Source organism: Poromitra crassiceps (genome assembly GCF_964638095.1).
Source record: "Poromitra crassiceps genome assembly, chromosome: 21".
In the NCBI taxonomy this organism is placed as follows: domain Eukaryota; kingdom Metazoa; phylum Chordata; class Actinopteri; order Beryciformes; family Melamphaidae; genus Poromitra; species Poromitra crassiceps.
Genome location: NC_139638.1, coordinates 15060827 through 15125807, shown reverse-complemented (window position 1 = coordinate 15125807; position 64981 = coordinate 15060827). Strand labels below are relative to the sequence as shown.

Below are 64981 nucleotides of genomic sequence, written 5' to 3'. Positions count from 1 at the left end.
TGCTCTGTCTGGACTAGGTGTAATATTTATGACCGGTCTTAGTGAGAAAAAGGCTTACGCCCTGTTGGTGCAACCGGCGTAGCTGTTAGGTCGTAAAGTTACAACCGACTTAGCTTAAGACCAGTCGTAAGACCAGTTGGTGCAACCGGCCCCAGGTGGTGACAAAGGGTAAATAACAGCCTTTTCATCTGTCAATAAAGACACTTTCACAATTATGCACAGTGATTTGATTTCAGCCTATATAATTTCTAAAAGTAGATATTAATGATCAAACATTTCCATTCATGTAGCCTACAGTATTTAGGTTTTTGTTTCAACTACAAACATAAACGTCAACTTGAAACTATGTTTCAACTACCACACACAGCCTATAATATTATAGCCTATGTTTATAAAAAAAAATAATAATAATAATAATAATAATAATAATAATAATAATAATAATAATAATAATAATAATAATAATAATAATAATAAAATCGATCTCTGGACATGAATCGATATCAAAGGATTCAAATCAAAATCGGATAATCAATTTTTTTAACCCAGCCCTACTTTTGACCCTTGACTTTCCTGTACCAATGGAACCAATACAACATCAAACACACTGTGGTATGTTAGTAAGCCTCAGTCACATCCACACAGAATCACTTTACAGTATGCGTTTGTGTAACTGTGCTTTTCTGCTCATTCAGATGGGCTTCTTCAAGAGGAAATCCATGGAGGACAGGAAGGAGGACATGATGGACTGAGAGGTCCAGACAGCACCAGCACCATGTAGCTCCGTGACCCACTGAGCAAAAGTCGGACAGACAGTGGAAACGCCATAAGACCCACAACCACCTCAGTGCTAAAGACTTGTGCAAACGCAACATGCATTGGCTGTTTTGTACGCAGCCCGGGGTCAAGAAGTATTTACAAATCATTCTCAACACTCGTCTTCGCCTGCTTTGAGGGACACATCGCTGGGCGTTACGCCGTTACGGGGAAGTCAGATCAGGAGAGTTGTCAAATACAGAAAGTGCCACAAAATAGACTTTCAGATACTTTCCTTTGATTGCGTGAACTTTCTGGCACTGGTAGTGGACTCAAACATCTGGTTTCCCAAGCAAAACAGATGCTACGAAATATTTGCAAATACTCTTTGACCCAGAACTCCTCTGGCACAAACATCACCAACATGAAGTCAGGCCAGATCCTTAGAGAAGAGGACGACAAGAGGAAGAACCAGTCACTCATCTGCCACCATTTTCCATGGCACACCCACAGGCTCGCTAACCTGAGCAGACATCTGCTGGCAGAGTAGCACATAGCCGTTGTCCAAACTCTCCTCCAACTTAAGAGGAAAAAAGTACTCAGGTTTTTCAGTATGAAGATCCAAAGTCACCTAGGCCACCTCACATACTTTCTATGTCATTACACAGCATGTGCTCACTCCCAACTCGTCTCACAGAACAAGCGCCTTTGGCGACCTCCGTAATTCTCTGCGGAGCCTCCGGCGTTTTATTGGCCGCGCAGGAGCACTCTGCGGGCCAGCACTCCACACCGCATTTTATGGAACGCAGAACTCCGCACCTGTGGGTTCAGGGAAAGCTCAAGAGCTCATCGTCCACACTGAGTTGGGAAGTACGGTAGCATCACCCAGGGGGCGCTGGGTAGGTGGTCTTTAGGTTTAGGCATTGGGTAGGTGGTCTTTAGGTTTAGGCATTGGGTAGGTGGTCTTTAGGTTTAGGCATTGGGTAGGTGGTCTTTAGGTTTAGGCATTCGAGGGGTCTTCCCCCACAGCTGCGGAGTGCTTTTTAACGGTCAGCCCATGCTGCGTTCCAAAAAACGCCGGAGGCTCCGCGGAGCGTTAAGGAGGCCGCCAAAGGCGCATGCCAAAGCGGGGCTCTGAGACGAGTTTGGAGTGAGAACAGCAATGTCCAAAGGTCTATCTACTTCTGACACATCCAGTGTGTGTGTGGGCTAGAACAGTCTGTCTGATCCTTTAGGATCCTGTCTTCAAGTTTATTGGCTTGATTGTTTTTTATGAAACACTGTACATTTTAGCATTTGACAGAATTTTGTTTTTGTTTGTCTTGTTTTTCCCTTCCTAACTGCAATATAACATGACACATTTTTACACCTTTTAATAATTCATAAAGTTGGCTTAAGACACTGATCTGTTCACAAGTTTCATTTTGCTCAACAACGGTGCAGCATGTATGCTTTTATTTGTGATACCTTTTTTTTATCCCAGTTCTAAATCAAAAACAGAAGAATATTGACCCTACTCTTTGATGTCAGATCACCATGGTTACTGCGGGATACAGATAGCCCACAGACTGCACCTTCAAAAGCCAAACCTTTGATTGTACTGTAAATGTAATGAAATGCTTCAAATGTAAAGCTTATAAGTGTACATAGTTGTGTTTGCTATCATTTGTATAATTTAAGACAAAACGTAAAGTTTCGCACGTTATCCACAAAGTTGTTTTTGTCATCAATGGAGAGAGAACATGATTTTGCTCAGGTGATACAAGTTTCATGGATGGCAACAAAATATTGACATTCAACGTGTAAGAAAATGATCAGGCCTATGTCAGTGTTTCCAAACTGATGCAAATATGTAAATATTGTTATATTTTGATGAAAATTGAAAATATGATTATTCTTTACTGAAGATTTACATGAATATGAGGGTTTGTATCCACTACTTTCAGATCTGCTTTTATTCCTTGAGGTTATGTAATTGTAAAATGATTTCATTTGAGTGAAAGCGATGTTCAAGCCTAACGTATGACTGAGAACAAAGAGACATTATTTGTGTTTTGAACCATCAAAAGCTTTAATTTAACGAGATGTGGTCAGTTGCCTACTGAGGGTGATTTGAAACTTTTTTTATTCGCAAAAAAGTGATCTCTTCTAGTATGTAAATGTAGCATCATTCACCAGCAGTTTTCTCCATTACACTCGACATGACATTCACTGGTAGATGGTTTGTAGTGCAGATGAGCTACAACATGTGCTTCTGATATGCAGAACCTCAACACAGATTCAAAATCACCCTATATGCGGTACACAGTACCTTATAATGCTGATCATTCAAAATGTTCCGCCTTGTTTTTGATTCTATATTTTCAACCCGTTCTCACTCCGAACTCGTCTCACAGAACCGCTTTGGCAAGCAAGAACACACCACAACGAGCTGGGAAGTACGGTAGTATCACCCAGGGGACGGTAGTACCACCCGGGGGGGGGGGGGGGGGGGGGGGGGGGTTAGGTTTAGGCATTGGGTGGGTGTGGTTCTAGACTTATGGGTTAGGGGTAGGGAGACCAGGGTCCCAGGACCCAGGGGTCTTCAAGCCCAAGCCAGTAACCCAAAACCAGGGTGGTACTACTGTCCCCTGGGCAGTACTACTGTATTCCCGAGGGCGTGCTTGACCTTGACCACAGCTGCAGAGTGCTTTTTAACGGTCGGCCCGTGCCGTGTGCCATAAAACGCTCCGGGCTCCGCAGAGCGTTAAGGAGGTCGCCCAAAGGCTGCTTGCCAAAGCGGAGCTCTGAGACGAGTTCTGAGTGAGTTCAGGCTGATATTTTGCACAGCTACACAGTATGTTAAGACCTGCGAGATTATATTGTATATTGGGGACACTATGTGTCTGTCTCTCTCTCGACTTACTTTCTGATCTACATACAGTAGAGATGGGGGGAGGCGCCAAGGCGGTAAGAAGATTATGTCACTTTTGAATATTTAAATCCATCCTTAAGACTCATCAGCTCTCACTCTCCACTGCTGAAATGAAGCACACGCAATTCAATGTATGTATAGAATGTATAACTGTTGTTTTAAAGGTGTACGGCTCCATCAGGCTTAGATGCACCAGGGGTGGAGTCACAAGTCTCTCTTTGTTCACTTGCATTGAAAGAGCTTTTGTTCACTTGCATTGAAAGAGCTTTTGTTCACTTGCATTGAAAGAGCTGCTCCGGCCTCATTTTCCTCACATCTCAACATTTCTCTTTTCTTCATTGTCTTCTGGAAAAGAGTCAAGAAGAGAAAGGGGCACAAAGTGAGAGTTGTGAGACTCAGCCCAATCCTCTCTACACTGAGAAAGGGGCACAAAGTGAGAGTTGTGAGACTCAGCCCACTCCTCTACACTGCTGTGAAGTCATTGTAATGCACTGGTTTGTCCTCCTCAGCACAGAAATGAACTGAATCTTCTGTAGAAAAAATAAATTCTTTTGATGAAGAAAGGCTGTGTGTTTTTGTTTAGACAGGATTCAACACATAGCTACAACACAAATGTGATCTGATTAGGTTCTTCTTTCACTTCTCGCAATTTAATGCAAGCAACTACAATCTTGTTAGCTCAACCTAGTTGTAACTCAAATGGGGGAAAAAATCCAACCACAGATTTATGTAGCTATACTACTTCATCAGCGAACTTCACAGCTTTAGCTAATCGCTCCCTGCTTACATGAGCTCCTGTTGCCAAATCTCGCGAGTGTGTTGCTGAGACAGAGACAGGTCTCGAACAAAGTACATTTTCTCCTTATCTGCTTGTATGAAAAATGCCATTTTTGTAGCAGAATGTTCAGAAGATTTGTGGCTTGTGGAAAATGGACCCAATATTTACTTTGATGATTATGTGGTGAAAGAATCAGTCATGATCTGAGATCATGTGCACTTGACCATGGACTTTTGTGATCCAGTGCCTCCTTACTGTTTTGCTTGCACCTGTGTTACTTCCTACATTTTAGACACAAAATGGGTGAATTTGTGGGAAGTGAAAGGTGAAAAGGCATGGTGCTACTACCATAGATATTATATTACTTAAAACCCCATCGTCTTTGGTGCTACCTCCTACTCTCCTACCCTCCTAAGGGGGCGTGGCAGTGGTGAAACCCACGTGATAAAAGGTGGGCGGAGATAAACGTTTGACTCCGCCCACGTTGAGCAGTGGAGCAGTGAGGGTAGGCTCTGAGTGAGGGTACTTGTGGTAAAAAAAAAAAAAAAAAATCATGGGCCGGTGATTTTCTATGGAGGAGCCCGCCCCCTAGTGGCCACCCTACGGTAAATGACACTCGGGGAGGGGAAGCAGAACAGCTAAACTGTAAGCTAGGGGCTCCATCTTGCTGGAAAAAGAGGAGAAGGAGCACACGCCTTTTTAGTTTTGTCCCTTAGAAAGCTGCACCTTTTCCCCGTGAAGCGTGCCGGGGAGCCCGAGGAGGGGGCTGTGTCAGTGTCTGTAGGATGTCCCGACATGAGGGTGAGTGTATAATACACAGCTCCACAGCGCCTTGGTAGCTACCTGGTTAGCTATAGCTCCTTAGCTAGCATGCTAAGTGGATGTTCAAGTCAGGGGCTTGTTGTGTTGTATATATTGCTTTTCACTTATCACAACCTGCCCTTCCCGGCTGTGGATAGCACTGGCATTCATGTATGTCGGCTCGCTCAATTTGAGTCAAGAACGCTTTAACGTTATAACTTCAGCCAGTCTCGCAATGATAAGGCAAGATACCGGAGCTTAGCCGTTAGCCATTGCTAACCACTTCGTTACCTTAACGTTACGTTAGCTTAAACTAGCGAGCCAAGCTAACGTGTGCTAACATCAGGTTAACGCTACTCCGTCCTGCAAGTGAACGCTACTTCTCCCGGCGCGCTCATTACATTTGCGTTACAAGTTGTGTGTTGTGGTGTGTTATGCACGTTATCTTTGGCAGACACGTTGGGTCGACATGTGTCCATGAGTGTTTGTGGTTGCAACAGCGCAACATTCCGTCTTGTTGGTGAATGCACTGTCATCAAGAAGACAGCAAGTCAGAGGCCTCAGTCGTTGACCGTGAATCAACCACTAGCTGGTGAGCTAGCTACTAGCTAGGGAGCTAGTGTTGACTTAAGTTATGATGACTTGCTAACCAGATGGGGCTCCGTTTGGGGATCCAGGTCTGGGAGTTTGGCCGTCTCTAGTTACTGGTAGCGAAAATAGGCCAATCAGTAGGTTGTTATCCTATTGAATCACCCCAAGAGTTGCTATGGTTTTAGTTTCTGCAAACATAGAGCAACATCTGCTTAGTTGGCTTCAGGAGAACCAAAGGGAGTACCTGATGTTATTCAGTCGGCTAGAACAGCAAGACTGTCACATTTGCCTGAGTTAATAAACTAAGTTCGTTATTAACATGTTGACACAGGCACATTATGTCCTTCCAGCTAGACTATGTTCTTAGTGTGTGTGGTGAATGAGAATTTGACTAATTTTGAGTTAGCTGATATAGGTGGTTTAAGATTGGTTGTTAGTAGTTAGGCTAGCAGGTGTATTAGATGAGTCTACTAAATAGTTTTAGCATAAGGTGTAGACAACACCTTATGCTAAAACTATTTATTGTACAAGCCAGGTTGGACCAGCCTTGACAGAGGAAATTCACCTTAGCACTTTGAGGTGTAAGTGGAAATCCGTTTGTGTCGGTGTCTCTGTTGATGTAGACCTAGTCTTGTCATTTCTCTCAAAAGGCCTAGTAGCTACCATTTTACAGACACATCTTGATAAGCAGGGGTCTCAGTCTTCTACAGGTCAGTTGTGTTGAGTGTGTGGCTCTGCATTACTTGTCAGCGTTATGGGCAGTGTCAAGCTGAGGTGATTACAACCCAGTGGTATGGAGGAGTAGCACAGGTTTTGCCAAATGTTCAGTGAAGGAAAAGCTATGAAACAAGTGAACTCCAGGGCTGTCTTGGAAGTTGGCACCTGCATGTTTGTTCGCTGATCAGTCTGTTGATTCATACTAGCTTCTAGTTGCAGCCGGCCGAGGAGCTCAGTGATGTGAGGATGGACTTCATCATTATTGATTCGAGATAGTTCTTTGGCTGGACAATAGCGTGTAGTTTGAGGTAGTTGTATGGTTTAAGATCTGATTTGACATCAGGGTTTTCATTTGTGCTCAGTCTTAGCACAGCAGAGAACATGTATTAAATAGGGATGGGCATTGTAAGGGATTTAAATACTCGAGTACTCTCCTTCTGTTATGAAAGAGTACTCGAGTAATCCCCCCCCCCCCCCCCCCCCCCCCCCCCCCCGGGGGAACGACACACACACATGAAAGATCCTAAGTTTGGCTATGTTAAGCAGTTACCATTAGCATTCGCCAAATGCCTGTGATGAGAGCAGGGGTGATCTGCTTTGTATGGGGCTGTTCACAGCAACTTCACACACATTACCAATTTTGCATGGAAAAAGCGCTGCCTGGTGCACTTTTTAGTTTTTACAGATTGACTGTGATAAGGTGATCCGGTGTTAGCCGTTAGCCTACCTCAGTAAAAGTAATTCCCAATACATGTTGGTAATCATTCCATACTGCTTCTTGATCACTGTTAAGTAAATCCACTTATTAAAAACTCTGGTGTTCTGCCAAAAAGTGATAACTGCAAACATGATAACTGCAAACAGTAATAATGTTCGCTAACGTTAACCGCAAAAACCACCAACAACATCCGAGTGATGGTCCCCGCCCGTGGTGAAACACGGAACGTTTGGCTATGGTAAACAAAGTTACTGTCAGGGGTCCGTTAGTCAAAGTGGTCCGTCCGAGTAAAAAACATCTAACGTTACCATCTTTGCTTGCACATCTATATATAAATTGGCCATGAACGGAAAACAACTGCAATCAAATCTTGTTTATTTTACATCTGCTGAATATAGATTGCGTTAATATACATGGACGTCTGTGTTGCTGGCGATTCGCCAGACGCTGTTAACGTTAGATCGGCCATTTTTATAGGGGAGGGGGTGGGGCGAGTACCCGGACAGCGGAAACGGTACTCGAGTACTCTCGTTACAAACGAGTACTCGAGTACCCGAGTACTCTCCCCCATCCCTAGTATTAAAGTGCTGAAAGAAGATTTTCCTGTTCGGAAATCAGTTTATAAAACTGTACCTGGAGTAGACATTTTTAAATTTGGCGTGGAAAGTAGATGAGAATCGGGAATTTGGCTCTACTGTATGTACAATTGGGACCATAGCTTTAGATTAGAAGCTTTATTTTATTTGGAATTGGTCTTGTGTACAGTACACCACTGATCTGTGCCATATTCATTCGTCTCATACCTGGCTCTCAGCCTCGTCTTTGCCATTGCCTTCTTGAAACCTTGCTAGTGACGTCGATTGGAATGCCAGAATCCTTAACTGCTGGCACTTGCTGGCGTTGGGCAATGGGTGCCACTGCTAAACACATGCTCATGCTAAGTGAGACGAGCCCAGAGGTTTGAGACTGCTCTCTCACAGTTCTTCTATCCTAACTTGATGTTGAAATGATGATCTGATGTCCTTGTCTCCTTGGCAGGTGTGAGCTGTGATGCATGTTTAAAAGGGAACTTTAGAGGCCGACGGTTCAAGTGTTTAATTTGCTACGACTACGACCTGTGTGCATCGTGCTACGAGAGTGGAGCCACGACAACGAGACACACCACAGAGCACCCCATGCAGTGTATATTAACCAGGGTAGACTATGGTAAGAACCCACAGAGCACCCCATGCAGTGTATATTAACCAGGGTAGACTATGGTAAGGACTTAACCAGACAGAAACCCACCAGGCTCACTGGTCACACGCAAATCCAACATACACACGCCCGTGTGATATGAAATATTTGTTTTATGACTTGGTTGTAGCCTACCTATAGTAATAAGCCTACCATGTGATTACAAATGATCTATTGTGACTCCAGTTTAGATTAATAATATCACTCATGAAACACAAGTCATTGTACTGAATCTACTATTTGATGTCAATCATCAGAATGTTGGTTGACAGATGCTCTGTTGCTGTCCTCTCCCAGACTTGTATTATGGAGGAGACACGTTCTCAGTAGAGCAGCCCCAGTCGTTCACCTGTCCTTACTGTGGCAAGATGGGTTACACAGAGACGTCCCTGCAGGAGCACGTCACCTCGGAGCACGCGGAGACGTCTACAGAGGTGGTGAGTATATAAGCCCCCGTTCACACTAGACTTCTACAGAGGTGGTGAGTATATAAGCCCCCGTTCACACTAGACTTCTACAGAGGTGGTGAGTATATAAGCCCCCGTTCACACTAGACGCCGAAGCAACACTCAACCTAAGCTGCACCTGCGCTGAACCCACAAGTTTCATTTAGGCGTCCTTGTTAACAGGTGAGGCCGTTCACACTAGGGATGTTCATCAATTATCGAAAATCGATAATTGATCGTTAAGGAATTGAATCGATCATGTGGAATTTGGATCGATTATTGTTATTATTATTATTATTTATTTATTTATTTATTTTTCTTTTGCGGACTAGGTTTGGGTGGAATTTGTTCCAGACAGAGTAAAAAAAAAAAAATATATATATATATACATATATATATATATTATTATTATAATTACGCTATCGATAATCGATAATTGATCGTTAATTTTCCCGATTTTCGATTATGGAAATTTTTCAAAATAAACATCCCTAGTTCACACCACCCACGCGCGTGCGCCACGCCGAAGCCACGCTCACGCCTCGCTCAAGCGATCGTTCAGGATTCACGCCTATTCCAAGCGTGACGCGTGCTGAAGCCGAGCATTGATCTGTCGAGCCAGGCATGAAGTCAATGGGAGTTGCGGGCGTGTTCAAGGCGCGCCGAGGAGGCGCTGAGAGGAAAAGAGAAGGCTTCTTGTGTGAACGGTTAGGCGTCAGTTCAGCTTGTGCTGCTTCAAGCTTCAGTTCTACTTACGTTTGACGTCCTGTGTGAACAGCGGCTAATACAGCAGCACGCATGCAGCCACATGAACTGTACAGCTTTGCTTACATATACACTAACACTTTCTATCAAGGTACTTATTAAGCACTGACTCACTGCTGATTAGCATGCATAGTACTAGCATATTAGCTGTTTATTATCCATTATAAAGCACTTATTAATGCCTTATTCTCCATGATCATATTCTACAACTAGTAGTTTTCACTCAATAACCTCCTAATTACTGCTTATTGATAGTAAGTAAGCAAGTTGTTGTGCATGAATTACCATCTTAGGGTGTATTCACACCCGTAGCTCGTTTGCTTTGTTCCAATTCAGGGTCTTAATTGATTCAATTGTTGCATTTGTGCCTTGGTTTGTTTGTGTTTACACGGCCACAAATCAAACGTAGTAATAGTATCGCTGGATTGGCCAGGAGACACTCCGCTAGGCTAATAGCCTCCCGGGATGGAATTTTTTTTGTCCAGAGATCTTATATGATAAGCGACTTTGAGTACTTAGAAAAGCGCTATATAAATTGAATGTATTATTATTATATGATTATAAGAAGGTGTGTATTTTGGGTAGGGCTACATTGTACGTCGGGTGAGCGAGGAGAGAGAGAGAGAGACAGAAAGAGAGAGAGAGAGAGAGAGAAAGAGCGAGGGAGAGGGATAAAGAGTTTTTATTTATTTATCTATCCAACACATCCAACATCTATCCCAGTCTGATTGTCGACAATCAGACTGATTGTCTGATTCAATCAGATCTGATTCAATCAGACAATCTCATCACAAAGAAGGCTCTGGCTCTGATGACCACGACTTGTTTTTATTGACTATATTGGAGACCAGAGGTAAGTTGGTCCAGTTCAAACTGCTGATGCAGTAATGCAAAAATTCCCCAAAGTGTCTCCATCCGGTTATCGTCACTCTCCGTGCAGTATACTGTGAGGTACAGTACAGTACACTGTGAGGTACAGTACACTGAAGTACAGTACACTGTGAGGTACAGTACACTGAAGTACAGTACACTGTGAGGTACAGTACACTGAAGTACAGTACACTGTGAGGTACAGTACAGTACACTGTGAGGTACAGTACAGTACACTGTGAGGTACAGTACACTGTGAGGTACAGTACAGTACACTGAGGTACAGTACACTGTGAGGTACAGTACAGTACACTGAGGTACAGTACACTGTGAGGTACAGCACAGTACACTGTGAGGTACTGGTACAGTACACTGAGGTACAGTACACTGTGAGGTACAGTACAGCACACTGTGAGGTACAGTACAGTACACTGTGAGGTACAGCCCTCCACTTACCGGTACAGCTCCATACCCCCGTTAAAGTCACCAAAAACATATTCCAACAGCGCCAAAAGCATGTTGTGACTCGTGTACTCACCACGCGATGAAATCCAAACTGTGGAGAACCGGTCATTTTCGAAGGTAAATAGATAGCCGGAATTACTTTACAATTTTTAAAATAAAAAAAATCAAGAAATTTCTCTGGCATTTTTGCGGTATCAAATGCGTACTGCACCGTGACACTACTGTGTCGTACTGAACCGTGAATCTTGTGAACCGTTACACCCCTTATGAATTAACATCAGACGTTACAGATTACAGAGAAATGTGACTTGGATTGAGTTGAGTGGAACTAGTTTGAAATGTGGGAACTGAATTAAAGACACATGAACGACCGAAACATGTTTGAAGCCTTGATGATGTTGGGATGAATGTGTGACTAACCAGCTTTATTTCAAACCGGCTCCCTGTGCTGTTGAAAAATAGGCCAGCCTTAAGACCTGTATGCTACTGCTAATGAGTTGGTGCTGACAGTCACACAATACAATGGTCTAGATTAGATCATGTTAAATGAAACAATTGAATAGCTTAAAGGAACACTGCCCATTTTCAACCAGCTTTGTATCATTAGAACATCAGTAGTATATCAGAAAACTGTAAACTGTTTTGAAGTCTGTCATTTAATTTGACAGTTATTGAGTGTGAAAGTGTGGACCAGTGACATCACTGGTCCACACTAACTCAAATGAATAACTCATTAACTCAAATCAACTCTCAATAACTGTCAAACTAGATGAATGACTTCAAAACCGTCATATAGTTTGACAGTTATTGAGAGTTGATTTGAGTTAATGAGTTATTAATTTGAGTTAGTGTGGACCAGTGATGTCACCGGTCCACACTTTAACACTCAATAACTGTCAAATCAAATGACAGACTTCAAAACAGTTTACAGTTTTCTGATATACTACTGATGTTCTAATGATACAAAGCTGGTTGAAAATGGGCGGAGTGTTCCTTTAACACCTTAAGTGCCATAGCCGAAATAATTCGTCTTACATAATCCAACGCTTAAGTGCCAGAGCCGAGTTTACTCGTCTTACATAAACATTTTTTTTTTTTGACGGTGGGACATCAATCAACAACTTTTACATCTTCGAGATCACTATTGGAGCAAGATAATGTGTATAATCTATTTTACCGACCCACTAAGTGTTGACAGTGCTCCCCCAGACGACCGAAATCAAAGAAAAAACTGCCGCGGGACCAAGCCGTTCAAGGAAATGCCGTGGCGATTTTACAGTAATCCATTCAAGACTTGTCTTGCCTGAGAGCGGCCGCGCACCGGCAGCAGCACACAGAGAGCGGAGAGCGATTTGCAAAATAGATCATAGGTGAAACACACTTTGAAACACCTCAGAAAGGCCAGAATCAACATCTGCCCATCGCCCACGCATTCCCCGGCCCATCTTGACTCGCACAAGGAGCGTCCGCACGCAGGCAAGCAGGCAGGCAGGCACACAGGCAGGCAGCAGCAAAAGCGCTTCTGACACGCCCGCTGTACAGCCAGGAGGAAGGAGGAGAAGACACACGGAGGGAGGAGTTTGAATGAGAGGGGTGTTTCCTGTTGTTATGGAGGAAATTACTGTTCAAAACTATTGTTTAGAATGTCTGACGGTCTTACTGATGCCAAAAATGAATGGTTAAAGTGACTGTTTCACAAAAAGCCATTTATCTCTGAATAAATTTCCAGACGCTGAAACCATGCTGTACTCAACGGCTAATATCTACATAACTACTAACTCTGCAAACTAACTCTTTTAGACAGAGAAAGCACACATTCTATTAGTTATTTTTAGATGATTGGTGTTCATGAATTCTTAACAGAAAAGAATCCTCGCCTGTTCTAAAATGAGCCAGAATCGTCAAAAACACCCCTGGCACAACTTACCTACAGGAATGAAAACATGGCTGGCATTCAATGTGTTAATAGCTCAGAGAAATTATGAAAAATAAGTCTATTCTACTGATATTTATAAATGGAGAGCCCTGTATTTTATATGACCATTTAAATGCAACCGTGTCTGAATCGGGCAACATAAAAATGCAACTCCAAACGCACAGCGCAAAGTCTCTGGTAAAAGTCGTGTTTGTTTATCGTAATTTCACTTCCAAATACATTTGTATTGTAGATGTAGCTTCTGTACCATGGAGCAACACTCTGTGGACTTATTTTCTAATGTGTTGCAGTGCAGGTAACACCTCTAGTGTGGACAAAATGTGAAACGCTCTTGTGAGACTCTCTCTTACTCTCTTTTCAGATCTGTCCAATATGCGCTGCCTTACCAGGAGGAGACCCCAACCACGTGACGGACGACTTTACAGCTCACCTCACACTCGAACACAGAGCACCTCGAGATTTAATATCCTTTTGTGTGCACGCGCATCGCTGCCTGCATTACTGTATACATATATGTTTACATTACTGTATACATGTTTACATTACTGTATGCATATATGTTTACATTTCTGTATACATACATGTTTACATTACTGTATACATGTTTACATTACTGTATGCATATATGTTTACATTACTGTATACATACATGTTTACATTACTGTATACATGTTTACATTACTGTATGCATACATGTTTACATTACTGTATACATGTTTACATTACTGTATACATGTTTACATTACTGTATACATACATGTTTACATTACTGTATACATGTTTACATTACTGTATACATGTTTACATTACTGTATACATACATGTTTACATTACTGTATACATACATGTTTACATTACTGTATACATGTTTACATTACTGTATGCATACATGTTTACATTACTGTACACATACATGTTTACATTACTGTATACATGTTTACATTACTGTATACATACATGTTTACATTACTGTATACATGTTTACATTACTGTATACATGTTTACATTACTGTATACATACATGTTTACATTACTGTATACATACATGTTTACATTACTGTATACATGTTTACATTACTGTATGCATACATGTTTACATTACTGTACACATACATGTTTACATTACTGTATACATGTTTACATTACTGTATCCATGTTTACATTACTGTATACATACATGTTTACATTACTGTATACATGTACATTACTGTATACATGTTTACATTACTGTATACATATATGTTTACATTACTGTATACATACAGTACATGTTTACATTACTGTATACATATGTTTACATTATTGTATACATACATGTTTACATTACTGTATACATATGTTTACATTACTCTATACATACATGTTTACTTGCATTTGTTTATATGTGGAAAAAACGACGACAACATTGATCGTGTTGCACTTGTTGTGTATGTATTGATCCTTGACAGTTCATGTTTATGATGAGTCCAGCAGTGTCCGGCATGTACGCAGGATGTTCCATCCCGGACGAGGACTCGGTGGTCCCAGAGCGCGCCGCACAAATATGCACTTTACTAGCGGCTCTACGGGGGGTCTCTCCTCCTCCTCGCAAAGCTCCACCTACACCCCCAGTAACAGAGAAGCTATGGACCCCATCGCAGGTGAGGAGCAGGGGGGGCTTTGAGTTGTATGACGTGATTGAAACCTGGCTTATGGGAATATGTGGTTAAAACCAGGCCCAGGGCACTGTTAGGGGTAATACCTGAAGGCCTAGGCGGGAGGGCCAAAAAATATCTTCTCTACTATCTCTACTAACTACAGCCTTAAAGTGTATTACTATAAGATGGTTGAAACCAGATCCTCCCACATATAATATATGGATTCAAAAAGTGTGGGATATTTACCAGATGGAGCAAATCACTTACACACTAAGGCTTCAGAAACCAACTTTTGTTAAAAGATGGGGCCTGTCATGACTCTATTAATGCAATGAGGTTTACTACCCAATGCTGGACGCCCCCCTAGTCTAATTTCCATTCTCTCACACATTTCTGATAGATATCATGTGCATACATAGACACTAGTTCCCCCGATGTACATGTCTCTCTCTCTTCTCTCTCTCTCTCTCTCTCTCTCTCTCTCTCTTGCTCTCCCTCTCTATGAAGCGCTGCTGGACATATGTATATGTTGGAGTGGAGGTTTATTATTTTTGATTTGTTTGTTTTCAGGTTTGGTGTTCATTATTATTGTCATTACAAGCTATGAGTGTATATACAATGATAATGTGTACAATAAGCACGCTGCTGGAAAAGGAAAAAGCAAACAACTGTAATCGAAGGAATACAATGTATGATGTACAATGTTGATGTAAACCAAATAAGAATTAAGTAAAAAACAAACAAAAAATAACAGGCACAGACGCCTGGGCCTGGGACCAACCACATGCAGGAACATGGATTATGGGGTCGGGAAGTCGATAACGTTATATAAATATATTTTTGATTATAGAGGCTGCTGCCAGTGACCCCCCCCCCTCAGTTCAAGATGTTCAGTTAGGAAAAGGCAAAATAAATAAACTGCTGTTTAACATGAAAGATTTCTCAGCACAATTACGAGTGCAGCTGCAATCAAATAACTAATGTCATATTTTTTCACTTCCATTCTCCCACTTTGAAAAAGCTCTGAACCTCTGATCTACACGACAGTATGGTCTTTAGATCAGGACTTATCCTCTGAACCTCTGATCTACACGACAGTATGGTCTTTAGATCAGGACTTACTGAACCTCTGATCTACACGAGAGTATGGTCTTTAGATCAGGACTTACTGAACCTCTGATCTACACGACAGTATGGTCTTTAGATCAGGACTTATCCTCTGAACCTCTGATCTACACGACAGTATGGTCTTTAGATCAGGACTTACTGAACCTCTGATCTACACGACAGTATGGTCTTTAGATCAGGACTTACTGAACCTCTGATCTACACGAGAGTATGGTCTTTAGATCATGACTTACTGAACCTCTGATCTACACGAGAGTATGGTCTTTAGATCATGACTTACTGAACCTCTGATCTACACGACAGTATGGTCTTTAGATCAGGACTTACTGAACCTCTGATCTACACGAGAGTATGGTCTTTAGATCATGACTTACTGAACCTCTGATCTACACGAGAGTATGGTCTTTAGATCATGACTTACTGAACCTCTGATCTACACGACAGTATGGTCTTTAGATCAGGACTTACTGAACCTCTGATCTACACGAGAGTATGGTCTTTAGATCATGACTTACTGAACCTCTGATCTACACGACAGTATGGTCTTTAGATCAGGACTTATCCTCTGAACCGAGTCTGATCTACACCACAGTATGGTCTTTAGATCAGGACATCCTCTGAACCGAGTCTGATCTACACCACAGTATGGTCTTTAGATCATGACTTATCCTCTGAACCTCTGATCTACACGACAGTATGGTCTTTAGATCAGGACTTATCCTCTGAACCTCTGATCTACACCACAGTATGGTCTTTAGATCATGACTTACTGAACCTCTGATCTACACGAGAGTATGGTCTTTAGATCAGGACTTATCCTCTGAACCTCTGATCTACACGACAGTATGGTCTTTAGATCAGGACTTATCCTCTGAACCTCTGATCTACACCACAGTATGGTCTTTAGATCAGGACTTATCCTCTGAACCTCTGATCTACACGACAGTATGGTCTTTAGATCATGACTTACTGAACCTCTGATCTACACGAGAGTATGGTCTTTAGATCATGACTTACTGAACCTCTGATCTACATGACAGTATGGTCTTTAGATCAGGACTTATCCTCTGAACCGAGTCTGATCTACACGACAGTATGGTCTTTAGATCAGGACTTATTTGGGAACAACTAATGGTGAGGCTCACTTTTGTCTCCTGCAGAGCTGTTGTCTCAGCTGTCAGGTGTGAGGCGTGCAGCAGGGGGACAGATCAACTCCTCAGGTCCTTCAGCGTCCCAGCTACAACAGCTCCAGATGCAGCTGCAGTTGGAGCGCCAGCAGGCGCAGGCGGCGCGCCAGCAGCTGGAGACGGGCCGTCACGCGACGCGACGTAGCAACAACCCGGGCAACATGGGCTCCACCATCCCCCCACCCAACGCAGCATCCGCCAACGCCACCACCACGGTCGAAAGCAATCCCTCATCCTCATCTCACAGCTCCCAATTCCTACTAGCACGGTGAGTCTGGTTAACATCACGTCGACTAGGAGTTTCTTGATTTTGGCACTTTTGTAAACCACAAATTGCTTTGTTTTTAGGGGGTCTGCACTGTCTAATATGCTGAATGTTGTTCATCAGTCTATTCACAACCGTCTTTTTCTTAATCTATTATATATTGTTTTTTTTTTTGTTTTTTTTATGATGTGCAATAAACTAAACTAATTGCATTTTGATTGTAATTATCACTAATATAATATAGTGGTGGAATGCTCTATACATAAACACACACAAACACACACAAATAATGAAAAGTCAGTTGTAAGTTATTGTTAACTAGTTGGTAGATTATTGATAAAAACAATTGTCAAATTCATCATCATCATCATCATACATAAAATTGACAAAGTGGCTCTTTCTGTCTGTGATTTTGGTCACGTTTTTAGTCTCACATTGTGAGATTTGTGATGATTTTGGTCAGTAATGTCACTGATGATGTCACAATGTCTATGACATCAGTGCTGTCACTTGAGCACTCGATGATGTCATCAGTGATGGTCACTCAAGCAATTGTGATGTCATCATAAGTGATGCAAAGTTGGCAAATTGTGCGCAGCGCATGCCAATAGGGCAGGCGAGGCCACCCAGCAGCTGCGGGCGAGGCCGAGCTGCGTATGCAAGTGGGCGGGCCTAGGAATCTCGCCCGCGCCTAGTTCCTACTTGAAAGTCCTGTGGATCTTCTCCAGAAACAGTTGCATTTTTTCTAGAAAATTCCATATGTCAAGCTCATATCGTCTTCCATAACATTGCAGTCTTATTATAAAGGCCGTGAATCCAGCTCACCAGGTGTGAAGGAATCTGTGGTTTCCTTCACACCTGGTCAAACAGCATGAGCAAGATCTTCTGAATGTAGCAACGGCAGGTCAGCCCAAATGACCTTTGACCTAATAATGACCTTTTTCCTCCCAAGGTTGAATGAACCCAAGCTGTCGGAGGCGGAGCGGCAGCTGCTGGAAGGAGAGCGCGCCGACCGCAGCCTGTTTGTCCAGGAGCTGCTGTTGTCCACGCTGATGCACGAGGAGACGAGCTCCTCTTCGGACGAGGACGAGCGCCGAGACTTCGGCGACTTCGGCGCCATGGGCTGCGTGGAGATCATGCCTTTAGACGTGGCGCTGGAGAACCTTCAGCTTCGAGAGAGCAGCTCTACAGAGAAGGAGCCTCCGCCGCCGCCTCTTTGATGTCCGAGCAGCACGCAGACTGTGTCCCCTCTGCTGCAACTGCCAGTGATGGTTTCCCCCCCCGGTTCCCCCCCCCCTCCTCCTCCTTTTTTCTCCCTTTGTTTTTTGGTGATTGTCATTTCAGGCCCGTCACCATTTTTGTTACATTGCGAACAAAAATAAATGAGAGCAAGTTGGGGTTAAAGTGCAAAAGCGAGTGCGCAATAGCAACTGAGCAAGCGAGAGAAGAGAGAGAGATATATATATATAAATATATATGAAGTTGATAATCAATTCCACGTAACTTTTTTTTTTTGCTTTATCAGGTAAACGTTACAGGTAAGCTGTGTCAGACCTTCGCTTCCTGTCACACGCAAACGGCTCTCCTTATAAATACTCCACATTCAAAACCTGAAGGGGGCGTTTGCTCCTCTGATGAAGCTGCTGTGTTTATTTATGACTATTAATAAATAAAAAGTGCTTGGATGGTTTACCATAACTACTGCATGCAGTTATTTGCAGCGTGCATGACTTTTAATGACCTCTCGTCATTAAAATGGAAAAAGAATATCCCAAAGCTTTCAACTATTTTTAAAGTGTTCTTTCAAAAACGACGACAAATTTGAGTAATTGGCGAAAAACTGACGTGCCGAAATGGAACTCTAACAATATATTTTGTTTGCTCTTTTTGTTTTGTTTTGTTTTGTTTGTTTTTTAATAGTAGAGTGAAAAACAATTGGATTTTGCAGTAGCTCCCGAAGAAATGTTGCAATGTGTCTGTCTCTCAGCTCCAGATTTGCCCTTTTCTCTGTGACGTTGCTGTCTGAATATTATCGATCGCTGCGTTAACGGCAGCAGAACTACTAAAGAGAACCTTAACCAGTTTGTTTTCAAATGGCAGAGGAATACTAGGAACAGAAAAAACTCGAGCTCGCCTCTGAACTTTGCCTAGATGTTGATGTTTTAGTGATAAGCTGTGTAAACACCTATATAGTTTCTAATTTATGAACAACTAGACCTACTCTGTCCATTGCTCCATCAAACTCTTTTCTGTCGTTCATTCTCTGCTTATGTATAGGCCCAGTCTCAGACCACCTGCTTTAGATCACTTTTAGGACTTTTATTTGCTGGGGAACAGGAGCTTGAGACTTTCCACATTGCAGAGATTTTTTTTTACTTTTAATGAGAAGACATTCTAATTTTCTCCGCTAAGGATAGCACTTTCTATTTATTCATTTTTATTTTCAGATTCTTTTTGAGCCTTGATATGAATCATGCCACCTCCATGCCTATACTTTTACCCTCTATGTAAAATACAATGAGATGTATATTGAATTTGTGCGTTAACTTTCATAATGGTTCTAAGACATGGGCAGACTTTTTGTTTTTTAAATGTAAATTTAGAATACAATAAAAACAAACTGCGCACAGCTTTTGATGAAACCAAGAGCCCATCACATCTTGACATTTGTGTTGTTTTGATTCCTCGGATGCTCTTTGTGTGCGGTCAGCATCCTACATCCTGAGGGTTCAACATTGCTTTCACACTCCCATGCTGTTCCTCATAGTAGCTCTGGAAAGTTGGGCACAAATGAATGCAAGGTCATTGGGGTCACACTCCTGCATGTACAAGCTGACTGAAATGTACTCTGTGTGCACTGGATGAAGGTTTAGTGAGCCTCAGTCAGTTTGTACATACGGGAGCGGGACCCCAATGACCTTGCATTCATTTCTGCCCACCTTTCCAGAGCTACTATGAGGAACAGCATGAATTGTGCTGAGAAAGAACTCTACCAATCAACATCATGGGTGAGTAGCAAATAGGGCTAGACTTAAAAAAAAGATATATATATAAATATATATCCCTTTAATACCGTAGGACAGCAACTGAGCGTAGCATTGTGCATCCTTGCTTTCTTCATGCCAGGAGTCTACTCAGACTTGTAACTCGTGTGTCTGCCAGCCTGGTCTCAACCAGGTCCCACAGACGAGACAAGACCACGGTCATCATGGAGCTACTGCCTGCCACAAACACTGCAGCACATCAAGGTAGGCTACATACCAAGCACCTTAAGACATTTTGAATCTGTGAATTTAGATTAGATTTATTTCGAACATGGTAGAAAAAACAAAACAAAGATGAAGAATAAAAAATATAGGCAAGAAGTGCCAAACGATCGTAGTCGATTAGAGTTCACAGCATACAATATACAGCAAATTCACAATCCATTTACATTTGTTTATCAAGCCCGAAAAGGAGTAGGAAGAAGTTAATACTTATCAAGTCCTACCCCCTGTTTTATATCTATAGCAAAGTATAATTATACTGTAATAACATGTTAACTTATGCATAGGTGTCGATGGTGACAGTACAACATACTGTATAAGCACATACACACTACTTTATAATTCCCTAATAACTTGGTGTTCTGTCCATGGTGTGTGTGTGTGTGTGTGCACATTAGGCCTTGTATGGCAGCTGTCCTTGTCAGTCCTCAGAGGTTATTGTTAGAAACAAATGGTGGCCTTGGGCTATCTTTCACAGGCAGAGCTGCTGCTGCTTTTTAAAGTAGCCAACCACCGTAAGCAGTGTTGAGACGCCTATCAAATACCACAAGCACCGTAAGGTCTAGATCAGGGGTGGGCAACTGGCGGCCCCCGACCTCACTCAGTGTGGCCCCCGACCTCACTCAGTGTGGCCCCCGACCTCACTCAGTGTGGCCCCTGGGTCTATTTCCTTTTTTTCCTTTTACAAGGTGGATGTTTTTGGTTGGGTTAGGTTAGACCACCAACATGTTTTTATTTTACTGTACAACCCAGAACATGGCGCTAATGGTGTTAGCATTGTCCATCCACATAGGCTACTCTTTAACGTTAGCATTTGAGCTAATGCTATTGTAACAAACTATATCCAGGATGCACATGCAACATTACTAATCTGATTAATATCACACATTTGGGTGATGTACCCCATCAAACTGCTGTAGCGGGCTGTTTTAAAGCTAGAGCAAAGTTTCTGCTGTCATCTGAATGGAAGAATTACTCAATTTGAATATGAAAAATATAAATGTTGGTATAATAAACTTTGATTGCCAGTCCTTTTCATCAAATTAGCTATAATTGGGAGTGATGGTCAACAGTAAGCTACTGGTGGAAGTGCATGGTCACAATCTGGCCCTCTGGTAGCGAGGAATTTTTTGTGTGGGCCTCTATCATCCCAGCCCATCCCTGGTCTAGATCTTCCGTTATGTGACGATTAGATTGTCCAACAGTCTTTGGAGGAGACGAGTTGTTTGATGGCCTAAAGACTTTCTATGGGACAATAACCACGACTGATACAAAGAACATTTAGGCGTGAATCCGTGAAGGTGCTAACTATAAAATATTAAATTCAAAAGAAACGTGTAGCAGGTGTGCCTTCTGGTTGAGTGCTCTGCTAAAACCTACAAAGCAACTGAAATTGTCATTTGAAATGATGGCACATTAAGAATGCAAAGCATATTGTAAGACATACCACCTTTATTAAATGCACAGTATCACAAGGAACATTTCCATTAATTGTGGGTTAGGGTTAAGGGTTAGGTCAGGGTTAGGTTAGGGTCAGGGTTAGGTATGCTACTCACATGATGCACAAAGCATTGAATTGATTGGTTGAACTGACTGATTAAAGCAGGATTAAATCTGCCAGGACAGTGCATACACACACACACTCTTGCATACAACACACACACACACACACACACACACACACACACACACACACACACACACACACGCACCTCCCAGACATAACACACACACACACACACCTCCCAGACATAACACACACACACACACACTCTTTCTTTGTATTCACACAGTAAGTAAAACTTGTTATCTGCACAGGGATGAAAACTGTGATAATTTTTTTTTATATCATATATTTACAAAAGAATCATTGCCCGCCTCCCCTCCCCCAAAGATAGATTACATTAAAAAAAAAGGTCCCGCCCCCCTAGATTACATTCAAAATCATAAACGATGCATGATGCAAAGTCACAGTTATTCATCTGAAGATCGGCTACAGTCAGTCAGAGGCCAGGAGGTCATCCTTTGACCTCACATGTCTGCTGGGACAGCGGTCAGCGAGGCGAGATCCTGACCGACCTATCAGATCCAGAGTCTATAGTCCTGCCACGCCCACAGGATCCTGACCGACCTATCAGATCCAGAGTCTATAGTCCTGCCACGCCCACAGACAGCAGCTCACTCCCCATCACAGTGGAGAGGAAAGGAGAGATCTTTTCATAGAGAAAAACCACATTGTTCAAAGAAAGTCCTCTGCAGATCCAAAGTTGCCAAAAAAAAAAGGATTGTATTTTCACTTGTTATTATGAACGAGCACAAAGAACTTATACAATTTAGCACAAATCAAATTGTATTTACATATAGTATGTATTGCCAGTGGCCCATAACACATTATCTTCAATAGATGTCACACAGTTTTGACATATCTGTTTAAAACAGATTATACTATAAACATAGCCTACTATTCATATAGACAAATATCAGAACTGTACAGAATGGACAGCAGTTTATATACAGCAGACACGTGACTATATTGTACAGAACTGACAAATGTAATAAAAAAGAGATCACGAAACAGACTGACATTTTCATCAAGGACATTGTGTCAAAGTAAAACATTTGCCTCAGTCGTGACCGACATAGCAACGGTCCAATTCTGTTGCTGAGCAAAAACGGGCAGCACACGGGTTCGAGGCAGAGAGACTGGTCGATTCTGAGCACGGCCGCTCAGATGTGCATTTGGGGGCCTGGTTAAATAACAGTACAAAGTGCATTTATTTAACCTATTGTTTCAGTACGAGAATTACTGCCCTATGCCTCCATATGGAAATACATGATGGTTATTATGAGAGAGAGTAGTTGTTGCCATTTTTGCAGAGAATATTACAGTAGTTGTAGATACTTTGTAGCACAGCTGCATTCATTTTTGGCCCTTATTGTATCTTTTTCATCTCAAGAAAAGAGCCCTATTGAGGATCATTAAAAAAAACAACTAGTAAACACAATCTTAAGATTAATTTTCAAGCCTTAAGGTCCCATGCCTTGACTTAATGATGTGCCTCACTACTGATGCTATTACTAGCCACGGTTAGCAATAGCATCAGTCGTCACTTGTCTGATTGTTGGAGCTTTTTAGAGAAATAAAAGCTTCCCTGGGACACTTTTTGGGCAATCAGACTCTTGGCCATTTTTGCTTCTGTTCCGTAGCCGACAATATAGAGTTCCAGATCCACTGTATCACATCACAGATCATCAAAAGTACATTCTTGCAATGTAAACAAATAAACCGCAACTTCAGTGCATACAAAACCAAAATGTCTAGAATAAGGGATTTCGACTAGTGAATTTTGTTAACCTAAAGTAAACGGCGTCAGTTACCCTGTCATTCCCCCTTAGAAATGAGGCAAAAATAAACATGAGACCACTAAGTCCGATCATTTCTTCTTCTCTTGACAAATCATCAGCCATCTCAGTCTCATCGACACCCACGACATTTGAAAACCTGCCTTTGAAATGTACACAAAAGCACAGCATTTTGACAGATATATGGGCCACCAAACAAGAAGGAATTGCTCAATGACATTGCTGGTGAATGCACAAAAAACAGTTAATTGTGACAGTATTGTGCTCATCTGTTCAGATGGGCACAGCTTAACACCACCCGCTCCTCATTCACTGTGCTTTAAGTTACTACATCAAATGAAGACGTGTGAAATGAGTAGTGCATTCCAACAACACTCAACACTGCTTTCTAAAGAGAGATTACCTTGTGTAGCTAGAATAAAATAATCAGATATTTACAACAACAACAAAAGATGACTGATGATAATGGTATTATTATATATATATATAAAAGGCTAAACAGAGTTGTGCTAATGAACAGCTCATACTTGAGATGAGCAGGAAAACGACAGGAGCTCCATGGAGTTGGTCCAAAAACGTAGAGATTTTAATCTATAACTTGGTTATCAAAGCACAAAGTCAAGAGCCCCTGTCAACAAATAGATAGAATAGATTCCCTAAAACAATCAAATAGAATGACTCGCTGAAGATGCTGAGAAGATGCTGAACAAGAAGACATGAAGACAGTCTACATGATCACCAAGAAACTACGGGGTGACTGAGGACAGAACCAGGACCTCTCAGTGAAGGCTGAAGACGGAAACACCTACAGTATTACAGAAGAACGCGCCAAGCTGGAGCGAATACTTTCAGACGATCCTGAACTGGCCAGACCCACCAGCGCTTGCCAACATCACCGTGGCGGAAGAGGATTTGGACATCACAATGGGGGAAGTCAAGAAAGCCTTCCACAAACCGAAGAACGGCAGGGCTCCACAGCTCCAGGAGTGGATGGCGTGTGCCCGGAGATGCTGAAGACAGAAGACCATGAAATGCCACGTATACTCCAGGCTGGGACATTCGCATGCCACCCAACTCGCTACCTAGAACAACTCTACGCTGGACGGCCCAGGGGAAAAGAAACCGTGAGTGACCCAAAGAAACCTGGTGCAGAACATTTGAGAAAGAGCTGAAAGGACTAACTCTGGAGACAGCCCCCAGAGCAGCAGCAGATAGCGTCAGGTGGAGACCTGCCAGAGCAGATAGTCAGGTGGAGACCTGCCAGAGCAGCAGCAGATAGCGTCAGGTGGAGACCTGCCAGAGCAGATAGTCAGGTGGAGACCTGCCAGAGCAGATAGTCAGGTGGAGACCTGCCAGAGCAGATAGTCAGGTGGAGACCTGCCAGAGCAGATAGTCAGGTGGAGACCTGCCAGAGCAGATAGTCAGGTGGAGACCTGCCAGAGCAGATAGTCAGGTGGAGACCTGCCAGAGCAGATAGTCAGGTGGAGACCTGCCAGAGCAGATAGTCAGGTGGAGACCTGCCAGAGCAGATAGCGTCAGGTGGAGACCTGCCAGAGCAGCAGCAGATAGCGTCAGGTGGAGACCTGCCAGAGCAGATAGTCAGGTGGAGACCTGCCAGAGCAGATAGTCAGGTGGAGATCCTTTGCCATCGCCTCAAATGCCAGTTGCCTCAGAGAGGATGAGTGAGTGAAAACAGTCAAATAATCGGTGACACGTAAAAACGTAATACTTAATACCTTAAGTTGACCTCTCATGTCTCAACAGACTATGTTGCTCTGTACAACATAATATATATGACGGCATGGTGGCTCAGTGGTTAACACTGTTGCCTCACAGCAAGAAGGTCCCGGGTTCGAACCCCGGTCCGTCCCAGGTCCTTTCTGTGTGGAGTTTGCATGTTCTCCCCGTGACCGTGTGGGTTTTCTCCGGGTGCTCCGGTTTCCTCCCACCATCAAAGACATGTATGTTAGGGTTAATACTCCTGTTAGTGCCCCTGACCAAGGTACTGGCAAAATAACAGGAGTTGGTCCCCGGGCGCTGCACAGTGGCTGCCCACTGCTCCTAGTTCTAGGAAGGTTCCTAGTAGAGGATGGGTCAAATGCAGAGGATGAATTTCCCCAAGGGGATAAATAAAGGATAACTTAACTTAACTTAAATATGGTTGTGTGTCCTCACATGGTCCATGATGGCCAGACACATCATTTTCCCTTTGTTCATCCCCAGCAAATATAGTATACAAGAGTATGATCATTTACTGACAGAAAACCTTTTCATAAAGCCAGACCAGTGACTGAAATAACCCCAGATCACCTATTATCGGGTTTCATTTATTTGATGTGTTTAGCATATTTTGTAAGAGTTTAGGTGTTAATGGTTTGGATAGCTTCATAACCCAGAATGCATTGTGTTAATGGTTTGGATAGCTTCATAACCCAGAATGCATTGTGTTAATGGTTTGGATAGCTTCATAACCCATAATGCATTGTGTTAATGGTTTGGATAGCTTCATAACCCAGAATGCATTGTGTTAATGGTTTGGATAGCTTCATATGCATTTGGTTTCGATTGGTGAAACAAGTCAACTCAAATGGATAAGAAAGGAAAGGGACAAAAGAACACTCAAAATTTAAGGCTTTCCTCGATGTGATGAAGACACAGACGATAGCATTTACAAGAACATTTACAGCCAGGTACTGTACACTGACGCAGGCATTCGCACACTCACACACACACACACACACACACACACACACACACACACACACACACGCGCGCTCCTTCATGTTATGCTCTCTGTCTCATGCATGTGCAGACACACACACACACACACACACAAAGCCCCAGCCCACGCATACGCATGCTTGCCCACGCGCACACACACACGCACACACACACACACACACACACACACACACACACACACACACACTCGCACATCAGCACATCAGCCCAGTATGTCCAGGTAGACAGGCGAGGCCTTGGCCAGGCTCTGGAGGAGGCCGTGGATCTCCTTGATGTTCAGCCTCATGTAGGGCTCTCTCTGCCAGCAGCCCAGCATCAGGTCGTACACCTCCTTGGGACAGGTGCGAGGCCGCTGCAGCACGCGCCCCTGGGTGATGCACTCGATCACCTGTGGGAGTCAGCAGGACAACACGTCATTCCTTCTACCTCCACCTCTGCTGTCATATCAGAGCCCCACTTCATGTAGTCTCTTAAAACAGACTGTCTCATATCTACATCCGGCGAATGCAGCTAAACAGTCTGTACGTTACACCCCCAGAACATGCACAAGGAAGTTGGGAAAAAAACCTTCAGACTGGAAGGAAGTTCGACGGAATCCGACCAATCACGACACGTGTGTCCACGAAAAATGCGGCATATTGGATTCTGATTGGACTAATGAGCGGGAAGACCAGCCTTTCTGCGATTCTGATTGGACTAATGAGCGGAAGACCCGCCTTCTTCCCATTCCGGTTGGCGCATGCTTCTCCCCCACAAATTACAGACGGTATGGCGGAAGCATTTGAAAATTGCGGAAGCCAACTGGTCTGTTCTAAGAGACTACACTTCATGTACTGTACCCCTCCTTCTCCAAGCCCATTAACATCCTGCCTAGCCTCACCTCCGACCTTTGACCCTGTGTCCCGACTCCCGATGGGAGAGGAGTGTGATGGAGAGTGTTGGAGCCATTGCATGTTAGTGCTGCCCCTACTGTTGGCCTGGGGAAATAGCAGCCTAATTTACTGTAAACATGAATCACCCGTGTGGAGGCAGAATGCCAGAAGGCGAAAAAGTTTTCAACCGCATGCACCCATGCAGAATATAGAACGAAAAATACAAAAGAAAAACCTTATTTGGAATATTTATTTGTTTGGTTTGAACTTGAAAACAGAGCCGAGGACTCTGTTTTGTTTGGTTTTATTTCCTATTTGTTTGATCAATCAATTGAATCAAATACAGGTTAACAACTTGTTCACCTGTATTTCAGGCATAAAGGCTGTTGATGGACAAGAAGTGCAGGACAGACGGCCTTACAGAGAGCAGAGAGCATTCTGCAGAGCTGGAGGACAGACGGCCTTACAGAGAGCAGAGAGCATTCTGCAGAGCTGGAGGATTTATTTTGGTTTTAGAAATCTTTCATGTCAGAATAAACAAGACGACATCCGCTTTCTATAACCTCACACAACAGACATGTTCACCAGTTACATATATTCACTTTCCAGTGGTGGATGAAGTACCAGAAAGCCACACTTGAAGTACAGATATCTTACCATGACTTTGGTCGAAGTTAAAGTCACCTATTAGAATATTACTTGAGTAAGTCTTAAAGTATCTGATATTTACTGTATGTACGTACGTAGGTATGAAAAGTAATGTTCTGATATTAAAAAGACATGCCTGGGCTTGCGTGGAAATCATCTTCTTGAGTTTTATAGCAGTTGGCAAACGACGTTATGGTGCATTACCACCACCAACTGTAATGGAGTGCGCATCGTGATTAACATAACTTAAGTTAGGAGCACTGATTTGCCAAACCTGCTTGCTTGCAGGCTACCAAATTTCTTCCGATTTTATTTCGTAGTAACGAGTAATGAAAATGCTTAGAGAAAATGTAATGGAGTAAAAGTATACATTTTATTTAACTCATTGAGTGCCAGCCACTTTTGGAGAACGGATGCTCCCAGTGCCAGAGTTTTCAGAGCGTTTTCAGTGATTTCTCGAGGCCCACAGAATATTGTGTGATATTACTATGTAAACACCGAACACGCAAAAAGAACAAGGAGACTCTATTGTATCATCAGCAAAAAAAAGTTTATTGATACCATTTTCCGTTCTTTAGTTATGAGCCGGAGAAGATAGGTTGTTTTCAGCGTTTTCAGGCTTTTCAAATTATTAGCTGAGATAATCCGCCTTTTGTGAAATGCAGCATTTCAAGCACATTCACTGAGTCTGAAGATAATATTTTCTGATGTAGTGACGTAGTTGTTGTGTGATGCCCTGCGTGCACCACCCCCCTCCCCCCCTCCCCCCGTAAACTCCTCCCCACACTACACACAGCCTCACGCAACCATTATATTTTCGGAGTGCTGCGTTTGTGTGCTGCTGTCGGCTCTCAGCGCCACAGCAGGGAAGAGCCAACCCGGATTGCTGAATGGTTTGGCGTCAGGGGCTGCTTTCCTGGCTGCTAATCGGGTGGAGAAACTATACAGACAGACAGACAGACAGACAGACAGACAGACAGGGACAGAGGGGCTCAGTTGTGAGCGCGGATTGACTCCTGTTCGGAGCCAATGTCAGCTCCCGCGACAGAGCAAATGGCTCTGGGAGCATGCATCGGTTTGTCTTTGATCCACGGCTTTTAGGCTGTTTCTCGGACCTGTCTCTAATCTGGACTGCACCGAGCAAGCACTGTCGCCACCTAATGAGTCCGTAAAATAGGTTATACACCTTCAATACCTACAATAATTGGACAGGAGATGCAGGGGGCTTTGATCGATGCCCCACCGTCAAAAAACGCATTGGACGTCTTTCGACGTCCATGGCACTCTACGTCACTATTTAATTGGACGTCCTTCGACGTCCATGGCACTCAATGAGTTAAGAAATGTAGTCGAGTAAAAGTGAAAGTTGACAGAAATGTAAATACCGGTACTCGGGTAAAGTACAGATACTCCCCAAAAATACTGTATGGTAACAAAGTAATATTACTTTGTTACACAAAGTGTAACTCACCACTGCAGATTTAAAAAGTGCCTCTGAGTGGTCAGAGATTTGTTTGACTGAAATAAAGCAGAGTAGTTGGACTCTGACCTCGTTGTTGGAGAGCTGATACCAGGGCTGCTTACCTCGTTGTTGGAGAGCTGGTACCAGGGCTGCTTGCCGTAGGTGAAGATCTCCCACAGCACCACGCCCAGGCTCCACACGTCGCTCTCTGTGGTGAAGCGCCGGTACATGATGCTCTCCGGGGGCATCCAACGGATTGGCAGCATCGTATGACCACCCACCTGCAGGGGGAGAGAGAGGGGGGAGGAGGGGAGAGAGAGAGAGAGAACAGTATCCGTCAGTAACCAACACTACTGCTGCAGCTGTTACTGTGTTACTGTTCTACTGTCAAAGCCTATGCTGCATTCAGTCAGGAGACTGATCACAATCACAACGCTATATTCACTATAAACCCCCCCTCCAATCACAACGCTATATTCACTATAAACTCCCCAATCACACACCTTCGTCATGACACGGCGGACTATTGAAATTGCGCTGTTGTTTGTGATCTGCTTAGTTTTTCATGATTTTGAAACCTAATTTTATATACTTGGCGATATAATCGTTCAAATTTGGCTGGGTGGTTAATAACACATTTTTCTGTGGTGTGACAAACTCAGAACATTTATTTTTGGTTTAGGTCTGTAACAAGCTGCTCAGGATGCTCTACCAGTCTGCTGCTGGTGGTGGTGGTGATGGTGGGGTAGGGAGGGGGGGGGGAACTGAATAAGCTGGTGGAGGAAGCTCGCTCTGTTGTAGGAGCCGAGCGGAGCTGTGTGGTGGTGGTGGAGGTGGTGGGGGACAAGGAGGAAAGTGCACGCCATGCTGGACAACCCCACCCATCCCCTCCATGGTGTGCTGACAGGGATGGGGAGCAAATCAAATCCCCCCCCCCCCCCCCCCATTTGTTGTTGTAGACGACCAGACGACCAGACTTTTCCAAAATAATCCATTAAGTGCGATTGTGTAGGTTGGCCTGGCTGAAATCTTTCCATTTGATGACAATGGCTGATATGAAGTGTTGCTGAAAGGCCCTCTTCATAAGGGCTTCTTATCTGATGCAAGCTGATGCATCTTCTAACCCTCTGTGTGTTTTGTATTTTTGCTCCAGTCAGGAAGAGTGGCCAGCAGAGGGCGCTGGGGGATCTGAGGCACACAGGAATTGATGTGTGTAGATTTTTGGTGGCTGTTTGCAGCCTCGGTACTGCAAACATAAATGAGCATGAATATTTTCCTGCATTAGAACCAAAGAGCATCTATATATATATATATATCATCATAGGTCGCACACTTTGGAACACGTTCTAAAATAAAAAGGTTTCATATGCTGGGTTTATGTAGAGTGAAGTGAAGCTCAAGGAAAAAGAAAAACTATGCATTTTTGCACTATTGGCCCCATGGAAACAGTAATTTTATGCAGATGATAGAATTTGCATTTAAATGGCGTTAAAAATAGATAAAATACTTCTGTAGCTACAGAGTTATTTCAGACCAAATTCAAAACTAGAATGAAATTCTAATTACATATTTGTGTGTGTGTGTGTGTGTGTGTGTGTGTGTGTGTGTCGCCGTGCGCGCACATGCATTTCCATATTTCAGTGTGTATTTCAGAAGATTGGGAGTGTGTGTGTGTGTGTGTGTGTGTGTGTGTGAGAGAGAGAGAGAGAGAGAGAGACACACACACCACACACACAGACAAGAAGCGTAAGGAAGACGATTGAAAATGAAAAGACTTGTGACTCACTCTGTAGTAGTCTGTGCTGTAAACATCTCTGGACATGCCAAAGTCTCCTATCTTGACCAGCAGGTTCTCTCCTACCAGGCAGTTCCTGGTGGCCAGGTCTCTGTGGACAAAGTGCTGGGAGGCCAGGTAGACCATGCCAGCAGCAATCTGCTGGGCAATGTGCAGCATCTGGGACTGGGTGAGCTCCACCAGGATGCTGTGCTGACCGTCGGACATCAGCACCGCATCAGGACCGTGGGACCTACACGCAGAAACACTCTCTTAGAGCTGCTCATCACACTTCATATACAGTGAGTGGATCTTTGTCGTTGTATATTTGAGACATTTTTTGTATAACAAGAATGTACAAGTGGACCCTGTACTGGGCCAGTACTCACAGAACCAAAAGAAAGAACGGGATCCTACCTGAGGAACTTGTTGAGGTCGCCGTGCAACATATATTCAAACACCATGATGAGGGGGTCGCTCTCCACGCACACTCCGTAGAAGGTGACGATGTGCTCGTGCTGCAGGTTGGTCAGAAGCTCCGCCTCCCTGTAGAAGTCTGCCCGGCCGCTCTCGCTGGCTTCTTTCAGAGTCTGAGCAGAGGTGAGGATACAAACGTTAAGTTTCCATCCAAATGCATCACAGCTTTGAACCAGATGTTCGGAAAATCGGGCAAAAGAAAATGGTAAATTGTGCGTGCCGTGTTTCCATCCAATACTGTTATGCAAAATGTGATTTTGTCTATGCTCGCTCAGCAAATTCTATCAGATCCGCAAGAATATCCTCGACTCGAGACTGCTCCATATCATTTCGTCGCACTGTATTTGGACAATCTGCTTTCTCTGTTAAAGCCACAAATCAGTGGAACGCACTGCCTGACCATGTGAGGAGCAGCAGCTCTTTCGGTTCTTTCAAAACTCATTTGAAAAGACACCTGAAAGCTGCTCAGCTCTGCACCCACTAATCACACATCTCACCTTATTTTATTGTATTTTGACCAGTAGCGGAGCGTACGCCGGGGCAGAGGGTGCGGCCGCCACGGGCCCACTCGTCAGGGGGGCCCATCAAAAAAAAAATTTTTTTTTTTTTTTTTTTTTTTTTTTTTTTTTTTTTTTTTTTTTTTTTTGCAGGCCAGGCCACCTGGCTGGCAACCTGTGTTTTTATTTTTCTTCTTCAGAACAAGCTTGTCTGTAAAGTGGCTTCACTGTAGTCTTTCTTGGACATAATATTACTTGGCTCAATGAGTGACAAATTGTGTTTTCGGATATAGGGGCTATCAGCTATTTTACAGTTGTGACTTAAAATTACTTTATTTAATAAAGTCAGTGGTGTGAGTCTGAGAGGAATTCAATCAATAGACAATAACATTGGTGTGTTTAAAATGAGATATTCCACTAAATATGGCTAAAACCGATTCAAACATGCAAAAAAGGCACATTTTTCTTCGCGGCCTGGCAGGCCCGGTTCTACGGGGGTGCAAAAGCATGCATTGCACCCTTATTTGTCTGCATGCTCAGTTGAAAAGTAAAAAAAAAAAAAAAAATTTTTTTTTAATAAATGCTACAGCTGCACACTTACTGTTTAAACTTGAATTATAGTTGTTGTTTTTCTTTGTTCTTTGATGTGATTTTATGGCTTTTTGGCACCTATATGTAACCTTTTAAGGTTGAGATAATTGTATTATCATTATATGGTCCAAATATTTCAGTACAGCACTTGAAACACTTGAAATATTCTTGCTTGGGTGGTATCATTCTACTTGAAATGATGGTCAAATGCATTATTTTTAGTAAAATAACATGTCAAATTTTTCGGGCGGGCCCGGCCTTCGGCCGGGCATCTGCACCCCTTCCTATCTAGGATGCATCCCTAGTCATCTTGTTCTGGAACCGGCCCTGCGGCCTGGCCTGGCCTTCAAAAAAAAAAAAAAAAAAAAAAAAAAAATTGATGGGGCCCCCCTAAGAGCTTCGCCCCCTCTGGGCTGATAGGGTCGCTCCGCCCCTGATTTTGACAGTTTGTATGATGAGGCCACTTGACCTTGTGCTCAAATGGCCTCTGTAGATCTTAGTTTCTGGTGTTTTTGCTTCATGTTGTTTGTGATTTGTTGTTGTCTGCTGAATTATCAGAATTTCTGATTGATTGATTTTCTTTGGCATTTTTATGGTGTCCCATATTTGACTGTATGTATGTTGTTTTATGGTGCCCTATCAGGGACTACAGATGTAAATTAGCTTCAAGCTCTAATCTGGTGCAAGGCATCTCTTTGTTGTTTACTGAGAATGATTCATGTACATGCACACTGTCCCTGACAAATAAACAGAAAAGTTTGGAGTTGGTGACGAGGGTGCAACCAGACGCTTCTGAGGAAGACTGCAGATGTCAGTCGAAACGGTCAAGGTAAAAAACATCTACTACACATTTGTCTGATTAAAAGAAACAAAAACCTATCATTTGAACTAAGAAGACATAATGAACATGATTGAGCTGCAACCAGTTGTAGCCTAAAGACGCCAGTCAAACCTCAAACAAAGGAAAACTTGAGGGAAAAGCTGTGCAACAGTCTCTGTCTGACACTGGGGACAACTGTTGCCAAAAAAAAACTAATTCTAAAGGAATGGAAGTACCCCTCTTCACCCTCTTTCCAACTGTGGTTGACAGACATGATCTCTGTTATAAGGATGGAGAGGCTCAGGTCCCTAAGGACCAACTCACTTAAAACATTTCTAACTGTTTGGGACCTGTTTCTAGCCTACTTCGATGAGGTTAGGGGCGGCAGGTGACTTGCCCGGCTAGTTCCTCGTTGACCTCTTACACAACATCTCCTAGAAGCACATAAGCACCCTATGCAGCTGGTAGCACGGTATTATATTACAAAACTGTAATATTGAGTGTCGTTGTGGCGTGTGTGTCCCCTTCCCCCCGTGTCTGAGCCTGTTCTATTGTCTTGCTCTTGTTTTGTGTCAAGAAAATTTGAAAAATGAAATATTGGGGGTGAAAGTTCCATGATGATCCACAAAGCTACATCACAAAATGGATTAGCAGGTGCCACTCTTCAAATCGGTATACATATAATCCAAAGAGCAGTTAGCCTACTGTAAGTTAATAAAATGTCCATTCTAGAAGTGAGTCAGTCTCCTGTTAATCCCTCAGTCTTCTTACATTACAACAGACAGGCAGGCAGGCAGTGTAAACCTTCAACTTACCTAAATATGTGGCGCTTATTTACCTAGAAACCCACCTAAAGACATGAACATGCTGAGCACCGTTAGCTACACAACACAGTGACTGTGAGCAGTATTGACTAAAGACAAGTGCATTGATTATTTGAGTGGGCGGCGTGCTGATCGGTACCTTGACTGCCACAAGGAGCTTCTCCTGGTCTGGTGTCAGGTTGTAGCACTCAGCTAGGAAGACCTTCCCGAAGGCCCCCTCTCCCAGCTCCCGCTTCAGGACAATGTTGTGTCTTTTGATATGTTGGACGACTGCAATGCAAAGGGACAGATCACCATCAAGGACATCACGTAAAAAACCTGTCACACGGTGAAAATGTGACATTTTCATGTTTTGATATTTCCATACATTAGAAACTCTTCCCTATATATAACTGTTTGAAGGACTGCGATAGCTCTCTCAGATCAAGAGTATTTATGAGTATTTTAACCTGTTACGGTATGTGTCTAAAAGTAAAGCGTAAGAAAAATGGCTTAAAACATTTCAGAACACTCCATTTTCTACAGTGGCATTCCACCAAAACCATACAAATAAATACTTTCCCCTTTGTTTTATGAAAATAATTATTCACCATGATGCACTATGGAGCTGAAAGTAACCAAAATCTCAAAATACTCGCAAAACTCGTTTTCCATCTACTTTGGCTCATTGTCAACAATGTGTAGCAGGGACATGCAGTGTTGGGCAAGTTACTTTCAAAATGTAATATACTACATATTACTAGTTACTTTCATTTGAAAGTAATAAGTTACTTTACAATATTACTTTCGGTGTAGAGTAACTCGTTACTTATTACACTACTTTTGCATTACTTTGACCAAAACAAAAGCAGCAGCAGAATGACATTGCCGCCCCGAAAAATAATTTCAACCGCCTTGAAGTCAGGGTAAACAATCCAAAATTCTAAATGTTATTCTTTTCCTTTGTTATTGTCATCTATAGTGGGGTTTTTTGCATAAAAACACACAGTTTGATTAAGAAATGTTTGTATCTTTTTTAAATATGTGCTTTGATTTAATAAAATGTAACTCAATTTGTAACTTGAGTTACTTGACAAAGTAACTGGTATAATACTACTGAAATCCTATAAGTAATAAGTTATATTACTGAGTTACTGCTAAAAGTAATATATTACATGTAATATGTTACTTTTGTAATGACACTGGTAGCAGCGACATGTGACAGGTTCTCCCAGACCAGCACAATCTGTGCAGCCTAATTCTAGTGTGAATATATATAATATGTGATTATTGACATTTGGTTTCAGTCTGTTCAGTAAAGCTATCTGCACTTTGGAACATCATCCGTAGGCGAACTGTCCGCTTGCATTGCAGAGCAAGAGTCAGCCAAAGTCATCACTATCACAATGCAGCAGGATGCTGCTGACAATGAATACGACTCCTGCATGGATTTATCAGAAAAGGTCCGGGTTACCAGACATCTGCCGAGCTCGGCAATAACTCACACGTGTCGGATTTCAGCATGCTGCCCGAGTTGCGGAAGTACTGCGGGTTCTCGATGACAGGGATCTTTGTCATCCCAATGATCACTGCGTCTGGACCCATCTCCGAGGACGACGGGGTGTTGTTGCCATTGGAGACGTGATGAAGAGGGCTGGCAGAGTCATCGTCATTACTGATGACCGAGGAGGAGCCTGGGGAGCAAGAGGTGGAGGAGAGAGGAAGAGGAGAGTAGGATGGAAGGAGTTGTAAGTACAAATAAACAGAATGACGGGGAAGATATCACGAGATCACAGGCAGGTAAATCGTGGTAAATGAAACATAAGATGGCCTCAGCCTCAAAATAGGATTCACAACTTGTAGTCGTTCTCAAATTGCAGAGGCGGAGACTCAAGTCAGGTGACTTGGACTCAAGTCTCAATTTGATTGGTTTGACTTGAGATGATTTGGGTTCTGGCGACTTGGACTGGACTTGAGGTTTCTAAAGTCTTGACAATGACAAAAGATCTTGTGTTTGTGTAAAGGACTTGTGATGAGATGTGTTCCACCAGACGACTGAATTTAAATTCCGTTTTCGTAATTTGTGTGGAACAATTACTAATTTATTGAAGTTGAAACTAATTATAGAAATCAAACTCATGATGCTCTTACCAAGTTTTTGTCATATTAAAACCATATTGCATAATTGACGAGCCCTAGATATGAGTTTTTGTTAAGATACTAAATTGATTGGTGTTCTGCATTTAGAGGTGAGACTTGACTTGAGACTTGTGCCTCGACTTGAGACTGACTTGGGATTCAAGCAAAGTTGATTGGTCACACCTCTGTAGGGCTGCGCGATTACGACCAAAATCACAAGCACAATTATTTAACGCAATTACTGATTGACTTGGGCAACATCATGCATTTATTGAACTTGAAAAAACTTGTCTTTTTAAAAGGTTGTAAATATAATTGAAGTGAAAAACAAACTAATAAATTAAAATAAAAGCAGCAAAAACTTGATAAATAAATAGGCTAACCAAAATAAATAATATATATAAAGAAGAGTTTTATCTCGATTATCTTGTTTTCATAATTGTGGGAAGGCAAAATTGTAATTGAGATTAAAATTAAGCAGCATAGCCATACACCTCTGTCAACATATAACATACATAATATATCATACACCTCTGTCAAATTGACATAGTCGAGTGGAAGTCTCAATGAGCTTGCTCCTCTAATTTCAAGTTTACCTTTAATGCCGAACTTGGAGTTTCTTCCATATTTCAGAATAATCACCATCAGAATGCATCCAGTCAAAGCAACACCTGCGATACCCACCACTACATACACCTGCAGGGGCAGAAAGAACACAACTCTTTGTAACGCGTTTGCCAACAATAATGTCTCGCATAGCCCTTCATAAATGATCATGAGTGAGCAGAATCACTTACTGCAACGCTGTCATCGATCGGAGGGAGTGGCGAGTCTTAAGAAAAGACAATGCATCACATTTAAAGTGCGATACTGTCAAGATGTCAATTAAATTGTTGCACTCAGATCGTTTAAAAAAAAGCCAGCTGTTTGGCTGGGAATAATTATCGACTACTGAATAATAATCTTGGTGAGATAACATTAATTCCATGTGCAGGAGACAATAAAAGAGTTCTGATTTGGCCTTTTAGTAGTGCTGATTGCACAGCCACTCAGTACGTTTACATGACACTTAAAAAAATCAAATTATTGTGTTAGTCCGCCTAAAACCGGACTTTTGACATACATGTAAACATGTTAGCTTGACTGAAATCGAAGTTATAAAAGCCCGACTAACACACCCACATAATGCGATTGGGAGTCGATTTACTCCTGCATGTATACAGGGCAGTCAGACTGGAACTGGACGAAAAATCGATTTCCCACCTGTGCTTGTATACTGGGACAAGGACAGTAGTCCGAGTAAATAGCCTAATCAATCAATCAATCTATATAACCATAGCTCGACTTAACTGTGCATGTAAACGTACTGACGTTTGGCAGGTGTGTTAGTCGTGTTGTGTAACACTGTGGAAGTTCAAACACCTACCAGTAGGGTCTGCTTAGAAGCATGGACAGACACGCCATAGAAGCAGCATGGAGACGCATGCCATAGGAAGAGAAACGGATGGACAACATGGAACAAGTCAAACATATTGACAGTCACATGATATCACAGTCTCACGTTAACTAACTTTATAACTATGACATGATGCAGTTCTATATCGGACGTACACGATCATAATACACTATTATCAAAATCTGCAACTTTTTGAGGGCCCTTCAAATGTAAACAAACTTTTTTATTTTTTTTTCTTACATTTTAAAGTATCTTTTAGCTCTGACAGAGCTCTTGATACAAGGAATGTTTGTAAGAGTTAAAAATGAGTTTTATGCCTAGTTTACACTACAAGACCTTCCCCCCGATTTTACACAGGATTTCCAGTTGGGCTCAGTCTGTCTTTGTTGACTCTAGTCTGCAGTTGTTGTGCCAGTCGGGAGCCAAATGTGTTAGTCTATACTGGGTACAGATGTCTAATCTGTTAGTGTAAACTGCCTCCAGATTTCGAGTCTTCGGGGCACTTTACACGAGGATGGTTTCCTATGGTGACGGGGAATTATTTTATCGTTAGTGCCTCCCTTTTAGACGGCGACGGCGAATTTGCGCTTAGGAAACGACACATTTTAAAACCACCCTCCAGAGTGGAATTGTTTGAGACGCTTCCCGCTGAGGGCTCCATGTAATCGCTTTGGAACGGCACATTTCAGAAACTCTGACGTGCCTGCACACGCGACACACGCGATTACGCCATAGCCGTGCGCGAGTTGGCAACCAAATAAAACGTCAGTATGAATGAAGTTTGGCAACATTCGGAATTAAGCTACACTGCGGCCAACTTCAGTGACATGTTCAGAACGTTACTGCTGCGAGGAGCCGATGGCTGTACCCGGTCGGGTACCACCCCCAAATTGTGTTCTGGCGCAAAGTGAGTGGGTTTCAGGACGAAACAGTTTCAAATCACTAACGTTATCTTTAGACCACAATATTCCTGGAATGCAAGTTTAACTAAACAGTTACATGTCCTCTGCATTCTACATCAAATGAAGACATTACGGGTTGTTTTATTTTGTATGTTAGATACTTATAGGCCAAGATATGTTAGTTTATGGGGGAGGAATTCTGCCAGCTAGAGAAGGGAGTATAGGCGGCCATCTTGCCTGCAGAGTTTTCAAATCAAGTAGAATACAGTTTTGCAAGAAATCTGGGGGGTTTAGTCCTGATTTAAGAATATGACTTTAAGATGTAAAAAGACAAGGCCAGGTCGAAACCTGGCATAGGGCCGTTGTGCTCAGTAAAGTGCACAACTCTGCCAAGGTGTAGAGTCATTTGTGTTCAGTCTAAAATTTTGGCCCCTTGAAACCAGATTAGAGGACCATTTACATTAAGATTAGACTGTTTTTCAGTCTTAACCATCAATTTGCTGAGTGAGTGGCACTGCTCTTGCCCAGATGTAGCCATATAGGTAAAACACTAGTATTTTCTGACTCACCTCCACCACCACCTGCTGATGTCTATATTATTTAACCATCTCATTCTAGTGATGTCACGGTACCAATAATTCAGTAGTCGGTACCGGTACTAGTGAATTTCCACGGTACTCGGTACCAATTTCGGTACCACGGTAAAAAAAACAGACTGATATTTCTTGAACATATTCTCCTTTATTAAAGTATGCAACCATTTTCAATGAACAAATGGCATGTAGCCTTCAACTTTAAAACAAAACAATGTGCTTCTGCTTACTTCTTCTTACATTCAACTCTGTATGGCAGTGAGTAGACAGTGCAACACCAGTGGCATGTAGCCCTCAAGTATTTAATTTTATTATTATATTAACACGTTGACTGCCAATGACGAGATATCTCGGCTTACAGAATCCAACCACTAACAGCAGCAGCAGAAACACGCAGCATAAATAAGACCAGAATCGCAAAAGCTTCATCAAAGCTCTCAACCGAAGCGAGCGAGCCCATCCAGACTTCCTCAAAGAGCGGCCCCGCCAGCAGACAGGCACAGCAGCAGCAAAGCAGTGAGACTGGTGACGCGAGGTTACAGCAGCAGCAGAAAGCTTGTGACACGGCCGCTGCAGCCAAGAAGACACACACGGAGGGAGGAGTTTGAAAGAGAGGGGTGTTTCCTGCTGTTATGGAGGAAATTACTGTTCAAAACTATTGTTTAGATGTCTGACGTCTTACTGATGCCAAAAATGAATGGTTAAAGTGACTGTTCTATCGAATTTCACAAAAAGCCATTTATCTCTGAATACATTTTCAGACGCTGAAACCATGCTGTATTCAACTGCTAATGCTTACATAACTACTAACTCTACAAACTAACTCTTTTAGACAGAGAAAGCACACATTCTATTAGTTATTTTGAGATATTGTGTGTTCGCAAAATCCTAACAGAAAAGAATCCTCAGCTCTTGAAAGATGAGCCAGAATCCTCAAAAAAAAACCTTGGCAGAAGCTAACTACAGTATTGAAAAACGGCTGGCAGTGAATGTGTTAAATATTATAATTTAATTTATTTCACAGAATTGCTGGAATCCTTTTTTTTCAACGGTGTATATTGGTATTTGATCGATGCATAGGAATTCTGCCAATGCCCTATCACACTTTCTTGCTTCATGTGAGTCATATTTCCTCTGCTTTTCAAAAACATCAGGAATTGTCTGCTGGGTCGTCTTTTGGGCTCCGCGACTTGTGCCTTCCTCTTCATCTTCATCTCTCGCATGCTGTTAAATGGAAAGTAACGTCAGTGAGATTTACTAAAATAAAGAGATGATAAAGACAACTGCACATACACACATGTAGAGTGCAAGCAATTTTATGTAGCTAGTTTTAATTCACGGACATGTTTCACCCGAAAGAAGCTTGTATTTATTTTGATGCCATGTTGAACTATGGCTAAGTTCGGCTATTAGCCGTGTCCCATAATGTTTCCATTACAAACATTGCATGCACACGTGTTACACTATGCTAGCTAACGCTGTACCAGGTATTAGCCGGGTCCCATAATGATTCCATTACAAAACACGTTAACGTTAGCGCAAACGTTTTTTGGTTACACAATGCATTGCCAGCTATCTCAAAAACGAATGTGACAGGATAAGGTCTGTTTGATATGTTGTTAAACGTGTTATTTTACACCGTTTGAAAGAAGTAACCCACCTTGAATTATTTGAACAGGTCTGGGTGCCTGTCTTTCAGCTGCTTGGCGAGATTGGATGTGTTACCCAGTTTGGTTTGGAACTCCCTTTCACACTTTTTGCAGATGGGACTTTGGGGACTGATATTTCCAAATGCGACTCTTTGCATTCTTCTTCTCAACAAGTTGAGTTGTTGGAATAGGACAGGAGCAGCCGCAACCGAATGCTGTCACATTCACAGCTGCTTTACATTAGGACAAAAAAGATGTCAACTCCTCAAAAATCGAATCAATCAATTCCTAGTCGGATCGAGAGAGGCACCAGACGGTGAAATGTCCGACGACCGGCTCTTGTGGAACTCTCTGAACGAGCTAGCCACAATATTAGCCAGAGGTGCATTACCGCCACCTACCGGACTGGAAAGTGGAAAGACATTACATCGCCTGAATCCTCCGTGAATCCGTGCTAAAATGGTCTGGGCGACAGAGTGGAATGTAAGGGCCCTGCTGTGCATTCTGCACACCGGCCCCAAAAAAAAACATTTGAAGGGCCCTAAAAAGTTGCATAGTATCCACCTTATGTAGCCCCGCCCACTTGACCCAGTTGTGTTATGACTTCCTGTTCAAAACACCGTCTGTTTTACCTGCTCACTAGTACTGTACTGTCACAGGAAGTGTCAACACAATAGGAAGTAACTGGCTGAGCCCTGTGTTGGAACATAAGGTGGATACAGTATATAGTTGTCAGTTATGGCCATTCATGCTTTTAGAGAGCTGGAGTCCATTACTTACCGTAGTAGTCAGGCTCATCTGAAACAAAGAAAAGAAAATCGGCACGTTAGTTAGCTTCATAAACAACCTGAATGCCTCAGAAAACGTGCGGCTGCTTATCGAATGACCCGAGTGTCTGTATCATAGAGACCTGAGTGTCCGCCGATGTTGGGCGGGTCGATGAACTGGGCGGAGACCTTCTTCTCGTCCTCGCCGTACTCGTTGCGGGCCACCAGCGTGTACTCTCCGTTGTGGATGTGCGTGGGGTTGACCAGCTGCAGGCAGCCGTGGTACTCGCTCTCGGTGGACACGTGGATGCGCGTGCGGATGTAGTCCTGCTCGTGGAGAGGCTCGCCCTTGTGGTACCACTGCAGCTCGGGCTTGGGGTTCCCCGTCACGCTGAAGGGGATGCACCAGTGGTGGTCCATCTCGGGCCCCAGCAGCTGCTGGATGGTGGGGGCGACTGACCCGGGAGGCGACAGGGACAGGAGAGGAACAGTGATCACAGGGTCATGATGGGGGCGACTGACCCGGGAGGCGAGGGGGACAGGAGAGGAACAGTGATCACAGGGTCATGATGGGGGCGACTGACCCGGGAGGCGAGGGGGACAGGAGAGGAACAGTGATCACAGGGTCATGATGGGGGCGACTGACCCGGGAGGCGAGGGGGACAGGAGAGGAACAGTGATCACAGGGTCATGATGGGGGCGACTGACCCGGGAGGCGAGGGGGACAGGAGAGGAACAGTGATCACAGGGTCATGATGGGGGCGACTGACCCGGGAGGCGAGGGGGACAGGAGAGGAACAGTGATCACAGGGTCATGATGGTGGGGGCGACTGACCCGGGAGGCGAGGGGGACAGGAGAGGAACAGTGATCACAGGGTCATGATGGGGGCGACTGACCCGGGAGGGCGAGGGGGACAGGAGAGGAACAGTGATCACAGGGTCATGATGGGGGCGACTGACCCGGGAGGGCGAGGGGGACAGGAGAGGAACAGTGATCACAGGGTCATGATGGGGGCGACTGACCCGGGAGGCGACAGGGACAGGAGAGGAACAGTGATCACAGGGTCATGATGGGGGCGACTGACCCGGGAGGCGAGGGGGACAGGAGAGGAACAGTGATCACAGGGTCATGATGATGGGGGCGACTGACCCGGGAGGCGAGGGGGACAGGAGAGGAACAGTGATCACAGGGTCATGATGGGGGCGACTGACCCGGGAGGTGAGGGGGACAGGAGAGGAACAGTGATCACAGGGTCATGATGGGGGCGACTGACCCGGGAGGTGAGGGGGACAGGAGAGGAACAGTGATCACAGGGTCATGATGATGGGGGCGACTGACCCGGGAGGGCGACAGGGACAGGAGAGGAACAGTGATCACAGGGTCATGATGATGGGGGCGACTGACCCGGGAGGCGAGGGGGACAGGAGAGGAACAGTGATCACAGGGTCATGATGATGGGGGCGACTGACCCGGGAGGGCGACAGGGACAGGAGAGGAACAGTGATCACAGGGTCATGATGATGGGGGCGACTGACCCGGGAGGCGAGGGGGACAGGAGAGGAACAGTGATCACAGGGTCATGATGATGGGGGCGACTGACCCGGGAGGCGAGGGGGACAGGAGAGGAACAGTGATCACAGGGTCATGATGGGGGCGACTGACCCGGGAGGTGAGGGGGACAGGAGAGGAACAGTGATCACAGGGTCATGATGGGGGCGACTGACCCGGGAGGCGAGGGGGACAGGAGAGGAACAGTGATCACAGGGTCATGATGGGGGCGACTGACCCGGGAGGCGAGGGGGACAGGAGAGGAACAGTGATCACAGGGTCATGATGGGGGCGACTGACCCGGGAGGCGAGGGGGACAGGAGAGGAACAGTGATCACAGGGTCATGATGGGGGCGACTGACCCGGGAGGCGAGGGGGACAGGAGAGGAACAGTGATCACAGGGTCATGATGGGGGCGACTGACCCGGGAGGCGAGGGGGACAGGAGAGGAACAGTGATCACAGGGTCATGATGGGGGCGACTGACCCGGGAGGTGAGGGGGACAGGAGAGGAACAGTGATCACAGGGTCATGATGGTGGGCGACTGACCCGGGAGGTGAGGGGGACAGGAGAGGAACAGTGATCACAGGGTCATGATGGGGGCGACTGACCCGGGAGGCGAGGGGGACAGGAGAGGAACAGTGATCACAGGGTCATGATGGGGGCGACTGACCCGGGAGGCGAGGGGGACAGGAGAGGAACAGTGATCACAGGGTCATGATGGGGGCGACTGACCCGGGAGGCGAGGGGGACAGGAGAGGAACAGTGATCACAGGGTCATGATGGGGGCGACTGACCCGGGAGGCGAGGGGGACAGGAGAGGAACAGTGATCACAGGGTCATGATGAGGGCGACTGACCCGGGAGGTGAGGGGGACAGGAGAGGAACAGTGATCACAGGGTCATGATGAGGGCGACTGACCCGGGAGGTGAGGGGGACAGGAGAGGAACAGTGATCACAGGGTCATGATGAGGGCGACTGACCCGGGAGGTGAGGGGGACAGGAGGTGAGGGGGACAGGAGAGGAACAGTGATCACAGGGTCATGATGAGGGCGACTGACCCGGGAGGTGAGGGGGACAGGGGGACAGGGGGACAGGAGAGGAACAGTGATCACAGGGTCATGGGGAAATAAACACCGGGGAAGAAAAGACAGGGGGGTTGGGGCGTGTCGATACAGCATAGTATCACGATATTTTGTGTCGCAATATATCGTATCGCACGAACGCCAAGTATCGCGATATTTTATTATATAAATTGTCAAGTGCAGGCAATATTTATGACAGCATCGGTCAGTCTGTCCCATTTTGCTGCAATAACAATGATTGAAGTGAGATGCACAGACTAGAAACTTGATCTCATTAGATCAAAACAGATGTTGACAGTTCCCTCTCCCCCCTCCTTTGGGAACATATTTTGCAGTTGAAAAAAGGTAATATATCGCAATATTTTTTTAAATTGCAATAATATTGTATCGTGACTTAAGTATCGTGATATCATCGTATCGTGGGGAGTCTGGTGATTCTCATCTCTAGTGGAAAGCCGATGACGTTGGGCCATACCGGGAGAGGAGGTGCAGGTGGGGATGAGCATGGCAGGGTAGGAGGAGGAGAGAGGAGGTGCAGGTGGGGATGAGCATGGCAGAGGAGGAGAGAGGAGGTGCAGGTGGGGATGAGCATGGCAGAGTAGGAGGAGGAGAGAGGAGGTGCAGGTGGGGATGAGCATGGCAGAGGAGGAGAGAGGAGGTGCAGGTGGGGATGAGCATGGCAGAGTAGGAGGAGGAGAGAGGAGGTGCAGGTGGGGATGAGCATGGCAGAGTAGGAGGAGAGAGGAGGTGCAGGTGGGGATGAGCATGGCAGAGTAGGAGGAGAGAGGAGGTGCAGGTGGGGATGAGCATGGCAGAGTAGGAGGAGGAGAGAGGAGGTGCAGGTGGGGATGAGCATGGCAGAGTAGGAGGAGAGAGGAGGTGCAGGTAGGGATGAGCATGGCAGAGTAGGAGGAGGAGAGAGGAGGTGCAGGTGGGGATGAGCATGGCAGAGGAGGAGAGAGGAGGTGCAGGTGGGGATGAGCATGGCAGAGTAGGAGGAGGAGAGAGGAGGTGCAGGTGGGGATGAGCATGGCAGAGTAGGAGGAGAGAGGAGGTGCAGGTGGGGATGAGCATGGCAGGGTAGGAGGAGGAGAGAGGAGGTGCAGGTGGGGATGAGCATGGCAGAGTAGGAGGAGGAGAGAGGAGGTGCAGGTGGGGATGAGCATGTCAGAGTAGGAGGAGGAGAGAGGAGGTGCAGGTGGGGATGAGCATGGCAGAGTAGGAGGAGGAGAGAGGAGGTGCAGGTGGGGATGAGCATGGCGGAGGAGGAGAGAGGAGGTGCAGGTGGGGATGAGCATGACAGAGTAGGAGGAGGAGAGAGGAGGTGCAGGTAGGGATGAGCATGGCAGAGTAGGAGGAGGAGAGATGAGGTGCAGGTGGGGATGAGCATGGCAGAGGAGGAGAGAGGAGGTGCAGGTGGGGATGAGCATGTCAGAGTAGGAGGAGAGAGGAGGTGCAGGTGGGGATGAGCATGGCAGAGGAGGAGAGAGGAGGTGCAGGTGGGGATGAGCATGTCAGAGTAGGAGGAGAGAGGAGGTGCAGGTGGGGATGAACATGTCAGAGGAGGAGAGAGGAGGTGCAGGTGGAGATGAAGAGCATGTCAGAGTAGGAGGAGAGAGGAGGTGCAGGTGGAGATGAAGAGCATGTCAGAGTAGGAGGAGAGAGGAGGTGCAGGTGGAGATGAAGAGCATGTCAGAGTAGGAGGCGAGAGGAGGTGCAGGTGGGGATGAGCATGTCAGAGTAGGAGGAGAGAGGAGGTGCAGGTGGGGATGAGCATGTCAGTGTAGGAGGAGGAGAGGAGGTGCAGGTGGGGATGAAGAGCATGTCAGAGTAGGAGGAGGAGAGAGGAGGTGCAGGTGGGGATGAGCATGGCAGAGTAGGAGGAGGAGAGAGGGAGACTCATTCCAGAACACTTCAACACTGACATGAGGGAAATGGGAGAAAGGAATGAGGACAGATGAGCCACTAAGCGAGCAGAAGAGAAGCTTAGGAACCAGGAGCTTCACAAGAGGAGGAGTTATGGTGACAGGAAACATGTAGTCAATAAGATCTGCTGAAGGACACTCAGTGATATTAACAAACTACCTCCAGTGAACAAACAGAGAAGATCATCACAGAGGACCAACAGTGGACAAATAGAACTCATAAACATGACATACAGTAGAAAGCAGTGGTTCTCAAAGTGGGGTCGGGGGACCCCCAAGGGTCCTTGAGGGGGTTCTAGGAGGTCCCCCGCAAAAAGGGGGATCATTTATTTTCCATATAATTCCATCCATTATAATTCCACCCATAAGTAACAGAATGACAGAATGTGTGAATATTTAGTTCATGGGTTTCATACACTTTCTGTAATATAACATCTAAAAGCTAAAAGGGGAAGAAATCAGATGGGGGACCCTGGGACAAAATCTTATCAATTGGGGGTCCGTGGTCTGATTTGTGTGACTTTAGGGGTCGTTCACATGAAAACGTGTGAGAACCACTGACTGATAAAGTAATAACGATTGAAAACAATGGCTGAACTGTGGTCAATGTTAAAAGCAGGCGTCCTTACAGAGGATGTTGAGTTGAAGGGAAGCCTCGGTCTGACCCACCACGTTCTCGCCACTGCAGACGATCACTTTGCCATTGTCATCAGGTGACAGGCCTGACAACATGAGGCTGCTCTCCAGGTCCACAGCATCTATCTGTCAACACAACATTATCATCAGGTGACACAGCATCTATCTGTGAACACAACATTATCATCAGGTGACACAGCATCTATCTGTCAACACAACATTATCATCAGGTGACACAGCATCTATCTGTGAACACAACATTATCATCAGGTGACACAGCATCTATCTGTCAACACAACATTATCATCAGGTGACACAGCATCTATCTGTGAACACAACATTATCATCAGGTGACACAGCATCTATCTGTCAACACAACATTATCATCAGGTGACACAGCATCTATCTGTCAACACAACATTATCATCAGGTGACAGACCTGACAACATGAGTCTGCTCTCCAGATCCACAACAACTATCTGTCAACACAACATTATCATCAGGTGACAGGCCTGACAACATGAGTCTGCTCTCCAGATCCACAACATCTATCTGTGAACACATTATCATCAGGTGACAGACCTGACAACATGAGACTGCTCTCTACATCCACAACATCTATCTGTCAACACAACATTATCATCAGGTGACAGGCCTGACAACATGAGGCTGCTCTCCACATCCACAGCATCTATCTGTCAACACAACATTATCATCAGGTGACAGGCCTGACAACATGAGGCTGCTCTCCAGATCCACAGCATCTATCTGTGAACACATTATCATCAGGTGACAGACCTGACAACATGAGACTGCTCTCTACATCCACAGCATCTATCTGTCAACACAACATTATCATCAGGTGACAGGCCTGACAACATGAGACTGCTCTCCACATCCACAGCATCTATCTGTCAACACAACATTATCATCAGGTGACAGACCTGACAACATGAGTCTGCTCTCCAGATCAACAGCATCTATCTGTCAACACAACATTATCATCAGGTGACAGACCTGACAACATGAGTCTGCTCTCCACATCCACAACATCTATCTGTCAACACAACATTATCATCAGGTGACAGACCTGACAACATGAGTCTGCTCTCCAGGTCCACAGCATCTATCTGTCAACACAACATTATCATCAGGTGACAGGCCTGACAACATGAGTCTGCTCTCCAGGTCCACAGCATCTATCTGTGAACACAACATTATCATCAGGTGACAGGCCTGACAACATGAGTCTGCTCTCCAGGTCCACAGCATCTATCTGTCAACACATCATTATCATCAGGTGACAGACCTGACAACATGAGTCTGCTCTCCAGGTCCACAGCATCTATCTGTCAACACATCATTATCATCAGGTGACAGACCTGACAACATGAGTCTGCTCTCCAGGTCCACAGCATCTATCTGTCAACACAACATTATCATCAGGTGACAGACCTGACAACATGAGACTGCTCTCCACATCCACAACATCTATCTGTCAACACAACATTATCATCAGGTGACAGGCCTGACAACATGAGACTGCTCTCCACATCCACAGCATCTATCTGTCAAAACAACATTATCATCAGGTGACAGACCTGACAACATGAGACTGCTCTCCACATCCACAACATCTATCTGTCAACACAACATTATCATCAGGTGACAGACCTGACAACATGAGACTGCTCTCTACATCCACAGCATCTATCTGTCAACACAACATTATCATCAGGTGACAGGCCTGACAACATGAGTCTGCTCTCTACATCCACAACATCTATCTGTCAACACAACATTATCATCAGGTGACAGGCCTGACAACATGAGTCTGCTCTCCACATCCACAACATCTATCTGTCAACACAACATTATCATCAGGTGACAGACCTGACAACATGAGACTGCTCTCTACATCCACAGCATCTATCTGACAACACAACATTATCATCAGGTGACAGACCTGACAACATGAGACTGCTCTCCAGAACAACAGCATCTATCTGTCAACACATTATCATCAGGTGACAGACCTGACAACATGAGTCTGCTCTCTACATCCACATCATCTATCTGTCAACACAACATTAGCCTCCCAGATATTAGACAAGCCCTGACTCTGACTTTTGCACTTTACTGCTCACTCTTGCACTTATTATGATGCTACCTATTTGCACTTTCTAGTATTTGCCCTCATTGCCCTGTGCTTTTATGTGCTTTTATGTCTGTATGCTCTTAGCTGTAGTTTTGATCTTGACTCTAAGTGTTTGTTTGTTTTTAGTATTTGTTGTTGTTTTATGTGAGTATTTTTGTGCCTGTTTTTAGTGCCTGTGCTGCACTATGTGTGTATTTTATATTTCCTGTCTGCAAACCAATTTCCCTGCGGGGACAATAAAACTACCTTTGACCTTTGACTTTGACTGACCACTCCTCCCAGATATTAGACAAGCCCTGACTCTGACTGACCACTCCTCCCAGATATTAGACAAGCCCTGACTGTGACTGACCACTCCTCCCAGATATTAGACAAGCCATGACTCTGACTGACCACTCCTCCCAGATATTAGACAAGCCCTGACTCTTACTGACCACTCCTCCCAGATATTAGACAAGCCATGACTCTGACTGACCACTCCTCCCAGATATTAGACAAGCCCTGACTGTGACTGACCACTCCTCCCAGATATTAGACACGCCCTGACTCTGACTGACCACTCCTCCCAGATATTAGACAAGCCATGACTCTGACTGACCACTCCTCCCAGATATTAGACACGCCCTGACTCTGACTGACCACTCCTCCCAGATATTAGACACGCCCTGACTCTGACTGACCACTCCTCCCAGATATTAGACACGCCCTGACTCTGACTGACCACTCCTCCCAATATTAGACAAGTCCTGACTCTGACTGACCACTCCTCCCAGATATTAGACAAGCTTTGACTCTGACTGACCACTCCCCCCAGATATTAGACACGCCCTGACTCTGACTGACCACTCCTCCCAATATTAGACAAGTCCTGACTCTGACTGACCACTCCTCCCAGATATTAGACAAGCTTTGACTCTGACTGACCACTCCTCCCAGATATTAGACACGCCCTGACTCTGACTGACCACTCCTCCCAGATATTAGACACGCCCTGACTCTGACTGACCACTCCTCCCAGATATTAGACAAGCTTTGACTCTGACTGACCACTCCTCCCAGATATTAGACAAGCCATGACTCTGACTGACCACTCCTCCCAGATATTAGACGAGCCCTGACTCTGACTGACCACTCCTCCCAGATATTAGACACGCCCTGACTCTGACTGACCACTCCTCCCAGATATTAGACGAGCCCTGACTCTGACTGACCACTCCTCCCAGATATTAGACAAACTCTGACTCTGACTGACCACTTCTAAGTCAAAGCTAAAATCGTTCCTATTTTACACTGCTTACTCTACCCTGTAATGGCTCAAAACGTATATTTTTTCCACGTAGCATTGCTCTGTGTATTGGTTGGTTCCCAAAGCGTTGCGAGGTGGACCAGCGGCCTCCTTACCTCGTAGCTGGTGGAGAGCATATCAAAGTTCTTACCTCGTAGCTGGTGGAGAGCATATCAAAGTTCTTACCTCGTAGCTGGTGGAGAGCATATCAAAGTTCTTACCTCGTAGCTGGTGGAGAGCATATCAAAGTTCTTACCTCGTAGCTGGTGGAGAGCATATCAAAGTTCTTACCTCGTAGCTGGTGGAGAGCATATCAAAGTTCTTACCTCGTAGCTGGTGGAGAGCATATCAAAGTTCTTACCTCGTAGCTGGTGGAGAGCATATCAAAGTTCTTACCTCGTAGCTGGTGGAGAGCATATCAAAGTTCTTACCTCGTAGCTGGTGGAGAGCATATCAAAGTTCTTACCTCGTAGCTGGTGGAGAGCATATCAAAGTTCCACAGGATCTCAGGGGGAGGCGAGCCAGAGGCGATGCACGTGGCTTTCACATCGCTCCCCTCCATCTTGGTCACGATCGTGGGGGTGACCTCTACTTGGGGAACCTCTGCGAGACACGGGGGAACACTACAATTAAACATCTGACAAATCTGGAGAACGTTTTCCATAGATTTTGTCCCCTGATGCAACAATTTCTTTCTTTCTCTCCGTCAAGCTATCTCTCTCTCTCTCTCTCTCTCTCCATCAAGTTATCTCATCCCTGCAATGCCAACTCCCCGATGTTGCTCAGGATAACAGCGTTTCACATTATGTTGCTCAGGATAACAGGGTTTCACATTATGTTGCTCAGCATAACAGGGTTTCACATTACCACAGTCTGGTGGAGTGAGTTTAGCCAAGGCCCTCTTCACTCCTCTGTCATCGATGCATTTTAACCCCTGACTCTCAGTTTCATCCTGCAGCCTCAGTTTGATCCAAACGTTCTCACACACACAGTCCAGAGGGTTACCGGACAGCAGGAGCCTGCAAAACACACACACACACAGACCATAAGGAACGCATCAGCTATGCCTCCAAACAGACACACACACACACACACGCACACACACACACGTTCACACACACACACACGCACACACACACACACACATACACGCACACACACACACACACACAAACATACACACACACACGCACACACACACACACACACACACACACACACATGTGCACACACACGCACGCACACACACACACACACACACACACACACACACACAGAGGTGATACTTACGAGTATGATGTGTTTAAGTGTTGAAATGTTCTCCACGACAATGTTGACAGTTTATTGTCTCTGAGATTTCTAAAAGGTGGCGGGGGGAGGGGGAGGAGTCAAAGCATATTAATATCATTATGCATGTTAACACCTACATCCAAATCAAAACAACTTTGATCAACTGAAAATGGCGTCTTACACATATTGAAGTCTTGTATTGTTGAAAAAGGCATCTGATGATATAGAAGTCAATCTAGTCTTTGTCACCGTTCTGTTGGAAGTGGGGATATATATATATATACAGTATATAGTCTTTATTTGTGTGTAAAATTCTTTGTATTCCATGTATAACAGTAAATATATGATACTCACAGATTTCGGAGATTTATGTAGTACTTCAAGCTGTTGTCATTGATGTCAAATAGTCTATTTTGATTTGCAATGTATCTGTGAAAAAATGAATAAGACAAACTCCATTATGACACAAGTTTGTACAGAAATCAAAGCAAACCTTCATACAGTCATGTCTAATCTGGACTATATGACCAGTTTAGTCTTTAATATCTTCACTTTGTTCAACTTTGTTGAATCTGACCTATGAGGAAAGCAAGAAGATAATAACACAATTCAATTCAGTAGACTTTGCCTGTCATGTTCTCTCAATGACTTCAGGTCTGCAAGACATCTGTGCTCCTCAATATAATAGGATACAACATAATGTAAAGTATTACAAACCACCTGTATGTTGACTGCATATCTTTCACTCTTGAGGATATTGTTCATAATACCTGTATTGACTGGATTATAAATACAAAAGAGAAAAACTTATGCAAATATCTGCCCTATAGGATCTGATATCAGGAACAAGTTTTCTTTTGCTATAACCTTCTTAGTTCAAATTGGCTAGTGGGCTCTGTCTGTCTGTCTGACCGGTGTCAGTCACGATTTGTGACGGAAGTGATGTCACTTGAGCAATTGTGATGTCATCAGTGATGTCACTCGAGCAGTGGTGGGAGTACAAGTAGGGAGACGAGAACATCACTTCTCTGTTGGTCCAAAATGTCGCTATTTTATGACCCGTTAAACGTGCTCGGCTCGGCTCGACAACTGGCGAATCTGTCCGTACTCAAAATGTTATGGCCGCAGCATCATTGTCAAGAGCTCCCTTGGACCCGTTGGGCTTGACAAGATGCTGGTGGACGACATTGGGGACGTGACCACCACCAATGATGGATCGACCATCCTGAAGCTGCTAGAAGTGGAGCACCCAGCCGCTAAGGTGCTGTGTGAGCTGGCTGAGCTGCAGGACAAGGAGGTCGGGGATGGGACCACCTCTGTGGTGATGATTGCTGCAGATGAGTTGGTGAAGCAGAAGATCCACCTCACATCAATCATCAGCTTGTACATCACTGAGAATCTCACCATGGGGACAGACGACCTGGGCAGGAAGTGCCTCATGAATGCAACCAAGACCTCCATGTCCTCCAAAATCCTTGGATGTGATGCAGACTTGTTTGCTAACATGGTGGTGCACGTGAAGTTTGGCCGTGAAGTTTGTGGACAAATATCCCATCAACCCTAACCCTAACCCAGCCAGAAAGAGTTCCCCGGTCACATGGGTACGCAGTGAACTGGTCAGTTGGCTCACAAGGCATGGTACAGCGTGTGGTTAATGCCAAGATCGCCTGCCTGGACTTTAACCTGCAGAAGACCAAGATGAAGATAGGGGTCCATGTCATTATCAACGATCCAGAAAAGCTGGACCAGATCAGACAGCGGGAGTCTGATATCACCAAGGAAAGGATCCAGAAGATCCTGGCATCAGGCGCCAATGTCATCCTGACTACCGGAGGCATCGACGACATGTGTCTGAAGCACTTCGTGGATGTGGGAGGAGCCATGGCTGTCAGAAGGGTCCTCAAGAGGGACCTCAAACGCATCGCCAAGGCAACAGGAGGCATCCTCTGCCCTCCCCTGGCCAATCTGGAGGGAGAGGAGATATTTGAGCCCACCATGCTGGACCAGGCTGAGGAGGAACGTGCAGGAACGCATCTGTGACCATGAGCCTCCATCATTTTGCGTGGGGCCAATGACTTCATGTGTGATGAGATGGAGTGTTCGCTGCACGACGCCCTGTGTGTTGTAAAGAGGGTGCTGGAGTCAAAGTCTGTAGTGCCAGGAGGAGGCGCTGTGGAGGCTGCTACTGTATGTCCATCTACCTGAAGAACTATGCCACCAGCATGGTAGGCTCCCGGGAGCAGCTGGCCATTACTGAGTTTGCTCGCTCCCTCCCTCCTGGTCATCCCCAAGACGCTGGCTGTGACCGTAGCTCAGGACTCCACTGATCTGGTGGCCAAGCTTCCACAACCAGGCCCAGGTTAACCATGAACACAAGAACCTCAAATGGATTGGTCTGGACCTGGTGAACGGCAAGCCTAGAGACAGCCGACCAGGCTGGCGTGTACGAGCCCACCATGGTCAAGACCAAGAGCCTCAAGTTCACCACTGAGGCCGCCATCACTATCGTCCACATTGACGAGCTCATCAAGCTGTTCCCGGAGCAGAAGGAGGGCGGATCCTCATATCCAGAGACGCTGTGCTGTCAGGTTCTCTCATCGTTGTCCTCGTCCGCTAGGCTTCACGTCTCTCTTCATGGCTGCCGTTCTAGTTTAGGCCATGCACTTGTCTGTTTAGCCACTCCCCCTCCCATGGGACATCCTGCTACCAACTGTAGCTGTTTTTTTTTTTTACAGTTAATAAACCTCCAATGGTTGTAAATATATATATATATAAATATATTTCTAGTATGGTAAAATACAGAAAAGGTTGTATTATCTCAGATATGAAGGCATGCAGGGGTTAGCCATCTGAGTAATCAAATAAGACTCAAGGTGCACCCTCACCACCATTACGCATACATACTGTATGTACATACATACATACATACTGTACATACATATTCTGTTCTAACTTCTATTGTATTGTTTGCACTGATACTGTGCACCTAAGCATTTGATTGCACAGTATCATTTTAATGTATTTTCTATGTTATGTATTGTATTGCATGTACTTTGTATGTCTTGTCATTTTTTTTGTGGACCCCAGGAAGATTAGCTGTCGCCATGGCGTCAGCTAATGGGGATCCTTTCAATAAACAATAAACAATACATACATACATACTGTACATACATACATACATACATACATACATATAGACTGGGTCTGTCACAAGTTTTATACAGGCCAGTATAGACTGGGTCTGTCACAAGTTTTGATACAGGCCAGTATAGACTGGGTCTGTCACAAGTTTTGATACAGGCCAGTATAGACTGGGTCTGTCACAGGTTTTGATACAGACCAGTATAGACTGGGTCTGTCACAAGTTTTGATACAGGCCAGTATAGACTGGCTCTGTCACAGGTTTTATACAGGTCAGTATAGACTGGGTCTGTCACAGGTTTTATACAGGCCAGTATAGACTGGGTCTGTCACAAGTTTTGATACAGGCCAGTATAGACTGGGTCTGTCACAAGTTTTGATACAGGCCAGTATAGACTGGGTCTGTCACAGGTTTTGATACAGACCAGTATAGACTGGGTCTGTCACAAGTTTTGATACAGGCCAGTATAGACTGGCTCTGTCACAGGTTTTATACAGGTCAGTATAGACTGGGTCTGTCACAGGTTTTATACAGGCCAGTATAGACTGGGTCTGTCACAAGTTTTGATACAGGCCAGTATAGACTGGGTCTGTCACAAGTTTTGATACAGGCCAGTATAGACTGGCTCTGTCACAGGTTTTATACAGGCCAGTATAGACTGGGTCTGTCACAGGTTTTGATACAGGCCAGTATAGACTGGGTCTGTCACAACCTCTGATACAGGCCAGTATAGACTGGGTCTGTCACAAGTTTTGATACAGGCCAGTATAGACTGGGTCTGTCACAAGTTTTGATACAGGCCAGTATAGACTGGGTCTGTCACCGTTTTGATACAGGCCAGTATAGACTGGGTCTGTCACAGGTTTTGATACAGGCCAGTATAGACTGGGTCTGTCACAAGTTTTGATACAGGCCAGTATAGACGGTTTTCATGGAATGGTCAGTCCTGCACTTGAATTTTTTTTTCTTTTATGTCCATAGCAAACACTGCAACAGGAAGTGAGCGGGGGTTCAATTTAGAATGTTTTTGTTGTCAAGTTAAAACCGTCTATAGACTGGGTCTGGGTGGGGGGGGGATTCCCTGTTTTGTGGGAAATTACAGAAAATGTATCGTATGAAGACGGGGGTTAACTGTCATTTGACACTAAACACAAACTCATATCGCTTAAAACGCTTTGCTTATGGACACTTTCTGGTTAGGGCAGGTTGTCCCACTGGAAATGGGCTCTGGGCTGTGCTCTCACAAAGAAGCTACAAATTGTACAAATGTAAATGATTTCTCCTGAACTTTTCTCCTGTCTTTTCTGGGAAATGATAGAACAAAGCAACCTTTTCAACAATCACGCCCATCAAAGTCAAGCTAACATGTTAAAACCCACTTGGAATGTGGCTTCTTCGATACAACATTGTATAAAGTGACAGTTATAGTCACGGGTTCAAAGAATGTGTGTGTAGGCTGCATACATAACTGGTGTGTCATATTATTTGGCAACAAAATTGTCAACAAATGTAGCCAATGTTGTCATTTAGAAATCTCATTAAAGGAACACTCTGCCCATTTTCAACCAGCTTTGTATCATTAGAACATCAGTAGTATATCAGAAAACTGTCAACTGTTTTGAAGTCTGTCATTTAATTTGACAGTTATTGAGTGTTAAAGTGTGGACCAGTGATGTCACTGGTCCACACTAACTCAAATTAATAACTCATTAACTCAAATCAACTCTCAATAACTGTCAAACTAGATGAATGATGAATAGTTTGACAGTTATTGAGAGTTAATTTGAGTTAATGAGTTATTCATTTGAGTTAGTGTGGACCAGTGATGTCACTGGTCCACACTTTAACACTCAATAACTGTCAAATTAAATGACAGACTTCAAAACCGTTTACCGTTTTCTGATATACTACTGATGTTCTAATGATACAAAGCTGGTTGAAAATGGGCGGAGTGTTCCTTTAAATCTCTGTGCAATAATATGATTTTGATCTGTTATTATGACTGTCGAATGTGGACCTATATATAGGCTATAAAGATGGCCAATAATCTTGCTGAAAAGAGAAATAGGCTACACTCGTCTTGTCGTGAGTAGAGGCTGTGCCAACTCCAACTCATCCAAGTCTGCCCTCCTCCTCCCTGGGTGCCAGCAGCTCTAGCCTGGGTTGTAGCAGGTATACACCCATAAATGATCCAGCAGGCCCATACACACTGGCGCAGATAAGCTTATATATCTGTGGCTAGCCTAGATCGTCTCGCTGTAATTTGATCTCCTAATCTGGCGACGATGTGGTGATGTTGCAAAAATGGGTTTGATGTGTTAATCTGAGTTTCAGTAGCCTACAGGCCTATTTGATTCACATTGACTCCATCACTAGAGCTACATTTGGACCTAAAGGGAATGTTTTGTTGTGACTCAACACGCACGCACCTCACCACACGCACACACGCACGCACGCCAACCGAGATACCCTCCCCAACCCGTTCCCCCTCGACCACCCCCCGCACACACACGCACGCACGCACACACACACACACACACACACACACACACACACACACACACACACACACACACACACACACACACACACACACACACAATATATATATGACAAACCCATTCGTTATAATGATCAAAAATCTAAATATTTTGAGGTTTGACATTATATGCGTGGGAGACAGCTCCCCTTCTTTCTTAAATTGGTGAGGCAAAACAACACACATTAGGCCTATTATTCTTATCATTAGGAGTCTTCTTTTTCTTATTGTTATGATTATTGTGAATTAGGCTATCCTCAGAGATAGCTATAGTTGTTCATGGCATATTAAATCCTCATTCCTAGTTCATTATAGGTTCAGCTTTCTGCATAAACGATCTTTTTTTTTCGGACACTTACATGTCGGTGATGTTTTCCATGTCATCTAACGTGAGCACTGGGAAACCCTCGATCCCTGGTACAGAATCGATACACGCAATCCTCGAGATGCTGCAAGTGCAGGATACAGGGCAGGCATCGCTACATCTCCAGCACAACCCCATCAGCACCAAAAACAATCCCACACGAGCCATGCCATATCCCCCCGCGCTGGAGTCCATCGCAGGTCCAAAATGCTGCTGCTGTCCCACGAAACCCCCCCCCCAAACAAAAATGTGCCCAAATAAGAATTATTGCGAGATTTCCCCCTCAGTCGTTGCCTTTAATCTCGCAAAGTTAATCCTTTAAAACTCCGCAGAAACAGCCGTGATACACCGTCGTCGGTCAGGAATGCGCAGAGCCCCACGGTTGTTTTTTTAATATGAAGATGCCATGGATGGACTGGCCTTCTCTCTCCCCCTCTCCTCTCCTCTCCTCTCTCTCCCGTCTCCGCAGAGCTGCTATCACACTACTGCATATCGATGCCGTGAAGGCAGCAAGGTGTCAAGTCAAGTGCTCCGTCCTCCTGGCTGCTCCTGGCTGCTGCTGCTGCCTGTCTCACTCGTCTATCTCGGGCACAGTAGACGAGACGAGTCGCCTCTGCTGCCGTGCAAAACAAAAAATGCGTGTTACAGATGTTTGGTGGTGGTGGTGAAGAAGAAGCTGGAGGAGTCCTGGTTCTTCATGGTGGAGGAGAGAGGGGAGGAATAGAATAGCGCGGCGCGGCGGCACACTGATGCTGCGTGTGTAGAGGCAGGCTACCTGCATCCGTCTATCGATTATCGCTGAGGACGAGCGCATCTCCACCAGCCATCACTGGAATTGGGGTTATATATGAGAGGTGGTTGCGATGGTTGTTGCCACACGACCGAGACACACTGACACGTTATTATAATAATGAGGAATACGTATAATAAACACATTCATATTTGTGTCCAAAAATCCAAATAACTGCAGTCGTGTTGTTAGCCCCAAATGGCCAACAATATGTGGGTCACCTGCCTGCCCTGTGGCGGGCGGGCATCACCATCATGGGCAGGCATAAGAACAACAATATCGATGTCAATTCTTGTGTTGTTACTAATAACTTATTATTGGTTAGTTACTTGTATCTGAAGCCATGCGTGCGTTGGAGAGCAGCGCCTTTTCAGCACCCACCACTGTTGTACGGGTGGCCATTAGGCCTATACTAGTGTGACGTACGGTTGACGCACAAGACGCGATGCATGTATGAAAAATAATTACCTAGGCTATATTATATGATACTATGTCTGCTTCAACTGGGTTTCAATCCAATCAGTGTATGGACCTAAAACACTATCAATTAACAAGCCATGTTAAATGCAACAAAAATGTCAGAAAACCTATATTATATATATATATATATATATATATATATATATATATATATATATATATATATATATATATAAATAAAACTTTCCATTATTTTCACACACCTATTCTGTCTCAGGGAAATAGTTATTATTCTGTCAGTATTGCTAAAGACCATCTGTTTAAATTTACTTTTTTAAATATTTAAATGTGTGTGTGTGTGTGTGCGCGCGCGCGTGCATGTGTGTCTGTATGGTATTGGGGCGAGCAGGCCATGGCAGCTTTTGATCCAAGTTTGTGACAGTTTAGGAAGTCAATTTGACCAACACTATTTGGGTGGTGACCAGTAGCTGCATGGTTGTTGTGTTCATGACCAGTAGCTGCATGGTTGTTGTGTTCAATCAGCCTCACCAATAGGGTACAAGTTGCTCCTTGGTCTTCAAATGCCAAATCTATGAGCCATGCATGTTAGCTATAATTAACACAAGGAATATGTTTCAAAATGATCAAATCAATCCTGTTTAGCTGCACTGGATTCCTAAATCTCCCTCCTAACGAGGAGGCACACTCAGCTAGGCCACATGATCTATGACACAGCCTGGATGCTTAGTGTCGCTATGGTGACTTGCTTTTTACAAATAGCGCGGGCAATGTCAAGTGTCGCTATGGATGCAGATGAAAATATGTACGCAGGCTTTTCTATGAGAAACATCAAGAACTGAATTATATCTGTCTCCATGGTAACCTCAGACTATAGGAGGGGGAAGAGAAACAGATCCTTGGGTATATCTGAAGGAGCAGGACAACACTGGGAGGAAAAGGCTTGTTTAAAATAGATCAACATCATTCAAGCTGCTGATTTCCAATAAATGGGCAGTGAGGTGCAGGATTCATAAGTCTGATCACATGGTCTTATTCTTTTATGGCTGCAGAAACTAAAGGGGATCGGATCTGGCTGCACCCACTGGGAGAAAAGTACATGTGTGTTGTGCATGGTCTGTGCATGCAGATGTGTGCACGACTGCACGTGTGTGTGTGTGTGTGTGTGTGTGTGTGTGTGTGTGTGCGCGTGCGTGCGTGCGTGCGTGTGCGTTAGGGGTCATGGTAGGGGTGAAATGCAATAGCATGCATAATGAAATCAACTTTCTGCTATCAGTAAAAATCTGATCAGAGTAAGATGGTAAATCCAGGCCTTGAACTTGAAGCACTATAGAGCACTAATTTGCCCAGTATGCCAGCCACACTTCTAGCTCCCGACTGGTTTCCTAGACGCAGTCAAAACTCTTACAGAGGTTTCTCTGTGACGGATGGAATCAGTGTGCCTCCTGAGGGAATATGGCCACATATGAAATCAGCATAAATCTGATTTATTTTCTTCTCTTTTCGTGTGGCTTCGTTCTAACCAGATTTGCTTGACCAAAGACTACAATATTGCTATGTCTCAGTGCCATTCATGTATGCATGTATGTACTGCTTCTTTGGGGATCAATTTCTGCCCATTTGTTAAACCTATATGCTTTTCCTTATGGCTGCATGCTCAGCAATTATACAACGGCATTACACTTTCAAAATGCGTGCATTTAGCCTGCAAAAGTCACATTTCAGGTGCAGTTTATTTATACGCATTTTATATAAGGCTTCCCCCGGCGCTTTCCCGAGTCTCAACTGGCTATGGTTGCTTTGCTAGCTACTAGCTAGGGGCTTTCAGTGAAAATTGGTAGCCTGTGTAACGGCGTTGTGTAGGTGGTACTTGCAGCAACCCATGTTAACTCATTCACCGCCAATGACGTCTTTGACGTGTTATCAGAAATAGCCCTCCCCGCCAATGACGTGTTTGACGTGTTTTTGTTTTTATTACTGCAGGGCGTAGTTTAAACACTTCCCCAGCCTGTCACATGGTATCAGGTCCCTATCATCTAAGACAACACGTGAACAAACACATACCGCAGCTGTTGTTTTGAAATTGAGCAGGAGGAAAAGCAGAAAACTGGTAACGCTTCCTTGTGCAGACAGGAGAAACGCCATTGAAACGCGCCTCGGCGCGCTGCACGAGCTGGAGTCGCCTTCCTCTGTGCCAGCCGGGAGAAAGTAATCAAGAGATGTGTTTGATCATCGGAGGAATGAGGAAATGATCGATCAGTTTGCGAGGGCGGTGAGGACGTGTTGAATAGCCGAGGGGAAAACGGGAACGATCAGATAGCAGGGGATATGACAGGGAGACATGGACGAGGAAGGGTGCAAAATAAACACACAACAGCAAGGCACAAGGCAGAAGCGGGAGTCAGAGCAGCCCGCTGTCCTTTCTCAAGAGCTATTCAGTTGGTTCATGTAATCGCTGGGCTGCGTGCCCTCCAGTGTTGCTCCTGGCCAATCCCAGCGCCACAGGGCGTGGTTATTGCTTATCATATGTGGGGTTAGAAATCTAAAAGGGGGATCGTGTGTGTGTGTGTGTGTGTGTGTGTGTGTGTGTCTGTCTGTCTGTCTGTCTGTCTGTCTGTCTGCACACTTACTCACACCGAGTAAACTATTGTTGAATGTAAAAAAAAAGCACTTCATGTGTATATATATATATATATATATATATTTTTTGTCATTTGTGTCCTAACGAATAATATTTACATGTCTGATGTCAATACAGTTCAAAATAAAAGAATTGAGAGCGAGTTCTGCATGAGATTGTGTGCATAAATACATAAATGCCATTTTCTGCAATTTCTTTTCTCAGAGAGACATTTTGGGGGAAAACAGGGTGTATATAAATGGCTATAAGTAGAGTACAGAACATGCTAAAAGCTCACTTTTTTTTCCCTGGTGAACCCAGAGACGTACATCTTCATTTTGAGGTATTGCAAATCACTCTGGTGCTAATAGATAATTTACTGTGGGTCTTGAAAGATGACCAACAATTATGAAAATCTTTGGCCTGTGCTAAATATTGGCAGTCCTAAACTGGCGGTGAATGAGTTAAGGGCTTGTCCAGGGGTGGGATACGAACCGCCGACCTTCGGCTTGGGAGTCCGACATGTTAACCGCAACACCAAGAGAGCTAGCTAGCTCCCTTGGCGGAGCTGATTAACATGCCTTTATACTGGCGAGTGAGTTTCAACCAATCCACTCGCTACCACTCGGGACTCACGAGGAATCTGCACTGATTCACCTCGGTTACACTTGCAATATGGGGTTAGCTGAAAAGCGTTCTCGTACCGGGTTAGCTGAAAAGCTCTCTCGTTAGCTTGGCTTGGGCGTCAACTTTGGTTTGAAAAAGCTAATAGTCGACCTAACGTGACGGCTAGAGTTTCTATCCTCCCTACCAAAAGTTAGGATGGATATGAGACCTGCAGCCGGAGGATCCAGAGACACACACCGCACCCGGTGTGGCAACAGCCTTGCGAGCAGAGACCCTCACCGGGTCTGCTCGGTGTACCTCGGACTGGACCACCCATGGAAAATCCTGGTGCACGTGCATCATGCCTAAGGTTGACCAAGGCTAGTATCCAGAAGCAGCTAACTCGCCACTTAGCCTGCCAAGTCAGTCTCTCCATGTCTGCTGATGACGACCAGATGGTTGAGTCTGGGGAGGAGGAAGAGTGGGATGTAGTGCTGGGGAACCGTTGCCTGATATCAGATGGGGCTCCTGGCTCGAACTATAGGGCTCGGTTCCTCCCAGGAGGAGGATTTTGTGGATTTGCGCTACCAGGAAGAGTATGAACCTCCAATGTTTTCAAATCTCATATCCAAAGATGAAGAGGACGACAAAGCTTTCGACACCCTCTCTCTCCCTGGCTGCACAGGCCGCTCTAGGGATGGTGGCACAGGGAGGGCACAGAGGTCCCAGCCCCCAGCCTCCCTCCCGTCCAATGATGTCAACAGTGATGATGTCATCATTGATCACAATGTCATCATTGATGATGTCACTGCTGATGTCACACTTGACATATGATGTCACAGGCTCTCTGTTCTTGAGTGGAGGGAGGTGGGTGTGCTGGCACGAGGGCCGAGAGGTCCCGGGAACACGGAGGTTGAATAGGAGAGCGAGGTGGCTGGAGGGAGGAGCATTGAGGAGGGGGCGGACCCCCGAGTCTGGAATTTGTGTAATATACTGTGAGAGGCAGCAATGTGCCGCAAGGCATCCAGTCTCCCGGAAAGCCATTAGAAGAAGAAGTTCCTGAGCTGCGGGCACCATCAGTTCCGGACGGTGCCGCAGGCTCTGTTGCCGAGCTGCAGGAGTTGCCAGCTCTGCTCTTCTGGCTCCTCCAGCCATGCCTGCCACCATTGCCCAGCCAGAGCCCCTGTCTCCACCTGAAACGTCCTGCTGCCCTCCGTGTCCATCCTACCTTTCATGTGTCCCGAGCCGAGCCTTGTGTGTCGCGGGTTTCTGATGATGTCACACTTGACACATGATGTCACTGTTGAAGGGTATAGGAATCAGCTCTGCCAGCTTTAAATAGACATTCAAACTCAATAAGATAAATAAATAAATAATAAGAATGCGTAGTGTCTGTCTATCATCATTGAGTGCTCGAGTGACATCACTGATGACATCATCATTGAGCGCTTGAGTGACATCACCAATTCCATACATACCTGATATCAGTTCGTAAGATCAGCAGCAGCCAGTCTACATCTAGTCTTTACACTTGCCTGCAAGTTTGTCTGTTGCCAGGTCTTGTTTATCAAGTGTGATAGGGTTTTGGTCAAGCCTATCAGGTCTCTGCGCGTGGATCCACTAGTCTACCACCTAACAAAGCTGGATCCACTAGTCTACCACCTAACAAAGCTGTGGATCCACTAGTCTACACCTAACAAAGCTGTGGATCCACTAGTCTACACCTAACAAAGCTGTGGATCCACTAGTCTAGCACCTAACAAAGCTGTGGATCCACTAGTCTACCACCTAGCAAAGCTGGATTCACTAGTCTACCACCTAACAAAGCTGTGGATCCACTAGTCTACCACCTAATAAAGCTGTGGATCCACTAGTCTACCACCTAACAAAGCTGTGGATCCACTAGTCTACCACCTAACAAAGCTGGATCCACTAGTCTACCACCTAACAAAGCTGTGGATTCACTAGTCTACCACCTAACAAAGCTGGATCCACTAGTCTACCACCTAACAAAGCTGTGGATCCACTAGTCTACACCTAACAAAGCGGTGGATCCACTAGTCTACCACCTAACAAAGCTGTGGATCCACTAGTCTACCACCTAACAAAGCTGGATCCACTAGTCTACCACCTAACAAAGCTGTGGATCCACTAGTCTACCACCTAACAAAGCTGGTATGTGGCTTTATGAGGGGAGTGGAGTAGTGAATGGGCCTTAACTCTGACACTGCCTGGTATCCTTCAAGCGCTAACGTACCTGCTCCATGATTGCCATTCCTCCTGGTTGACCACGTGCCAGACAGACCAGAGGATGAAAAGAAAATGTTGCTCTTAGGAACTGGATTTTTAATCCATTATTTTTAAAACAGTCCAGTCCATGGTTTGAAAAAGCGAATAGTCGACCTAACGTGACGGCTCGAGTTTCTATCCTCCCTACCAAAAGTTAGGATACTAGCCCCTTTCAGACACTTTTGCGTATGACGTTGTCTACCCTACAAGATGGCAGATGATGAAATCATATGT

At 44.7% G+C, this 64981-nt stretch overlaps 3 protein-coding genes and 1 pseudogene across 4 annotated transcripts in view; 3 read left to right on the top strand and 1 right to left on the bottom strand.

Annotated features, from left to right (window-relative positions):
• Positions 1-810, top strand: part of LOC310795280 (integrin alpha-1-like) — a gene marked incomplete at its 5' end in the record, with an annotated part of 17324 nt that extends 16514 nt beyond the window's left edge. Inside the window, one exon of the mRNA XM_083657335.1 lies at positions 696-810. Within this exon, the coding sequence (XP_083513461.1) occupies positions 696-752 (57 nt within the window). The 3' untranslated portion in view covers positions 753-810. The remainder of the gene's footprint in view (positions 1-695) is intronic.
• Positions 811-5203: 4393 nt separating this feature from the next.
• kcmf1 (potassium channel modulatory factor 1) lies at positions 5204-19856 on the top strand. Its single transcript, XM_083657475.1, has 7 exons — positions 5204-5249; positions 8314-8481; positions 8809-8948; positions 13355-13466; positions 14442-14633; positions 16919-17213; positions 18163-19856. The coding sequence occupies exons 1-7, from the start codon at positions 5234-5236 to the stop codon at positions 18428-18430; spliced, it is 1191 nt and encodes a 396-aa protein (XP_083513601.1). The 5' UTR covers positions 5204-5233; the 3' UTR covers positions 18431-19856.
• A 6927-nt stretch (positions 19857-26783) lies between these two features.
• Positions 26784-58199, bottom strand: ntrk2b (neurotrophic tyrosine kinase, receptor, type 2b; the record flags this gene model as incomplete). Its single annotated transcript, XM_083657571.1, has 16 exons — positions 26784-26969; positions 29686-29844; positions 31350-31590; positions 31755-31927; positions 34686-34816; positions 36031-36219; positions 37261-37360; positions 37462-37496; positions 42175-42486; positions 47220-47352; positions 51136-51272; positions 51537-51688; positions 51960-52028; positions 52141-52212; positions 52314-52388; positions 58000-58199. 16 exons carry the CDS (start codon positions 58197-58199, stop codon positions 26784-26786), a joined length of 2364 nt encoding a protein of 787 aa, XP_083513697.1.
• LOC310795663 (T-complex protein 1 subunit alpha pseudogene) lies at positions 53001-54576 on the top strand (annotated as a pseudogene). The gene has a single exon. The product of its transcript is annotated as a T-complex protein 1 subunit alpha pseudogene (transcript).
• Positions 58200-64981: the final 6782 nt, after the last annotated feature.

Excerpts from the sequence above, each read along its gene's own strand:
- kcmf1 (XM_083657475.1), top strand. Across the intron at positions 14,634-16,918 it reads AGCTATGGACCCCATCGCAG|AGCTGTTGTCTCAGCTGTCA; the intron begins GTGAGGAGCAGG and ends TGTCTCCTGCAG. Across the intron at positions 17,214-18,162 it reads TCCCAATTCCTACTAGCACG|GTTGAATGAACCCAAGCTGT; the intron begins GTGAGTCTGGTT and ends TTTCCTCCCAAG.